The 72089-nt window shown below is 34.1% G+C and overlaps 1 protein-coding gene across 1 annotated transcript; it reads left to right on the top strand.

Moving 5' to 3' along the window:
* Positions 1 to 31656: 31656 nt before the first annotated feature.
* LOC128201457 (uncharacterized) lies at positions 31657 to 32998 on the top strand. Its single transcript, XM_052898489.1, has one exon. The coding sequence runs from the start codon at positions 31657 to 31659 to the stop codon at positions 32383 to 32385; it is 729 nt and encodes a 242-aa protein (XP_052754449.1). The 3' UTR covers positions 32386 to 32998.
* The last annotated feature ends 39091 nt before the right edge of the window (positions 32999 to 72089 follow it).

Raw genomic sequence — 72089 nt, forward strand, 5'->3', positions numbered from 1 at the left:
GCCTATAGACATGAGCAGTACCATGGACATAACAGATTATACTGTTTCGCCCATGACACCCCTCATGCGTTGCCATTCCTTAGGACTCAGGTATTCCTCACGCTGTATAAGTTACTATAGTTTTTATTTATTCTACCGGAATTCTTTGATTTTTCGTGATCAAAAGTATCTAAAATGTTAACCGGGGATGTAAGGTAACTACCACGCAAAATTTGAAAAAATCTGGATGTGTTCTGTTTCACTTTTAACATTCCCCTGGCTTGGTTTTTAGCGTTTTTCTTTTTATATGTACAGATGATCGACCTGTACAGTTTCATTACCTATATATATTGTATATATTTGCCAATTCTGGACTGGAATTGAATTTTGAGTGTATTTGTAGTAAACTGTACACGTACGATTCCTTAATCTAAATTCAAATATTTTCAATGTTTTTGTAATGTTTACGAAACATTTACTTTTTGTTTTATTGTTTCGAAATAATCTGAGTTTTTCGCGGTCTATTTTCATTACTGCCTATTCCAGTAGAAGACAGGCGTGATAATGTAACTAAAGAACATTCCAAACACACATACCCAAATACCAATAATTCGTTACGCACTTTGTTCACAATTCTTGTGTGTCACTATACAAATTCCATTTCGTAACTGAATGGTCGACACTCATCCATTGTAGACAGATTATCATAAACGTTTGCATATGCATGCATATTACAAGTCGAGTTCAGCTTGCACCTTGTCAAATGGGCAGATAATTGCTTGTGTATGACGTTGCTGGTACTTGTATTGCTGTTGTCTGGTACGTAGATATCGGGTGTGTTCGTATAGGGTTGAACATAATTTTACTAATTTAATAAAATATATTTTTTTTTTATACAACTTAGAATGGCAAACAAGCTGACGGCCCACCTGATGGAAAGTGGTAACCGTCGCCTATAGACATGAGCAGTACCATGGAGATAACAGAGTATATAGAACCCTTTCGCCCATGATACCCCCCATGCGTTGCCATTCCTGAGGACTCAGGTGTTATTCCTCTGTACCCAGTAAATTCACGCCATATCCCACCCTTCAAACCGAAACACAGCCATACAAACACAACTGCTTCACGGTTGAAACACGAATGGGACAGAGGTACCCAAGCAATCGACTTTTGTACAAAATCTGCCTCTGATATATAATAATGACGATGTCCGTATATAGGATTAAGAGAAATTGATGTGATGGGTATTAAGAGGAGCAAGTTTTGTCTGTCTGTCTGTATGTTGGTTTCGGCATTAATGCAAAAATGACCGCACTAAATTGAATATGGTGATATATAAAATCCATCCAAAGATTGCCTCTACGAGATCGCTTTTAGCGATAGGGCTGCTCATTGTATTCACACCGTGATCATTTCTTGTAATTGTTTGTATCTATAATAAGCTTGCTATTGTAATCTTTTGGAGGAAATAATAAAGAGTATCTATCTATCTATGTAAAAAAATAGTGATATATAAAGAAATATATGGATGACAATTATAATCACTTGCATAGTTAGTCAAAAGCACTTGTCAACTATTTCTGTCCCGTTGAAGACAACAATCGACATGTCTATCATTTTCCGAGCATATTTGAATGTAATATCATTTATTTTATAGCAATTTTACAAGAAAAGCTGCTCTGCGTGTAACAGATATTTGTAATATGATAAGCTACTGTATCAATATATCATTAGATTGGTCATATAACATCATAGACTATATTATTTAATAAATAAAATGAATATTTACACATTAAAAGATACAGAAATTATATGACAAAATAAATATAGAAATTATAAAGGAATCGCCCATAACTATCACGAAAAATTATATGAAAAACTTGACCCGCTTTTCTCGAAGCATTTGTATGGAGACACTCTATCTATATAATATAAGGTCTAATCTATTATAAAAAGAAGTATATTAAAATTGAATCAAAAAGCGAAATAAAAAAAATAAAATTAAATATAATTGAACAGTGACAACCCTACACAAGTACAAATAGGTTATGTTGATCGTAACGCCGCAGTCAGTTAAAAGTCACGTAGGTCTCGCCTGTGACCGACGCACATACAAATGTGTGAAACAAAAACACTCTCCCCCCTCCCACGTATTCGGTGACTGTGAAAAATATTCTTTTGACGTGCCTCCTCAATGGGCGGGGATCTTGCGTGAACTGAAATTGAAAAGCGAGTATCTATTTTCATACTTGCCGGCGTGAGTTTATTTGAAACAAAGTTATTTGCGTCATGTAAACAAATGAGACATAATGATTTCTTTTTTGTATAGAGAACACTTAGTGCGACTGGAGAACAATGAAACAGTGTGCTACTTGAAACTGTTTATATTTGAAATAATAGAAAAAGGTGTCAAAAATATTTTAAAACAAATATGAAAAAGAATAATATAACAATATAACAATATAAATATAAATAAATCATCATGTTCCTACCCTTATCCCAATCATTTGGGGTCGGCATAATATGGTTTTATCCATATTACAAAAAGATTTGGTTTTTAGTTTTACGACCGGCCACCTGCCTGACGTCAACCCTCTTTGGGAATATAAATATATAAAATAATTTAAGATCGTGATTCATAAATAAAATGGACGCAATCGTAGCAAAATTGAATATTCTTATTTAAAATATTCGGTTATTTTGATTTGAAACCTGAACTACTGAACTGGTTTTGATAAAAAAATTCTAGGACTAATCTGGAAGTATATCCTTTCAGATAGAAAAAGATTTTTCGATTCGATCCAGGCGATTTCGAAAAATCGAGGAACATACATAAGAAAAATAAAGATCGAGAGACAGACGAATTAAGAGCCTTCTCCTTTTTTTGAAGTCGGTTAAAAAGGCCTGCAGGCCGAACTGCCAGCAATACTTAGAATTTAAAGGGAAAATATGTTGGTATAATTTAAATTTTTGACTTCAGAAGCGGCTAAATCCTTTTCGATATTAGAACTGTGAAAGTGTTTATTACCTCTTGGTATTTTAACGGCTTGATCAATTACTATGAAACTTGTTATTCAGTTTAGGGCAGATTGTATATGGATTGGGGATGGAGAATGACAGAGATAGCGAAGTTCAGTAATAATCCACTATAAAAATAATATATTATTATTATATTGTCACGACCGAAGTCTACTTCTCAAACAATTACAAAAAAGGATGGGATTCTCAATTCGGTTGCATTTTTTTATTATTTAAATGTTTCTATAGAAATCGATTTGCAATATTTATATCTGAAAAAAAAAATACTTTTAAATGCAGCAAGTATCCTAGGCACCCTACCAGCTGGCAGTGATCTCAAAGAAATTTTTTATCTTTAAATATATATATATATATATATATATATATATATATATATATATATATATATATATATATATATATATATATATGTATATCAATAATTAGTAGTACCGCATTCGAGTATTCTGACACTTCCCTATGGTTGACTGGGAGAGAATGCTTTTAGCATTAAGTCCGCCATGTACACATATTTGTACTAAAGAATAAATAAATAAATAAATATATATTTTTTATTTTTTAGTTACTTATCTCTAATTATATATCTAGATTAACTATCTCTTCTGTTTAGATATTTATAGTTTATGGTTATTATGCAATTAGTTCATCAGTAATAGTTATAATTTTTATTTCTTGTTATATTTGTCAATAAAAACTTTCAGACACTTTTAGATTAGTCACATGGGAATTTAATGAAAATCGGTTCAATAGTTTAGTTAAATTTAAATAATTTTTGCTATGATCGAAGTCGGTTTTTTCAAAACTATTTGTTTCAGTGTACAATTTTTTATAATTATTTAAAAATTATAAAGATTAATAATTTATTATTTTGTCTAGTCATTCTAAATGTAATACAGACGTTGCACTACCTAGACATAGTGCAGCAGTGTTCGCTATGTTGAAACTACTATAAACTACTATAAAATGTAGTGAGAGCGGGCAACACTTTGGCAACACATTTAGCCATTAACTGCGAAACTAACGATGAAAATTTTCAGTTCACAATCTACTATGCTGATATATGAAACGATAGATAAATTGAAAGCACCGCATAGCTGTTTATCAAGCCATGTTTGAAATTGGTCGCGGGAGATTTAGATATTTCGGTGTGATGGCATTTGGCATTTTAAAAGGCCGGCAGCACACCTGCAATGCCGCTGGTGTTGTGAGTGATGATGGGCGGCGGTAGTCACTTAGCATCAGGTGAGCCGCATGCTCGTTTGCCCCCTGTTTTTAAAAAAAAATTTTTGAGTCATAATGTATTTTGATTGTAGTTTTGAAATGTATCTAGTCTTAATATATAAAAATCCTGTGTTAAGCTAAAATGAAAGCTTTCAATCGATTTTAGTGAAATTCTTTTTTTAATGTTTGTTAACTTAGAACTTCTTTATTTATAAACTGATTTAGATAGATAGATACTATTTATTGTTTTTGCTATAAGATTACAATAGTAAACTTATTATAAATACAAACAATAACAAGAAAATATTACACTACCAAAACAATGGGCGGCCTTATCGCTAAGAGCGATCTCTTCCAGGCAACCTTTGGATGGAGAAGATTAATTAGATTACATTTAGTTTTTTTATCTGAATGTACATTTTTTTTTATAACACAGGAGGCAAACGAGAAGCTCACTTGATGGTAAGTGACTACCGCCACCCATGATCACCCGCAACACCAGAAGCATTGCAGCTATGCTGCCGGCTTTTTAAAAAGGAATATGCTTTTTCCTTGAAGATTACGATGTCGTATCGGTTCGGAAATACTGCTGCTGAAAGTAAATTCCGAAGCGTTATTTTGCGTGGAAGGAAATGCCTTGAAAAATGCACGGTCGAGGACCGTCACTCATCTAAATGGATATACTTTCAGATTGGTCTCACACAAATCTTATTAAAAAGATTATTTCAGTAGTTTAGTTTCAAAATTAAAATAATTGATTTTGTCATGACTTATGTTTTTTTTTATACAACTTAGAATGGCAAACAAGCTGACGGCCCACCTGATGGAAAGTGGTAACTGTCGCCTATAGATATGAGCAGTACCAGGGACATAACAGAGTATTACTGTCTCACCCATGATCCCCCCCATGCGTTGCCATTCCTGAGGACTCAGGTGGTATTCCTCCGTACCCAGTAAATTCACGCCATATCCTACTCTTCAAACCGAAATACAGCCATGCAAACACAACTGCTTTACGGTTGAAACACGAATGGGACAGAGGTACCCAAGCAATCGACTTTTGTGTAGATCAAAATCTACTTGCCGATCTATCTTATTGGTAACACAAAGAATTTTTATTATGCCAATATACATAAATTATTATTATTGGTTTAATTTTATTTACATTTACAGATATCGTGCTATGTAAAAATCTCTCGAAAGCTACTAGCAACAATTCACAGGCGGTTTTGGCATGACTCTCTATGTGATACTGAATTTTCACGAACATGTTTACAGAGCCGGCTCCCTGGGAATCTTGACATTCTCATTAGTATGAACATTCATATAATATCTCGTCTTACATTATATAGATTGAGCATCGAATCTCAAAAACGGGTCAACTTTTTGTCAGCTAATTGTCAAATTAGCTGACTCGTTTTTTTATCTGTGTTCTATATACTTACCCATAATATGTATCTTGATGTATTATTTAATAAATAAAATTAGTGTTTACTCATTAAAAAAATTAAAAATTAAATTTAAAAAAATAAAGAAGTTAAGGAAACACTCTTAACTACTTATCATGCGAAATTATATGAAAAAGGTGATCCGCTTTTCTCGAAGCATTTGAATGGAGACTATCTATGTATATACTAGATCTAAGTATCTCGTATTATTAATCCTGACTAGCTATGTCGTAAAAGGCGACTAAGGAAACATAATGGTCGAGGGATGTACAGCAACGTTCTTCTTAAAACATCACCAAAGCCTAACTGCGGTTGCCAATACGCCTGCCAAGCGAGGCAATTACTGGCAAAACCCTTCTTATGGAGGAGGCCTATGTTCAGCAGTGGATAGTTAACGGCTGACGTGAGGGAGAAAGAGACTGTTAGTAATGCGGGCTACAAATCCCATTGCTAGCAATAAACCCTATCAGGTCGACCTCCCCGTGGTCCCTCCTGGAAACGATTCTGCTGAACTCCAGGTGTATTCATCAAGATGGACTAATTGGTCTGCTTTCTCGTTCTCACCTATCAACCCTCACTGGAACCCCGCCAACGTTACCAATAGCGCTGATATGGTATTGTAAATAAACAAACTTAAAATTTTTACTCTTTGTAATATAAAATCTAAGCGTAGTTGCGAGTAAAAGCTAGTCATAAGTAGAACAAATAAGAAAGTTTGTAAATACGCTTAACGGCTCAACGGATTTAGACAAAATTAGCTAGCTCTACCTACAGAGATGGCCCGCAATGATGTCCTGGATTAACACATAAGACACGTTTTATCCCAGATTTAAAGTCCCACTGTATAACTTTGGTCTTGTCCCATAATGAAAATACATAGTCTATTACTGTTGGCCAAGTGGTTTGGTATATGATTTTATATCGAATTTGTGAGTACCTTTTTATGTAATTTAGAATGGCAAACAAGTTGACGCCCTATTTAATGGAAAGTAGTAACCGTCGCCTATAGACATGAACAGTACCACGGACTTAACAGAGTCTACTGTGTCCTATGACTTCTTCTCTTCTCTTTTTGTTCTCTTGTATTAATGTATTGTGCCTCGTTTATATAGTTGATTAAAAGGTGAGTATATGTGTCGATATCTTCATCATCATCATCATCACATCAGTTGTTACTCTCCACTGCTGAACATAGGCCTCTCCCATAGACTGTCTTAAAGAACGGGGTTGTTCTTTGTAATAGTTTACCATTGGGAGGACTTTGCTAATAGTTGCCATGCTTGGCAGGCAGGTTGACAGCTGCAGTTAGGCTTTGGTGATGTTTTAAGAGGGATACCACTGCCTGTCCCTCAACCATTAGGTTCCCTTAGTCGTCTCTTACAACACCCACGGGAATGAAAGGCGATCGATATCTTAAGATATTTCTAAATATATGAATGAATCCTTATTAATAATATAAAGGTAAAAGTGAGTTTATTTGTTTTTTTTTTTAATAGATGACAATGGAATAGTAACCTCGCTTGTGCTATCGATATATGCTAGCGAAGTATCAATGAGAAATTATAGGTGAGGATGAAAGCAGGTCAATTAGCCTATCGTGATAAATTTCACAAGAATTAACTGCAATGGGGAAACCACCGAAGAAACTGCGTGGAGATCGATCTGATGACTAATAATCCCTTTCCTACCATTATTTGTTTGTTACCTTTTAGTGCCCTAAAGGCTTTACCAATCGCTACGAAATTTGGAATTTTTTGAGTGTATAGACTGGAGTAGGAAATAGGCTACATTTTATCGTGATCAGTGAATGTATTCCAGTTATTTTGGTAAAGAAAAAATAAAGAAACTTTGTACAAAAGTCGTCTGCGACGGCTGTACGGATTTGAATGAAGTTTGGTATTCAGGTAGGTTTTTTATGCAACTTAGAAAAGCAAATAAGCTGATGGCCTACCTGATGGAAAGTGGTAACTGGCACTTATACATATAAGCAGTACCATGGACATAACAGAGCATACTATTTCACCAATGATATCCCCATGCGATGCCATTCCTGAGGACTAAGGTGTTATGCTTCTATACCCTGTAAATTTACTGCCATTACTCACTCTTCAAACCGAAACATAGTAAATGCAAACAACAGCTTCACGGTAGAAACACAAATGAGACAGAGGTACCCAAGCAAACGTCTTTTGTACAAAGTCCCCTTCTGGTTATATTCTATTATAATTTAACACATAGGACCCTTTATATACTGATACAGGTGGTCATAACCGCGGGAAGCCGCTGGTCCAAAATATATTTTGCATTGTCAGAATTTAAAGATCAATTGCTTTTACAACTTCCGATCAGGGGCTCGGGCGTCGTAAAAATAAATAGCATTACTTATTTATGTAATAAAATTTTATCTTCCCACTCGTTTCTTGTTTTTCTTTTCTCTCTCATTGTATATTATGACACTAAAATGTTTAAGTTTCTTTGTTATTTCAGCTCGTTCTTATATAAAACTGGAGTTAAATATTTTTTATTTATATAATAGGCTTCCAATTAAATTATAGACTCAACACTGATGAATAACAAGGTTTCTATTACTGATTTACTATGACGTACGTACGTAGAAAACAAACTAAGTAGAGCTTATCATCTTATCACATCAGACTTTAACTATCCAGTGCAGTATAAGCCTCCCCCTTGGTGGGGTTTTGCCAGTAGTTGCCATGATTGGTAGGCGGGTTGGCAACAGCAGTTTGGCTTTAGAGTTGTTTTAAGCAGCAGTATCGAGCAGAGTTTATGCTAACGATAATCTTTGTTATGCAATTTGGACTGGCACTCGATTTGACAATTTAATTGATATCGCACGATACAGTTGCTCTGAAATCCATGGTATTTCCCATATGTTACCATTCCTCAGTATGTTGTTGTTATACCAGCCATTAACTTTATACAACTTAGAATGGCAAACAAGCTGACGGCCCACCTGATGGAAGGTGGTAACTGTCGCCTATAGACATGAGCAGTACCATGGACATAACAGAGTATACAGTTTCGCCCATGATACTCCCCATGCGTTGTCATTCCTGAGGACTCAGGTGTTATTCCTCCGTAACCAGTAAATTCACGCCACTGTCCACTGCTGAACATAGCTTTCCCCATGGCAGTTTTGCCAGTATTTGCCACGCTTAGCAACAGCAGTTTGGTTTTTGATAATATTTTAAGAGGGAAGCTGCTGCCCTCGCCCTCTCCTAGTCATCTATGTCCAGCAGTGGACAGATAATGGCTAAAATGACGATGATGATGAGCCAGTGATGTGAACTTCTGCAAGAAGGACTTCCTCAAATTAAAATATCTTCTAATACATTAAAATCGTCACAATAAATACGTCTAAAATCTCTTAACACCACGAGTGTTCCAGTCGGACTACAAGGCAATTTTCCTCAAACAAATGATTAATACTTTTGACAAGTGTTTCAGGTCAAAATGTCGTGTTTCACCATCATTTATCATTACACTATGATTCATTACTCTGAGAGATTATTCTCTCTTCATAATGTACTAATTTCGCGTCTTTAGCTTGAGTGAGGACATTACGGTCTTATATCCTAAATGCAGTGTCCAAATTGCTTTTGAATAATGATCTCCGTCTTTTCTATTATGAACGAGGTACTTATTGATTAAAGTTATTGAGAAATGAATTGTTTTGTGAAGTAGATACATTTATTTATTTATTTATTTATTCATTAGTACAAATATGTGTATATGGCGGACTTAATGCTAAAAGCATTCTCTCCCCGTCACCCATAGGGAAGTGTCAGAAGTAATTATTGATATACATACATACTAAAATTACATATATATATATAAACGAATAAACATATATGAATAACAAATATACTTACACATGTACTATATTATACATATATGAGTAGGTTATTCAAAAAGGGCGTATTAAGGTTTCTTAAGGCTTGTTAACGCGTGTGACATTTCTTGTGCCTGTAGGCGTGCATAGGCTACCAGGCTGGTGGAAAGCAGGCCAGTTGGATTGTTGGTGATTAATTCAATAAGAATTAACTATGATGGTTTCAAGAATTAACCATGGGGAACCGCGTGGAGGTCGACCTAATAAGGTATATTAATACAATGCAACGGCGTCGTTAGATCACATTAATTCTTTTCTCCTCTCTGAAATAAAAATGTGTGAATTTTTTTTTATAACATAGGGGAAAACGGATTTTAATTCAGTTAATCCTTCCTTCCCCGTGTGTGTCGTAAAAGTCGACGAAGGGACGGCGAGGGACGGGCAGCAGCGTTCCTCTTAAAACAACTCCAAAGCTTAACTGCGGTTGCCAATCCGCTTGCCAAATGTGGCAACTACTAGCAAAAGCCGCCAAGGGGGAAACTTATGTTCAGCAGTGGACGGTTAAGAGCTGACATGATGATGATGATGATGAATAAAGAATTACTTACAAATAATAATAAATTGTTAAGTCCCAATAGTGTATTCCAAATATGGATGATGTAGCGGAAAGTATTCTGAAATATATTATAATAATATATTATTCCTTTTCCGCCTTTGAATATTGCGGCAATACTCTAAATGAAGTTGCATGAAGATAGCGGCCGACTGCGGCCACAGCGCTTTGGCAGCGTGGCTAACTTCGTGGTGACATCTCATGCGCTTATCACGTACGCACCGTACTTACTCATTGAAAAATCTCATTTGTATATTTTGGTTTATATCATCTCATATTAAATAATAGTGTTTGTACCTGTAAACATCGTGAATAAATTAATCTTCCATTACGAAACATCATCCATTCCAAGAACATCGCATTTACTCATTTTTCTACCGCAACCTACCCTCAGTGAATATAATGGAGGAGGGGAAAGGGATTGTTAGCAATGGATTTTGACAGCCTAATTGCTAGCAATATGCTCTATAAGGTCGGCCTCCGCGTGGTTCCCCCTGGAAACCATTGTGAATAATTCTTGTTGATTTCGTCATGATGTGCTAACTGACCTGCTTCATCCTCACCTATCATCCTTCACTGGTGCCCCGCCGGTGTTTACCGATAACTAGGTGGGTTTACCATTCCATTATCACCCATTAAAAAAACCCTCAGTGAATATAAGCTTGTGCCTTGGATAAATACAGTGAGGGCCCTGGAGTCATCAAAGGGCCCTACACCACAGATGATGTTTTTTTAATATTTCATATTTATAGACGACAGCTACCACTTTCCATCAGGAGCAGTTTATTTGCCATTTCAATTTCCATAAAAAGAAAAAAAAATGATCAAAAGCTAATTTGATAAGAAAACACTCTTTGTACACGTCAAGAAATTAAATTCCCATTTTTAATTTAGTTTTTCCAGGAATAAATAAACTTGGTAAAGAGGAGAACAGGTATTTTATTAGATTAAACGTGACTTATCTCTATTTTAATATATAAAAATGCCATGTCGTTTTGTCCGTCTGTTGTACGCTGTTCTTGAAAATTGCCGATTTTAAGGAAGTTTTGTAAATTTAATTATATATATATATATATATATATATATATATATATATATATATATATAAAGTAAGGCGGTAGAGGTATAAATAAATTTACTGAATGGCAAGTACATAATAAAAAATTTGTAACGACCTTTATGATGTCTGTACATAAGAGATTGTATCTATATTTAGTTACTAAATAAAAATAACCATGTGGTCCGCGCATAGAATAGGTCACACTCTTCTTTTTTGTGGGTGTCGTAAAAGCCGACTAAAGAGGGCGAAAGATGGGCAGCAGCGTCTCTGTTAAAACATCTCTAAAGTCTGACTGCAGTTGCCAATCTGCCTGGCAAGCTTGGCAAATACTGGCAAACCCCCCAAGGGGGAGGCTTATATTCAGCAGTGGACGGTTAAAGACTGGTATGATGATGGTGATGAAATAAAAATATAGTTCTTAAAAATATATTTTTTTTATTTATCAAACTATATGTTATGCTTTATATACAAGCCCTAAAGATATTCTCCCTCAGGGTTCTTAAGGTTGACTGGAAGAAATCCCTTCAAGGGATGATTCCAGCTGTATATATTTCCATTAAACCTGATGTTTGACATTAAATGGCGGACTTAATGCTAAAAGCATTCTCTCCCAGTCACCCATAGGGAAGTGTCAGAAGTAATTATTGATATACATACATACTAAAATTACATATATATATATAAACGAATAAACATATATGAATAACAAATATACTTACACATGTACTATATTATACACATATGAGTAGGTTATTCAAAAAGGGCGTATTAAGGTTTCTTAAGGCTTGGTAACGCGCGTGACATTTCTGGTGCCTGTAGGCGTGCATAGGCTACCAGGCTGGTGGAAAGCAGGCCAGTTGGATTGTTGGTGATTAATTCAATAAGAATTAACTATGATGGTTTCAAGAATTAACCATGGGGAACCGCGTGGAGGTCGACCTAATAAGGTATATTAATACAATGCAACGGCGTCGTTAGATCACATTAATTCTTTTCTCCTCTGTGAAATAGAAATGTGTGAATTTTTTTTATAACATAGGGGCAAACGGAAGAATAGATAAAGATATTCTCCCTCAGGGTTCTTAAGGTTGACTGGAAGAAATCCCTTCAAGGGATGATTCCAGCTGTATATATTTCCATTAAACCTGATGTTTGACATTAAAAGTGAATGTTAAATAGAATTTAAATAAATAAATAGGAGGCATTTAAGAAATATATATATATATATATATATATATATATATATATATATATATATATATATATATATATATATATATATATATATATATATATATAAGGAGACTTAATAAGGACAATAGAAGACAAACATAAATTTTTAAGAAATTTTTGTATTTTTCCTGTTTGTTACGACATCACCCAAAGCTTATAGCATTAAACGGCGATTTTCACAGTCGCCTTCCTCAAGAATTTAAAATTGCATTTTCAGGAGCAATAATTATATTAATAAACAATTTTATACACATACATGTGAAGAATAGTTTTTTTTTATATATATAAAATACAAATAGAAAATAATATCTATATTTTACTGGATTTCATACTTCCAACATTATATATATATATATATATATATAAGAAAGTGTTGAAGCGAAATTGGAAAGATAGAATTATTTATAATCTTTATAATCATGTAAGAAGTCACAGGAAAGTGTCAGTCTTAGTATAATTAGATAACTCGGTAGAGTGCTAGTATTCGAACTTGACTTTGGTCTCTCCTTTAGTGCTAGGGCAATGCGGTCAAATACTTTAATCGATCACAAAATAATAAAATAACAATGAAACGTGAGAAATTTACGAATAATCGAGTGTAAATATATTTTTTTACAATTTTGCCAGCCATATGTTATTAGGGTTCAGTAACAAAAATGAAATTTATTGCTATGAATGTGGTAAGTTGAAATAATGTTAAACATTTTTGGGTTGCCTTAACATTTGGCTGAATGTTCAAGCAACCAACGTTTGGCATGCAACATTTTTACACGTAATTAATACATTTATTAATTATAAATATATAATTAATTTATAATTTATTGATATATAAATAATAATTATAAAAAAGAAAAATAAAACAAAGTAAAAGGACCACAGTAACCGACATAGCCCGAAGTATAAGCAAGCTGAAGTGGCAATAGGCTGGTCACATAGCTAGAAGAACCAATAACCAATTACGAAGAAATGTTCTTGAGTGGCGACACCGTACAGGCAAACGCAGTGTAGGACGACACTCCACTAATTGGAGTGACGATCTCAAACGCATTGCAGGGAGTCAGTGGATGCAGTTGGGTCAAAACCGTTCTTTATGGAAGTCTATGGGGGATCTATGTCCAGCAGTGGACGGATAATGGTTGAAAAGATGATGATCACTAATTATAAGTCATATATTGTATAATTCGTATTAGAATTTTTCTTTTAATAAAAGGTTTATGTCATATGTACCTATTTGTACAAAACCCTTGGCGCGTGGATTCAACTCAGCACCTGACCGGCTTTTTTGTGTGGTTCATTGAGATATTTTCGCCAGTTATTCTGACGATATAGTCTGACGCGTGACGTTCAGTTCGCCACATAAAATATATTATTGGCATTTTAACACTATTACCCATAACTCTTCTAATGCAATAAACCTATAAATATTTACGTTACGATCGCAGTTAAGTGTAGTTGTTGCCCAAAGTTAGCGTCGTAGATCAAAAGTTTAGCTCAAACTAGAAACCGAACAATATCCTGTTTGGTAGTAAATAATTCATAGATCTGTTAATGAGAATTCGGGGACGAATTCCGTAAGCCAGGGACGATAGTGCGAATGGCCGGTTGAAATGATGATATGCGGGATTTGAGATTTAAATTATCTTCGATAGAATTTAATAAATACTAATCAATGTTTTATTTATTTAATTTTTATTGTACTGCTTAGAGTATAATATATACTCGTATGTCGCAGTCAAAAAAACTCTTAACCAGCCAAAAGTATTTGATCAATCATACTTTTGAATAAAATAATAGTTAAAAGTCGCAAATTTGCGGGGGGAAAGGGATTGTTAGTAATGGAGACTGAGAATCCCATTGCTAGCAGGTCGATCTCCTTGCGGTTCTCCCTGGAAACTATCATGGTTAATTCCTGATGAATTCATCATGATGGGCTAACTGATCTGTTTTCATTCTTACCTATCATCTTCCACTGGTGCCTCGTCGGTGTATGCCGATGGCGCGGGCGGGGTTACCATACCATTTTCACCCATCAAAAAAAAAAACCGCAAATTTGCAGTCAAAAGTACTAATAACCAATAAGTTTTTGTCAAAACCACTTTTGATCAACCTGTTTAGTCAAAAGTACTTTTGACTGGTTAAGAGTTTAGTAGTACTGGTGAAGAGTATATAATGCAACATAGAGACGGTTGTTGCTCATACATTTATGATTTGATTATTCATTTACATGCTTATATACATATATATACTTAACAGACAAGATATACACATATAATAATAATACAATAATAATATTGAAATAGAAATCTCTATTTCCTTTTTTAAGAACCCCATGCTGTAGTCTCTTGACAGGGAGCTCATTCCATAACTAATAATTTATTATTCATTAGGAATTAACCACGATGCTTTTAAGGGTAACGCGGGGAGGTCGATCTGATAATATTGTAGCAGTAGGATAATTAATCCCCATTACTGACAATCCCCTTCTCTGTCGGTATTGCACTATAGAGAATTATTATTATTAGGGTCGAGACGCATGTACTAATATGTATATAATAATATGGTGACCTCCGTGGTACAGTACGTGTAGTTTTTTTTTATGGGTAAAAATGGTATGGTAACCCCGCCTGCGCTAACGGGATACGCTGGCGGAGCACCAGTGAAGGGTGATAGATGAGAATGAAAACAGGTCAGTTAGCCCATCATGATGAATTCATCAGGAATTAACTATGATAGTTTCCAGGGAGAACCGCGAGGAGGTCGACCTGGTTGGGTATATTGCTAGCAATGGGATTCTCAGTCTCCATTACTAACAATCTCTTTCCCCCCGATGAAAGCAGGTTAGTTGGTCCATCGTGACGAATTCAAGAATTAACTACGATAGTTTTCAGAGGGGGCTATGTGGAAGTCGACCTGATATTGCTAGCAATGGCGATATTTGACCCTATCATTAATAATCCATTTCCCCCACATAAATAGGGTTGTTAATATTATGTCATTATACAAACTCCATCCAGTTACCAATATTTAAATTACGAACAAGTGTATTGCTGCTTGTCATAGAAATTTGAACCATATTTTTATTATGACTAGAGATTATATTTAGTTTGAATAAACTTGAATATAATTTTGCTCTGCATGTATTATATATTATAATTACTTGCCATCTATTGTGTTGGTAGGTATGCCCCATGAAATATTGTATGAGACATACGCGTGTCAATTATCATTGTCATAGACAAATGTGGGTAGCCATCAGTGTAACATGCACCGGCCTAAATTCAAATTAGCTATGATATTAACATTTTTAGTAGGTATTATTTAAAAATAAAGTAAAAATATACATGATTTTTAGCCAATTTCAAACTTTTACGTTGTTAACACATATGTAAATTGAATACATGATCGGGACTTAACGCGACGAAAAATGGTGTCATAATTCATATTCAATTAAGTCCCGCGTGAATGCCGACGTTTTGACGTAGTGTAGTACACGTCGAAACGTTGGCAATAAAAATATCAGGCATGTAGGTACTAATTACGTGCAATTTTCTTCGCATAAAGTTCGGATAGTACTTTTAGAATAGATAGTTTTTATTAAAAAGTATTATAAAACATTCAAGAGCGCTTTATTTTCTGTTCATTTTAATATACATAGTATTATAAAGATTGTTTATTTCTAGAATTGGTAAAGGAGTGGAATTATGTACTAAGTATGGAGACATTGTACTACAGATGGTTGTCAGGATTGACAACGCATGAGAAGTGTTACTTTGCATATTTTTTTAATGGGTAATAAAAAAATGGTAACCCCGCCTTTGCTATCGGTATACGGTGGTAATTTGACAATTAGCTGACAAAAAGTTTTTTTTTATACAACTTAGAATGGCAAACAAGCTGACGGCCCACCTGATGGAAAGTGGTAACCGTCGCCTATAGACATGAACAGTACTATGGACATGACAGAGTATACTGTTTCGCCCATGATACCCCCCATGCGTTGCCATTCCTAAGGACTCAGGTGTTATTCCTCTGTACCCAGTAAATTCACTCATTCAGTAGGTTGACCCGTTTTTGAGGCTCGATGCTTTATCTTTACAATTTAAGAGAACAACGCTGCACCAATCAAATGGTGGTATAATGACTGTACGATTTTTTAATATAATACCAAAAAAAAAATGAAACTTTTTTAATATAGAGGAGGTATATTTTTGTATCCTATAAATGTATGTAATCATGTCCATTGATAATTATTAAAAATAAACCACAATAACGCTAGTTATGAATTATTGTTTTGTTATTTCCTTTTATGACATTAATTTATTGGTAAAATTTTATTAGTTTCTGACAAATAAATTTCATTTCAAAATTATTTTGTTTAATTTCGGTACTGTTAGTATTTGTGTTCCATTTGAAAACTATTTATTTGTGAAATAAAAATGATGATTAATTTGCTAGATTCGTTTATTAGTTACGGCATGACAATGCAAAAAAAAGTCAATTTAAGATGGCGGCTACTCGACCAAAAACTAAGAACAAGGAATTACATAGAAGGAGTAATAAAATTGTCAATTCATAGCAGGTTAGTGTATAGAAAACGTTATACGCCCTTAACCCTACCAAATTCAGATACAACCTGCTTGCATACTTTCTACATAAACTGTGTCGAATATATAATCTAACTAGATTATATATTCGACATAAAATGTACATGTAAAATTTATTATTGTTAAGTATTTGACATATGAAACATTTTCTATACACTATATTTCTATACGCTTGCTATGAAATGAAAAAAATAGCAACTGATGGTGTATCTTTCGTGTTATTTTTACTAATTATATTTGCATAAGAAGAAAGAAGGCAACCACATGATTTACAGTTTTTATCATTCCTTCTACGTAATTCCTTGTTCTTAGACCAAAAACAATATAATTAATAAACTGACAACCAAAGCAATAATGCGTGAGTGGCTCGTAAACTGTCATGTGTCAATGATTTGAAGCATAGACAATGTGTGTGATTGCTAACATTGAAAATAAAATTGTAATGTAATTTATAAATGGAATGAAACAGGAATTCGATATTAAAATCATGAAAGAAATGCTATCAAGATGGTAACTTTTTTATCGTTCGGACAGTATTTAATAGGTTTTATGATGAATAATGCGCAGTCGAGGGACATTTGCAGATAGCAGACACAATTTGTCGTTACGTTTGTTTTTTCTTTTCAGCTTTTCAAATCTACTGACAGAAAATCCTCCACGAACATTTTAGTTAGGTCATAATAATACACAACACGATCAAGATACAGTCTTGGATCGTGGAAACCTCTTAGCAATAAATTTTTTTAATATTCTTTTTTTTTTTCATTAATATCCCATTCCATATTGTAATTTAATAATGAACACTAATAATTAATGAAATAATACGTGAAATGGCGCAAAATCGAAGAAGTTTTTAAAATAAAAAACGTGTTCCAAATTCAAAATAATTAAAATGTAGAAAAAAAAGAAAAGTTTTATGTAACAGTATATATGGCCAGCCTAGTATATATATGGTATATCTTCACTAGCTTTTAAGCGTTCTTCTCTGTTTATAGGTCCGATTTCAATGTGAGCAACATACGAAATTTGTCTCAAACTTTGGAATTCATAGCAGACTCACTATTAATGTTACTTTGACAGTTCTAACTTTCAAGGTAGATCGTAAACTTGATAGTCATCTCGAGTTGTATATATCAATAATAGATTTTATTCCACAAAACCAAAACACCAATTTCAATTATGGCAAAACTAGTTATTTTTTTTTAGTTAAACTACTAAATAGATTTTTATAAAATTTTTACGGAACCAATCTGAAAGTATATCCTTTCAGATAAAGAAGGAATTTTCCAAATTGCTTTATAAAGAACGGAGTTATGAGGTAAGTCATGGGGCTCTTCAAAAAGGGCGTATTAAGGTATCTTAAGGGTCGGCAACGCGCGCGTCCCTGGTGTAATAGTCATACCAGGCTATAGGCTATGGTAACCTCGTTTACGATCAGACCAGCCGTATGCTTGTTTGTCACAACAATAGTATAAAAAATAGACATAAACTTGAGTTGACGTTGAGTAAAAATACCTTTGTACCTTTAAATGTGATATTTTGTTGTATTCTACCGTTTGCAATTCTTAGTATTCTATCGATTCTAGAGAACGCTCTTAGCGATAAACCCATTGTTTTCTTAGTGTATTTTTTTTTTCTTGTAAGTGTTTGTATTTATAATAAGTTTACTATTGTAATCTTATGGAGGAAACAATAAAGAGTATCTATCTATCTATGTATTAGGTGGTCGTCAGCAAAAAATATTGTATGTTAAGATGCCCCTTTAATTTAAATTTAAGTACTCTTGTACTAAGAACATGTTAGTATCAACTAATACATATCCTGTGAGGGAAAAATGGTTGTTAGTAACGCAGTTTGACAGCCCCATTGCTAGCAATATACCTTATTAGGTCGACCTCCACGTGGTTCCCCCTGGAAACCATCGTGAACAATTCTTGTTGAATTCGTTACGATGGGCTAACTGACCTACTTCATCCTCACCTATCATTCTTCACTGGTGACCCGCCAGTGTATACCAATAGTGCGGGTGGGGTCACCATTCCATTAAAAAACACACATATCCTGATAACGGCTCGACGAATACGTGTACTGTACAATGGTACATAACTCGAATATACGCGTTTCATTCAAGCATAAAGAATTTCAATACGGGTTTTGTGAAATACCGTACATAACTGCCGTACATATATCTAATAATAAACTCAACTCCTTTATGTAAATAATGAGTTGGAACAATAAATTTGTTGACGATCTCGGAACGTCTTTTAACTCATATGACGAGAGCGCGCGGTTAGACAATTGCCAGAAAGTTCGCCAAGAAGTTGGGAGGACTTATTAAAATTTACGATTGTATTTGGTTTTTATTAGGATGAGAGAATCACTTGTCTTATTAATGTCTGATAACATAACATAATGAGCGATTATATATTCTTTATTGCACTGAAACATACAGTAACAACAATAAGTTAATAACAATGTTAGCAAAGGCGAACTTATCTCTAAAAGAGATTTCTTCCAATCAACCTAACGTAGTGCCATAGGAAGTAGTGAGTGGGCAGTAGTAGTGCTAAACAGAAACTAAAATAAATATTTACATAAATATTATATTTATGAAAAATGAATAATTATATATTGCTTATTTGTAATCAATTTTGAGTCAACATCATCATTACATATGTTTGTTTTTTGATTATATATATATATATATATATACGCGTATATTATAGTTATATATACTTACTTGAAATATATAATACACACAAATATATAATAAATACATACACGTGTCATAACTATCTCATACATTATTAAGGAGCAAATATATTCGACGTCGCTCATTTAAATTAGAGCATTATAAATTCTATATTTCCTGAGTAACCTTCAGTCATCTTTACACTACGATATTTACCCAAATGTCGTAGATTCAATAATGTTAAGTCATTCTAGATATACTCTCTGCAAATTAAGTGAGAATTCCTACCTAGACGTAGATCTAGTAAGTAGATCTTTGTGTGATAACAGAGTTTATTTTAAAATGTTATATTCACATGTGCTTTTAATGTACGCTGTTCGAATACCAGTGAGGGTAGTAGGTGAGGATGAAGCCAGGTCAGTTGGTTAATTATGACGTATTCATCAGTACATAATTTACATTGGACACTTTAAAAAGATTTAATATACAAAGGCGGACTTATCCTATGGGATAAGTCCGCCTCTATAGAGGGATCTCTTAAAGTCAACATTTGAGAAGCTGAAATAAATCTATAGAACGTTCGAAGGTAAAAACTATACAGTTCAAGATAAAACATAATGATACGTAGTTAAAATTAAACATATATTACAGTGATAAGTTTCGATTATATACTAAACCTACCGATATAAATAATAAAAATAACAATAATACACATACAATACATAAGTAAAAATAAGAAACATATATGTAAATATTTTTTTTTATACAACTTAGAATGGCAAACAAGCTAACGGCCCACCTGATGGAAAGTGGTAACCGTCGCCTATAGACATGAGCAGTACCGTGGACATAACAGAGTATACTGTTTCGCCCATGATACCCTCCATGCGTTACCATTCCTGAAGACTTAGGTGTTATTCCCCTGTACCCAGTAAATTCACGCCATATCCCGCCCTTCAAACCGAAACACAGCCATGCAAACACAACTGCTTCACGGTTGAAACACGAATGGGACTGCTTAATCGGTATATGTCGGTGGGGCTCCAGTGAAAAATGGTAAAAATGGCATGGTAACCCCGTCTGCGCTATCGGTATACACTGGCGGGGTACCAATGAAAGGTGATAGGTGAAAAGGATGAAAAGGCAGGTCAGTTAGCCCATCGTGACGAATTCAACGATAAATCAGTCACAATAGTTTACAGGGGGAACCGCGTGTAGGTCGACCTGATAGGGTATATTTTAATGAGGCGCACATAACAAATTATAACCATGTTAGGTTTATATATAGGTAATTATGGTTTTTATACTAGGTTACAATTCAAAAACATTATTGATAGCAATGGGGACTAACCTCCCCATTACTAACTATCCCTTCCCTCCAAGAGAATGGTGTAAGGTCACAATAGATTCCAGGGGAGAACGCCCGAAGCTCGGCCTAATGGGGTATATTACCAGCAACAAGGACAGTACCCATTACTAACATGCCTTTTCTCCCAGTCTGGTAGTACCATGCAGAGCCATAGACCACAGAGCGTGTGATGGTGGTAAAACTCGAAACAAAATTATACCAAGTCGCCTGGCGATCGTAGCTACAGTTAACTAGATCCTTCTCTTATAACAATCAATGCGTACCCTTGCCATAATTAAACATTATTGGATTGTAGTGAATTACCATAAGGTGGCAAGGGGAAATGCTATAACATATTCTATGTAGTTATAGCTCACTTATAAACAGTCGGAACACTTTCTGATAGTATATTCTCTATCCTGACAAGAATAGAACAGAATAGAATATAATTTTACTATTACTATTTGGGCGAGGGTTGTGCAACAGCGTCCCTCTTAAAACATCTCTAAAAGCCTAATTACGGTTGTCAACCCGCCTGTCAAGCGTGGCAACTACTGGCAAAACTCCTCTTATGGAGAAGGCTTACGTCCATATTTACTATTTATATGCTTTTGTACATTCACTTATAGTATAGATATTAAGTTATAAGAAAAATGTACACAGGTGGACTTATATTTTAAAGGAATTTCTTCCAGTCAACTTAGAGAACCAAAAAGGAGAAAGTATCTATTGTGTTTGTATATAAAGCATAACATATATTGTGTAAAAATATTACGATAAATAGATAGTAACAGAGTATGGGTAAATAAAATTATAAATTAGTACGTAGACACATAGATGCATATACTTTTTATTATTTCAGTCGGTAACTGTCCACTGCTGGACATAAGATTTCCCCATAAGGGAGTTTTGCTAGTAGTTGCCACGCTTGGCAGGCGGGTTGGCAATCGCAGTTAGGCTTTTAGATACGTGTTTAAGAAGGACGCATAGATAAATTCCATATATATATATATATATGGAATAGCTAACTGTCAACTGTATTGTAATTTTTTTTTGTTTGAGCTTTGAAGTCATGGACGGTCTGTGAATTATATGAATATTTTATTGTTAATAATTATTTTATTGCTATGTAAATACAGCAGTAAACATTGCAGTTACATTGCAGGTACAAACAGTTATACCCTGTCGGGAATACAACAATTTCCGAACAAGTAATTAGCAAATTATATTTAAAAACATTGTTACCAAGAACATTTTAAAATTTAATTTCGTTACAGGAATTAAAAGCGATTTCAAAACTTGGAAGAGCATAATACAGGTTCAATTTGGACTTGTTGAAGCAACCTATAAATAACTTCTGTATAGGTACCTAATACATGATTTAATGTTATCAAAGAGTTTCTAGAAAATCCTTTTAGGTATTTTACATATTATATGGGATTTGGAACGATAAATAAGGTGACAGCCCATCCAATTTATTGTTGGTTGCCTATAGACATGAACTATGGGAATCACAACACGAGTACATTGAGATACCTAGGTTATATATTACCATCAGTGAGGTGTAAGGTTATATATTTCCATACACAGGAATTCCACTGCCATATCCCACGTACGTAAAGTAATAAAAAGTATACGTAAAGGTAGGTATTTCCGTTCTTTGCCGTGTGGTTCTTTTCTCAAGGGTGTCTTAAGAGACGATTCTTCCAGCCAGCTCTATCCCAGGCCATATCCCTGACCTCCCTATACGACATGACACCTAGTGTTTCTTTTATCTATCCCATGTAGTTATTTCTCGGTCTTTCTCTTCCTCTTTTGCTCTTTATTTTTCCTTCTACTATGTTCTTAAAAAAATCGTCATGTCGTATAAGGTGGCCCAGCATTTTGCCTTTTCTATTCTCTATTATTTTAATTAACGTTCTTTTCTCGTTCACTCTTTTCAGGACTTCCTCATTCATTATTTTTCTGTCCAACTTATCCTTTCCATTCTCCTCCGTGTCCACATTTCGAATGCCTCAAGCATCTTTCTTTCCTTCTGCGTCATTGTTCATGTTTCACACCCATATAATGCTATGCTCCAAATATAAGCTTTTATAAATTTCTTAAGGATTATTTTGAATATTTTTTATGTAAATATATGTAAATAAATAGAGACGATTAAGAGAACTTAATAGACGGAGGAATGGGCAGCAGCGACTTTCTTAAAACAACACCGAAGCCTAACTGCGGTTGCCAACTCGCCTACCAAGCGTGGAAACTGTTGGCAAAATCCCCTTATGGGTTCATCCATAAGGCTTTTGGTCAGCAGTGGATAGTCAACAGCTAATGTGGTAGGGTGGGATCTCAAAATTTTCATAACCCAATACATTAGTTCAAGTACAGCTGCTGTAAGTATGATCACAACTGAAACAGAAATACTTCTGCGTACAATTTTGTATAAATTCTCTTTCTGGTAATATTTCTAAGATTCATTTTCTTACTGTTACGCTTAAACCTTAATCATAGAATAAATCGGTGGCTATAAATTTGCTACTAATTAATTAATAGACATGCCTTTCTAGACACACTTTAACTATTTAAAGATTAACTTAGAACTGTACTTCAAGATTATCGATGACAAATTCTTGAAGCTCCCACCTATCGGTTTAAACTATGACAAGTACAGAATACTTAGTATTTAGTAGGTAGTATGTTTGACTATGTTATGTTTTGAAGTTATAGTTCCAGTGATCTTATCCTTATAGTCTAGTGATGTAACCGAACCGTTAGTTCGGTAATTTTTGTATTTGAGTATTTTAGTATTCATTAAAAAATCGAGTTCTGATTCGTCATATGGTAAACAGGAGACAGGCGTGACAGATGTGTATGTAATGTATGTAGATGTGTGAGTAAAATGGAAATCGTCAGCATTTTTCAAGGTATTCTATTGGTGATAATGAACGCTCTCGATAAAGAAACATATAGTAATGGAAAATAATAATATTCGGATAGTGTTCAAAACACATAATTTGGTTTAAAAACTAAACCACTGAACTGATTTTAGTAAAATTTTTAAAGGTCACATGCCATTCAAAAGGTCAATTTTTTAGATAAAAAACGTACTTTCCAAAGTGATTTATAACTGACAGAGTTATGAGGAAACACATACAAAAAAAAAGAATACAACTGATTAAGAATCTTCTTTTTTTTAAGTCGATTGTCAAAGACAAAAAAAATTGAGCCTTTTATACACGGCGCATCCAGGTACAGGAAGAAAATAATTAAATCAAAATATTTTATCATGTTTGAATTTATGTTTTAATATTTTCTAAAACGTGAATAGATTCTTAATTTTAAGTACGGGTAACAACTTCCATTTTACTGTGTATGTTTCTAGTTAATTTTGAGATGCTATTTTTAAAAATTGGAGCTGTCGAACACACAAAGAACACGCTTTTTTTAGAATATCAAAGACGAATAGCGGCATGTTATAGCTTTGCTTTATAAGCCTTATAAAATAGAAAAAAAAAAATACGAATATCTTTTATAAAAATTAACTTTTGAAAATTCTTTAAACGTCGTATGCACTTGATGGAAAGTGGTAACCGGCGCCTATAGACATGAACAGTACCATGAACATAACAGAGTTAGAATTTCTGAAAATTTAAAGAGTTATGTCTCTGTACCTGGTAATTTCACTGTTATATCTCACCCTTTAAACCAGAGCACAGCCATGCAATCACAACTACTTCACTACAGAAACACGAATAGGACAGAGATGTATATTTACATTATTGCATGCATTACATCTCCACATGGAGTTAAAAAATTTTTTTCATAGTGTCTCCGATCAAACTGTTTATAATTCCTATTCAAAGGTTGTCTAAAAGAGATCGTTTTTAGCAACAATTGTTTGTATTTATAACAAGTTTATTATTGTAATCTTTTAGAGGGAACAATGAAGCGTATTAATCTATCTATCTACGGAAAGCAAACGACCTTTGTATTATGTTTCCTTCTGGTAAAATAATCTTTTTTTTGTGAAAAAGTACAAGTGTGTTCTAGTAATATTTATATATTATACGAGTATATACAAAGTGCCACAAAGTGCCACAAAGTGCCAACACTCATGACTGTTAACAAAAAATTATATTACTTTCCTACACTAGAATCATTAAAAAAATAACGGTATAAATAAGTCTATTTTAATAACGATAATTTGAATTTGTATTTAAACATTTAGATATAATAGCTGTTTGAAGCAAGGAGTATTCTCCTCTTAGTGATCTGGTTGGTTTTAAAGTAAAGGCACATAAATATACGACCCTGGACTCTCGAGCCACTGTAGACTGATACCAGAGGGAGACTTTGTACAAAAGTCGATTGCTTGGGTACCTCTGTCCCATTCGCGTTTCAACCGTGAAGCAGTTGTGTTTGCATGGCTGTGTTTCGGTTTGAAGGGTGGGATATGGCGTGAATTTACTGGGTACAGAGGAATAACACCTGAGTCCTCAGGAATGGCAACGCATGGGGGGTATCATGGGTGAAACAGTATACTTTGTTGTTGTGTTGTTATGTTCATGGTACTGCTCATGTCTATAGGCGACGGTTACCACTTTCCATAAGGTGGGCCGTCAGCTTGTTTGCCATTCTAAGCTGTATAAAAAAAAAAAAGATTTTGACCAGTGTTCTCTCCACAACTGGCAATGTCCTAAATTTTTTATCAACTTCCTTTACTCACTCCTAACATCCCATTTTTTTTCCTCTGTATTATAGGTGTTTTTTTTTTTTTTTATACAACTTAGAATGGCAAACAAGCTGGCGGTCCACCTGATGGAAAGTGGTAACCGTCGCCTATAGACATGAGCAGTACTATGAACATAACAGAGTATACTGTTTCGCCCATGATACACCCCATGCGTTGCCATTCCTGAGGACTCAGATGTTATTCCTCTGTACCCAGTAAATTCACGCCATATCCCACCCTTCAAACCGAAACACAGCCATGCAAACACAGCTGCTTTACGGTTGAAACACGAATGGGACAGAGGTACCCAAGCAATCGACTTTTGTACAAAGTCTCCCTCTGTACCAACAAATAAACCCTCAAGGAGGGTTGATATCAGGCAAGTGACTGGTCGTTAAACCAAATGACGAAACCTTTTGTAATATGAGTAAAAACATTACGTTGACCTCAGATAATTGGGATAAGGACAGCAAGATGGAGGATGGTAGCTATTTTTGTTTTTTTTTTTACGATTACATGTATTGGACATTCAGTATATATGACCTATAATTGTAAACCTACTGAACTAGGTGTTATCTTAGAATTATTTTGTTTAATTCCGCTACTATAAGTAAGACTATATGTATACTATATGTATGACTGCCAATATTCGAAGATTGAGGGAGATTTTGTACAAATGTCGTTTGCTTGGATATATCTGTCCCATTCGTGTTTCTACCTCGAAACAGTTGTTTGCATGGCTATGTTTCGGTTTGAAGGGAGAGATATGGCAGCGAAATTGCAGGGTATAACGACATAACATCTTAGTCTTGAGAAAAGCCAACGTATTATGGGTGATACAGTACACTCTGTTATGTCCATGGTACTGCTCATATCTATAGGCGACGGTTACCACTTTCCATCAGGTGGGTCGTCAGCTTGTTTGCCATTCTAAGTTGCGTAAAAAATACTATTACTACTAGAAGTTCTACAAACATACATATTAGTGATCAATCACCGACTACCGTTTTGTTTACGCACGTTTTGGCACACTTTTGGTGTTCCATCGCTAAACGAGGCATCTTCAGGTAAATTATTAGATCGCTGATCGGAATCTAGCGTTAACCGTTCGGCACCCAAACTGCAAAATTTAACAAAATAATTCTAATCAAATAACAAATCCTAATTACCACCTATTAGTGACCTATTGGGGAGAAAGGTATTGTTAGTAATGAGGTAGTAATTAGGTCTCTCAGGTCGAACTCCACGCGGTTCCCCCTGAAAACCATCACGGTTATTTCTTGTCGAATTCATCATGGTGGGCCAACTGACTTGCATTTATTCTCACCTATCATCTTCCACTGGTGCCTCGTCGGTGTATATAGATAGCGTGGGCGGGGTTAGCATTCCATTTTCACCCATTAAAAAAAAAACTAGTGACCTACTTCTGTTTCACACGTTCATAATATTACTATTGTATCCGTCTAAATAGCTTTCCAAAATTCACATAATTTGTATATTTTTTTTTAAACATTAAAATGATTTTAGAAATCTATTTGTTTATACAAATAGAATACCATGGCTGTCTTTTTATAGTTCTAATAAAAAAGAGAACAAAACAATCACACAATATTTATTATATTCCAGCATTTACGATAAAAGTCCTCAATTGAGTTGATTTCTACCGACGTCTTGAAAAAAAAAATCATCACAAAACAATATTATAATATACGTAAAAATCTGCCTCATGAATCACTTCACCTATTGATAAAAAGCGTATTAAAATCCGTTGCGTAGTTTAAAAGATCTTTTTTTTTTTTTTTTTTTTTTTTTTTTTTTTTTTTTTTTTTTTTTTTTTTTTACAACACAGGGGGCAAACGAGCATGCGGCTCACCTGATGGTAAGTGACTACCGCCGCCCATGATCACCCACAACACCTACGGCATTGCAGGTGTGCTGCCGGCCTTTTAAAAAGGAATATGCTCTTTTCTTGAAGGTTATGTTGTCGTATCGGTTCGGAAATACTGCTGCTGGAAGTTGATTCCAAAGAGTGGTTGTGCGTGGGAGAAAGTGCCTTGAAAAACGCACGGTGGAGGACCGCCACTTGTCCAGATGGTTGGGATGAAATTTTTTTTTGATCTTGGCGTACAGACGGTGAGAAGCAACTTTGTTTCATACTATTTAGAGACACATTAAACAAAATCATATGCAGTAAATGTTTTATCTATCCTATCTATCTATCCCATAAAATATTTGGTATGTAGAAAGAGACAGAGATAGGTACATTTTACGAGAATATAAATTAATAGAGGTGAGCAATTTAGTCAGCGGCTAATTTCAGCGCTTACCGAGTTTATTACCCATGAGTACACGTAAAGGGTAAACTATAGGCAAGTAAATTGTTCGAGCGAAGGTGTAGGTAGGTGCAGGCAGGCAGGAGATAGTAAGTGGGTGGTGTTTCTGGAATTAATGCGGACGGGGCGCCCCATTTTGCCGACGGGTACGGTTACCACTCGCCAGTCGAGGGTACGGCCACTAAGTCGACGAAGTACTTTGTTAAATTTTACTATCACTACATAGTATAAAACAAAGTCGCTGTCACTGTCTGTCCGTCCCTATGTATGCTTAAATCTTTAAAACTACGCAACGGATTTTGAAGCGGTTTTTTTTAATAGATAGAGTGATTCAAGAGGAAGGTTTATATTTATAATACATGCATAATATAGTAAAGACACACTGATAATTTTAGAGGTTTCTATCGTGATGTGATGTAATGTGCACCCGTGCGAAGCCGGGGCGGGTAGCTAGTATAATATATAATTTTACTATATTGAGAGAATGCTATATAGTATTAAATGCGCCTTTTGTACCAGACATTTTTTTTGTAACGTGGTCAATAAAGAATAACTAAATAAATACCGTTAACGTTACATAAAAGTGACTTTAACTGTAATAAAATTAATATTGACTTGTAAAAATAACAACTCGAATGGCTATAATTGAAATTTTGTTCCACAAAACAAAGTGACTTCAATTGTGACAAAACTAGTTTTTCGTTTTAAAAATTAAACGACTAAACCGATTTTGATAAAATGTCTTTGAGAGCAATCTGTAAGTATATCCTGTTAGACAAAATAAGAATTTTCCAAATCAATTTACAACAGACGAGGTAAGCTTTTATGAGGTAACAAATATTAAAAAAAAATATACAATTGAATTGAAAATCCCTTCTATTTGAAGTCGATTGAAAAGATTGTATCCCCCAAGACAAATTAAGTTCAATAAGACAAAATTCTATAAACATTTTATCAAAATCGGATGAGTACTTTATTATATTATAATGTTTATTTATAACACAGGGGACGAACGAGAATGTGGCTCACCTGATAGTAAGTAACTACTGCAGCCTATGAGCATAATTACTCCTCTCCATCCAAAGGTTGCCTGGAAGAAATCGCTTTTAGCGACAAGGTCACTCATTGTTTTCTCATTGTGATAATTTCTTGTAATTGTTTATATTTATAACAAGTTTACGGTTGTAATCTTTTGGAGGAAACAATAAAGAGTATCTATCTATCTATCTATAAATAATTTATTTTTCGCTAACTTTATAGCCCGATGAATGTAAGTTACCCGATATTTTGTTAAGATATTTCATAGATATTTTAACAGTAAGTGGAGCGAACGCTATTAATGCTTCAATCGAATAGATACCTTATATGTGTCTTAAAAAATATAAAATTGTATTATTATTAATTTTTAACCGACTTCAAAAACAAGGAGGTTCTTAATACGCTTGTATTTATCTTTGTTATCTTAATGCATTCAGTTCTAAATCGTATTGAATTTTTTTTTTAAAAAGATACTACTTACAGATTAGGTCTATAGAATTTTTATAAAAATCACTTTAGTAGCTTAGTTTTTAAATTAACATAACTAGTTTAGTCTCATTTGAGGTCGATTTTTTATGGGACACAATTTAATTGACTTTGAAAGTGTAGATTTTTTATATACCACTTAGAATGGCAAACAAGCTGACGGCCCACCTGATGGAAAGTGGTAACCGTTGCCTATGACATGACAATGCTTTTATAAATATTGCGAGCAAGGGTGGACTTATCTGTGACAGAGATCTCTTCCAGTCAACCCAATATATGTAAGTTTCCAAAGATATTTCGACGTTCGTTATTCAGTCACGAAAAAACGCTTGAGCAAATTTCAATAGAATTTGGTGTATACATGGATCATATCTTAATTTAATATATAACATACTTTATTTCGCAACTAATTGTATTAAAGTAATTATTTAAATAATTGATAAATAAGTAAGTATATAAATAAGTAAATAGATAAATAATTATAAAAATAAATAACATAAACATCCACTAAGGAAGATTTTTTAAAAATTCCTGTTTGCCCCTAAAACAGGAATTTTTAAAAAATCTTCTTTAGTGGATGTTTATGTTATTTATTTTTAATACCACGCGACTAAAATTGAAGAAAATAGGTAGTTATTATTATTATATTTTAATTAATATTTATTCTTATTTAAAAATTATTCGATTATTTGTTTGTAATCGATAAATGTCTGTGTGGTCTCAGCAGTAAGGTGTTGTAAAAGTCGATTAACAGAGGGCGATGGGCAGCAGCGTCCCTCTTAAAATATTTCTAGAGCCTAACTGCAGTTACCAATCCGCCTACCAAGTAAGGTAAGTACTAGCGAAATCCCCCAAGTGGGAGGCTTATGTGTAGGAGGAGGCTAGATGTGGGCAAACGTAGTATAGGACGATCAGACCAGACCAAAACTAACATCAGTTAATATTAAATAATATACTCAAACAAAAACCAAATATAAAAATCAAAATTAGAAAGCTTACCATATATATACATCGCTGTGCGTTGTATTCCAATAGTGACGCACTCCGGCTCCCAAATAACAGGATCTCAGCAGATTCTGGAAAAAAAAAGACCAGACCAGACCTGTAGGGTATCAGTGGATACCATGGACTTAGGATCTTTCCTTATGGCAGTCTATGGTGGAAGTCTATGCTTAACAGTGAACCGATAATGGCCGATATGATGATGATTAACGGATACATTTAAAAAAATACTTAACTGACTTTCAAAATTCTTTCACCTATAGCAACGAGTGATATAGGTTGTATATTTTCGAAAGTTCTATCTACCCGTGCGAAGCCGGGCTGAATTGCTAGTCATTTATAAAGGCAAAAGGATTCTAACCGATATTGCCACGTACAGTTTATGAGAGGTGTTATAAATAATATCGACGTTAATATTAAACTCTTTCCTCATACATTTTTCAGAGTGAAATTATTCATCCCTGAGCGAGCAATCGATTATGGAAAAATGATGGATTTATTCCCATATTACACTTGCAATTTTAAGAAAATATATATTATCACCTGTATTTACACTTTATATAATTGTAGCAATATTATAAACATATCACGTGGCTGTGCTTGCATTAAAATGTTTCATGGCATCTTGTTTAATTGGTGCAGTAATGAAGGAAGAGCAGAATGTGCAATCATGTTTTTTTTTTCCATAGATTGTCATAATGAGCAATTAAAGAAACATTATTTTATTGGTCATGAAATGGCAAACAAGCTTATGGCCTATTTGATGGAATACGGTAACTATATATATATATATTTTTTTTTTTTTTTCGGTCGGAGGTAGTTGTGCGAACATTGTTAAAAACTGCTCCAATTCGATTTTCGTTTTATAAATAGATAAAGTGGTAAAACAGTATATTTTAATGAAAATATATAAACTATAATCACTTCACTTCACTTGCCGGAATAAATTACACTTTTACCTCTACTACAACAACAAAAATGTCTGTGGAAAAGTTGAGCTTACAGGAGACTAGAGACGAATTTGTCAAAAGGATGCAGGACTTTGAAGGACGACTGCAGAAGGCAACTCTTACAAGCCCAGGAGTAGCGGATATTGCTTCAGAGTTTACCATTTTTAAACATATGACGCTGAAGAGTCTACAATCATTGCAACACCAAGTTGACCTGCTGGCAAAAGAAGTTGATTTACAGGAAATGCGTGGTCGAAGGAAAATATTGCTTCTTCATGGTGTCTCAGAGAGTGATCGGGAAGATGTTAACTCAGTGGTATGCAGTGTCCTTGTTGATCAATTGAAATTGGTGGAGTTTTCAACAGAACACATTAGCCGGTGTCACAGAATGGGACGCATAACAACCAATGAAAAGGCTCGTCCACTTTTGGTTAAGTTTCGAGATATCAACACTCGCGACATGATCTGGTCCAATAAAACAAAGCTGAAGGGCACAAATGTTTCCATTTCCGAGTTCTTGACAAAAACTCGGCACGATACATTTATGGCGGCCAGACAACGGTTTGGTGTCAGAAAATGTTGGACACGTGATGGGTTTGTTCACGTCCTTGGATCCGATGGGGTACGGCATCGTATTAGTAGCATGACTGAACTGGGTAGAATTGCAGTACCAGGATCCCAACAGCCAGCTCCAGTTGCGGCTAAGGTGGACGTCGGCGTCAGCAGAACGAAACGGGCTCAAACCAGCAAGAAATAAGTCTTGTTAGCTTTGAATATTATATTCTACGGTTTGGTGAGTGAGTTTGGTCTGTATTAACATTAATATCGTTTTACCCACTTTTATTTATATCAAATAATATCATTTTTAATATCATTTCATTCGCTTTTTCTATTTATAATTCAACTGTAATGCGACCTACTTATTAAATGTAAAATAGACGGTAGATTGATTGGTTAGTAGTAGAAGTTTAATTTATCCCACTCAGGGAAAGGCAAAGGTATTGAGCCATACAGCCTAATCTCCAGTAATGTAATTATTAATTAATTTATTAAAGCAAGTAATTATTCTAATTTACATAGATCAATGTCAATATGTTGGTTGACAGTTATCAGATAACATCTGAATATTGGCTACATATCAAAGTTGTATATAATCTATGTTTCTATATTTTAAAAAAGATATGAACTGTTACCATCCTTAATCTATGCTCATTACAGCTCCGGCACAGATAATACTAGTAATGAATGGATGTAAAGGGGAATACTCAGTACTCAGTACTATTTTTAATGTATACAATTTTTAACATGAATATTCTTATTATTATTATATTTTTTGTATTCAAGTTTATATTTAGATTTTCTTTTTATTGTACTTTTTTTGTATTCAAGTTTATATTTAGATTTTCTTTTTATTGTACTTTATGATTAAGTCAAACTTATTAATTTTCTGTGCCGGGATAGCTGTAGCTGTTTTCATTCATTTTCTATCTCCTTTTTCACTTACATTTACCCTAACCATTTACCATATTATTGTAACCTTTTAATATATCTTTACTACCTGTATGTATTGACAGGCTCACTCACCAAACCTGTGGACGAGTTATTAAGCGAAGTAGTATTATTTTTTTTAATTTCTTTCCTGATAACCGGCAGGTGGAGTATGCATGTATTCGTATTATTTTTAGTAATTTAAATTATATAATATATATTTATATATATTATTATTATTCTAATATATTATTATAACTAGTGTATTTAATTTTTTATATTATATTCTATTTTTTAAGATATTCATTTAGTATTTATTAGATTATTTATTTATTTTTCTCAAAGTATGCACAATTTATTTTGCAATAGTGACGAGGACATTGATAATGATGACTACTTCTCTGTTTCTACACATAATTCCTCTTGCAGCACTAACAACAGTTTCAATAGTTTGCCATGCCTATCGGATTCTTTGGCTGCACTGTTTTCAGATGTACCTAATAATCTCAACATAATTCACATTAATGCCCAAAGTATTCCAGCACACCATTCTGACTTGATTGTTTCTCTTAATCAACATAACATACACGCTATATTAGTTTCTGAATCTTGGTTAAAACCATGTCTCTCCTCTGCTTCCTACTCCCTCCCAGGCTTCCAACTTATACGAAATCATCGAACTGGCGGTGGCGGTGGCGGTGTAGCTATTTATCTCTGTTCTCATTTCACTTACTCTGTAGTTAGTATATCTGCACAGCCGCCCCCAAAGAATGCTGGTGAGCATCTTTTTATTGAAATCTCTCTCTCCCATTCAAAATTACTTCTCGGAGTCTACTACAGTCCTTCCATGCGCAATGACTATTTTTCATCTTTTGAAAAAACTCTCGAATCCCTCACTCCTTCCTACAATCACACAATCATAATGGGCGATTTTAATACTTGTCTCCTAAAAAAAAATTCACGTGCTTCCACTCTCGTATCTACTGTACGAGTAAAAGCTTGTAATTTAAATATACTCCCGCTATCTGCGACACATCATTTTCCCGACTCTACTCCTTCACTCCTCGACCTAATTATGATCTCATCCCTGCAAAATGTCGCGAGGCATGGTCAGTGCGCAGCGGACTGTTTTTCTTATCATGATCTGATTTATTTGTCTTACAAAATACGTTCCCCAAAAGCAAAATCTAAAACTGTTTTCCAGCGTAGTTTTGGCAGTATAAATGTGGAGAGACTACGTAGTGACGCAAAAACAATTGACTGGACACCTGTTAAAGACGCAATATCCGTAGACGAGCAGGTCGTACAGTTTAACAAATTGATTGTTCAACTGTACGATGTGCATGCTCCCATTAAGGCCATAAAAATTAAACACACTCCGGCTCCATGGATTAATAATGAAATTAGGATATTGATGCACAGAAGGGATGTAGCAAAGACTCGTTACAAGCATCGTCCCAGTGACGATAATAAGACCAAATATTTAAAACATCGAAATCGCTGCAATAGAGTGTGTAGGGATGCACAACGACGCTACATTCATGATTCTATTGCAGAACGAGATTCCGGCAAAGTCTGGAAGTTTCTTAGGACATTAGGAGTCGGTAATACCCAACCGAATAACATATATACTAACTTAGATGTTAATTCTCTCAACTTGCATTTTTCAACATCTCCTATAGTTGATGTTAATAATAAGACCAAAACATTATCAGATCTTTCCTTGCTTCCGACTCCTAATTATTCGCCGTTTGTTTTTAATCGACTTACAGAGTGTGACGTTAAGAGCAGCATTAATTCAATAACATCGAATGCAGTAGGTACCGATTGTATCAGTCGTAATATGATTATTCTAATTCTCGATGAGATATTGTCTGTAATTTGTTTAATCCTGAACCGCTCTATTGAAACTTGTGTTTTTCCAAAGTGTTGGAAAGAAGCACAAATTATCCCCATTCCAAAAAAAAACAATCCTATCTCTTTCTCTGACTTGCGACCTATCTCAATCCTACCATTCCTCTCTAAAGTGCTTGAACGCCTTATTCATACTCAACTGACAAAATTCCTTACCCAAAACAACCTATTGAATCCTTTTCAGTCTGGCTACCGACCCGGTCATAGCACAGTAACAGCACTAGTTAAGATCACTGATGATATTCGATCGGGAATGGAACACGGCCAACTGACCATCCTAACACTCCTAGATTTTAGTAATGCATTCAATACCGTCGACTTTGACATCTTACTAGAACTGTTACACTCTCTTAACGTATCTCCGCCTGTAGTTGAGTGGTTTCGTGATTACTTGTGTGGACGTCGGCAGCGAGTTCGAATTAACGATGTGTCTTCATCTTGGTGCGATACGTTTGCTGGCGTTCCGCAAGGTGGCGTCTTGTCTCCTCTCCTTTTTTCAGTTCTTATAAATACTATATCAAACCAACTAACTTCTCTCTACCATCTATATGCAGACGATTTACAAATGTATACTCAGGCTCCTTTAGACGACTTGAACGATGCTATTGCATTAACTAACCAAGATCTCAAACATATAAGTAAATGGAGTAAAGCTTTTGGCCTTAAAGTAAATCCTTCCAAATCTCAGGTAGTACTGGTAGGTAGTCCTAAGCTAATCCAAAAGGTAGATTATTCAACGCTTATACCTATAACTTTTGGTGATGTGGTTATCCCCTTCAGTGTATCGGTAAAGGATCTAGGTGTAATTATTGATAGTTCTCTTACATGGCGGCCACAAATAGAATTTGTCAGCAGAAAAGTTTTCGGATCAGTATGCTCACTTCGTAGACTACGTAATTTCCTTCCTACTGCTACCAAAATTACGCTATCCCAATCTCTTTTACTTCCAATTCTTGATTATGCCGATACTTGTTATCTGGATCTTACGGAGGACCAGCTTAACAAACTTGAGCGCCTTCAAAATGTTTGTATCAGGTTTATTTTCGGTCTTAGAAAATATGATCATATTTCCCAGTTTCGCGCTAAGCTCAAGTGGCTTCCTATTCGTTATCGCCGGAATACTCACATTCTTTCACTGCTCCACAATGTCCTTTTCAACTCTTCTTCCCCTCACTATCCGAAGGAGCGGTTTGAATTCCTGCATACCGTCAATTCTTTTAATCTTAGGTCTTCTGAGGGCCTCCAGCTGAAGACTCCGGTACATTTCTCAAACTTTTATGACAAATCGTTTACGGTGCAAGCTGTACGGCTTTGGAATGCTCTACCAGTTTCCATACGAAGTATAAAATGTCTGGTTACTTTTAAAACAAAAGTTAAGGACTTTTATTTAAGCAAGTTGTCATCTCCTTAATATGTTTATATGTCTGCTTAGCATACTTATTTCTTGCATATTTTTCGTGAACGTTTATATGCATGTATGTATATGTGTGTATGTATGTGTATGTGTATATGTATGTATATGTGTGTGTATGTATATGTATGTGTATATGTATATATATGTATATATAATAATAAGTAAGGATAATTTTTATATTATTATATGTATTACATCTCCCATATCTAGAACTAACAAATTTTTTTATCATGCCTCCTACCAAATTGTTTATAATTACTCCTCTCCATCCAAAGGTTGCCTGGAAGAGATCGCTCTTAGCGATAAGGTCGCCCATTGTTTTCTCATTGTGATTATTTCTTGTGATTGTTTGTATTTATAATAAGTTTACTGTTGTAATCTTTTGGAGGAAACAATAAAGAGTATCTATCTATCTATCTATATATTTCAGAGGTATGCTAATGATACCGTTCATGCATGCGTTACTACTTCTGAGAATTAAGATGTTATATATACAGGCCGAGTAGTCCCAGCATAGAATAGGCCACTCCTTCTTTTCTCGTGGGTGTCGTAAGAGACGACTAAGGAAACTTAATGGTGGAGGGATAAGCAGCAGTATCTTAAAACGTACAGTTTTAAAACCCTAATTGTGGTTGCCAACCCACCTGCCAAGTGTGTTTCGGTTTGAAAGGTGAGATATGGCGTGAGTTACAGAGGAATAACACCTGAGTCCTCAGGAATGGCAACGCATGGGGGGTATCATGGGTGAAACAGTATACTCTGTTATGTCCATGGTCCTGCTCATGTCTATAGGCGACGGTTACCACTTTCCATCAGGTGGGCCGTCAGCTTGTCTGCTTGTCTAAGTTGTATAAAAAAAATCCTCAATTATCATCACTCACTGGTGCCCTACTAGTGAGTGATGATATACTATACCGATAGCGGGGTTATCATTTCCTTATGACCCATTAAAAAAGGAGTATATGTATTACAAGTATACTAACTTATAAAGAAGTATTTTAAATTCTACTAAACGTCAAAAAACTTCCATGTTTTCAAACAAGCAAACAAATGATTTACTTTCAAAATACAGTAGGTAAGTACTGACCGTTCCAATGCGGTAAACATTGTTCCTAGTCCAGACTTAATTAATTTGGTTTAGTTTCGACTATTCAAAGTAAATTTCAACAATCACTGAATCGGTGCCATTAGTGGTTTGTAAACAAAAAGGTTGGTACTTAGTAGTTTTCGTAGAAGGTATTGCGTTATATTATTCTTAGTCTATGGTAGTTTATAAAACTACCATAGACTAAGATAGATGTTTATACTAACTAAGATAGATAGATAGATTTACTAGATGTTTCTCGTGACTTCGTTCCCGTGATAAGGATATTGATGGATCGGAATGGAAAAAAGTATTTTTTTTTCATTTAAAATTTTGTCAATAATCTGCCATATTTATTGACTAGCTTTGTGCCCGCTACTTCGTACGCTCGGATCTTAGAAATTGGAAAATTAAATAGATCACTTTAGATGACGTATTAAGATAAAACATACACCAGTTTTTAAATTAGATCTTCAAGAACACAACTATGAAAACTGCATTTAATTTTGTGTAGTAGTTTTTGCACGACGGCGGAGTAAGTTGATAATTAAAAATAAGTAAATTATCCATCCCTGCTAGTTCGAAAAATCTATGCGAATCTTCGGGTAGGTTATTAACAACTACGCCAAGCATTTCTGAAAGGAAAACTTGCGTTGTTGTTCTCTGGTTTCTATGGTCTGATTCTAAGACAAAAGAGCGAACTCCAGACCTTGAAAATTGTCGTCTTGCTAAGACTAACTTCATATCATTAGAACTGTACGCTTGGCTAATAAAACTTAATTCTGTAGGCCCTTTCAAATAATTATTGTGCCGGATATTAAGTATAGTTCAGGGGGGAGGGGGGAAGATTGTTAGCAATGATGCAGCTTGCAAGTAATATACCCTGTCGAGTCGACCTCTCCGCGGTTTCCCTTGGAAACCGTTGTAGTAAATTAATACATTTTATTTGGAGGTTACATAATTTAATAAACCTGTGTTACAGATCACCAGGTCCTCACCCCACGGTGTTGGCACTATATTACAATTTGTTCTGGTTATGAATACAATAACAATATTAATACATATACACATACATACACACATACACACACATATATATATATATATATATATATATATATATATATATATATATATATATATAATTTTAATAATATTTTCATAGGTTGTAATTTAATACGTAACCTTCAGTAATTTTTCCGTGTCATCGTACGTCCGACTCAATAACTATTAAGTGCAGTTTTACAATTAAAGTACGAATATGAATATATGTTTAAAATACGGTTTATATTATTATAAAGATGGCTGCCGAGGAAACAGAAAAATCTTTGTGAAAGTATTGTTCTAACGCGATGTTTTTTGTATATAATGTCTTTACGTCTTTTTGAGGTATCAAAATCGGTGGGTAATATTTGATGTTGTTTTAAAGTTATGTACAAAACAAATAGTTTTCTAACTGAAAGAATTTCACAATCTCGGTACAATTCATTCTTGGTAAAATCACTATAATGGGCCAAATGAACTGATTTCGTCATTATCATCATTTCATTCTTCATTAGTGCCTTGTTATTTTTTTTTTATGTGTGATAATGGAATGGTAACCCCGCTTGCGCTATCGATATACGCTGGTGGAGTACCGGTGAGTGATGATAGAATAAAAAAGCTTGTCAGTTAGCTGATCGTGAAGAATTCTACTACAATTAATCCCGATAGTTTCCAGGGAGAACTGCGTGGAGGTCGACCTGATATTGCTAGTTATAGGGGAATCAGACTCCTATACTAACAATCCCTTTCCCCCCAGTGCCCTGTTATTATATACATATGTAATATTATGTTGGCAATCGAAATATCGCGTACCGATAGCAGAATAAGAGACAACGGCAGCCCTGTTCTCAGGTACCTAAGTTGGGCTCCGATGGTGGCGAGATGTTTGAACTACAGAAACGATGATACGTAGTGTTCCTTCTACGTATTTGTTACCATTCGTTTGTTTATAATAATTACGTCACGTGTGACTATTGGTCATAGTAGCTCTTTTGTTTTGGAACTTTGGGCGTTCCTTGATTGAACACTTGTGTTTATCGTAATTATTGTGAAATGAAAAATTATAATTGAGTTAAGGATTAAATCATCTAATTTATATTCTTTTTTAAATTTTTTTTTTAATGGTTATATAGGTATTATTTTCATATAATGTGTTATTCTGAAAAAATGTTTTATCAACTTCTGAGCGTTATTATTGACAATGTTGCTGTAGTTTTCAATAGTATTTGTTTGTTTAATTTTGTTTATATTTGTTTAATTTTGTTTAATTTACTATTGTCTAATTTTGTGTTTCGTTTACTTGTATCTTATTTTGTGCAAATTCTAGTGGCTACCAAATAACTATTTAAGTATATAATTATGTATTATTTTAGCTGTTTGTTTGCCTTAAATAAATAAATAAATTCAGTGTTTTAATCACGTAGAATTGTAATTTAGTTAATAAACTAATTTATTAAAGTCTCTGATATTATTAGGTATAAATGCTTAATAGTAATGCAAACCTACAGTACTATGTAACTAAACGTATAGTGGTAATAAAAGTGACTTGACATCAAAACATTTCGCTAAAACCGTAACTTTGTGGTTTATTGTTCGAAGTGAGTGTGTGAACAGTGAGCACTGAAATGCAAATGAAATTATGGCATCAGATATCGACATGTTGCTCGCTATAAACATGTTAGCGAAACGGGGATTGATTACCAACGGTTGTTTATCTCTGCACCCGGATGTGGCGGCGCGGCGGACCGTTCACATGGTATGTAGCTGTGTGCAATATTTACTAATATTATAAACGTAACAGTTTTTTTTTTGTTGGATGAAAATGGATTGGTAACTCTGCCTGCGCTAACGGGATACGCTGGCGGAGCACCAGTGAAGGGTGATAGATGAGAATGAAAACAGGCCAGTTAGCCCATCATGATGAATTCATCAGGAATTAATCATGATAGTTTCCAGGGGGAACCGCGTGGAGGTCGACCTGGTTAAGTATATTGCTAGCAATGGGATTTTTAGTCTCTATTACTAACAATCCCTTTCCTTTTATGTAACAGTTTGTAAAAATGTTTGGATATTTATTATTTACTAGTTATTTTGATTATAATTATTTTGTTTATTTCTGTTACTATTGTCATTATATTTAGCAAATTACAAGTGATATGGAATTCCGCAAGATAACACCTAGTTCAGTAAAATGTTTATTATTTAATCACGTTTAAATGGCTGTGGTGTGTTTAAATGGAGTGGACATAACACATATTATTCTTTATATACTTAGGTACACAGGCAAAGCCGCGGGAACGAGTTAGTAATAATATTATAAATATAAAAGATTTGACTTTTATTTGTAATAAACTAAAATACATGAACGATATTTTAAAAATTTTTGCAACTATATATATATATATATATATATATATATATATATATATATATATATATACATATATTCAAAGGCCGGTAATGCACAAGCAACACCCTCCTCTAAAATAAAATCCAGCTGTTCAATTACATCATTAGAAATCATCAAATATATCTTATAATTTGTCAATTTGAATCTATGACTTTAAATTTAAGTCAATTTCAAAAAGAAGGTTTCATTCTAAGATTCTAAGAAGTCAATTGCTGGCAAGAATTTTCTTTTAGATAAGTGATCGTGTCTTATCATTGATAGCGTCGTTTGTCTCGAAATGTCGGTCAAATGCTTTTGCCGCTTAAGAATATTTTACTCCATAAAAAGAGTTAATGCTTTATTTTTAATTGAATGACAATTAAATATAAAATTAATATAGCATAATATAAAAGTCGAAAGTATGTGAAAGAGTGGCAAACAAGTATGCGGCATATTTGATAGTATGTTATCGTCTCAGATTATTAAAATAATATTATCTTATAATATTGAATTTATTAATAATATTAGCATTAAATTTTGGATTTTCAGCGATTTTTAATAATATTTTTTTCTTTTCCAAATGTTTTTTTACTAATCCACTTTTTATTAACTTTTGTACTAATGCAATGGAGATATAATCTGTGAATATTATAAATGTGAAAGTTGGTAAAGGTGTTGGTTTTATCACGCTTTAATGGCTAGATAGATTTGAATGAAATTTGGTTTATAGATAGACCATATCCTAGATTAACATATTGGATAATTTGTATACTAAACCACGTGAGCAAAGCTGTAGGAAACAGGTAGTAATTAATAAAGTAATAAAAAAAATATTTCAGACAGCTACATAACATAACGCATCAGCAACATACAGAAATGGCGCAGTGCTAGCAAGTCGGGAGTTTCCAATCAAAGTTTATTGTGTTGAGCCGGCATCAATAGGCGGTCTCACCTTCAATACCTCTGATAACACCTTCGGCGCTTAGTGTTGATATAGTACATTTCATTAGTAGTTATTCAACTCCACAGAAATATTTTCATTTAAAAACATACACACACACACACACACACACACACACACACACACACACACACACACACACACACACACACGCACACGCATTTGCACACGCACGCACACTAAAAGAGTGGGCGCACGCGCATGCCCGCGTACTTGCTCACACACACACATTCACAGAGAGAGCATTTTTAAATAGTGTATGTGTATCACACATATACACTATTTAAAAATTCATACACTATTTAAAAAAAAAAGTTAATAGTTTTAAAAGTTATATTTCTTATAGAAAAGGTTGTAAAGATACCGATTAAATTTAAAAATGGAAATGCCAAACATATTCACATATTTTTATAATTTTATTGGGACACTGTTTGTTGAATACGTTGTTGTTATTCTGTGGCGTAGGTTTAAAAATAAGACTGTCTCACCTTGCAGACTTCACCTCGAAGATTTCGGCTTCACCTTTAGTGTGTGAAATTCGAATTGTATAATTTTGATAACTTTTAATTGATTACGTGTCATCTCATCATAGAGAGACCTCAATACAAAGGTTGTATAATTATGAAAGGCATAGTTGATTCAGTTTATAATTTTCATGTTTTCATTCGAGTATAGGTAATGTAATAATTATAATAATAAAAATTTATTAATTACTAGCTATTGCCCGCGGATTTGCATGCCTGATGTCGTGTTATTCCTTTAATTTGACGCCTTAAATTTATAATTAATCTACCCTAGTCTTATATACGCTCCGCTCTCATTTTCTTTCGCTGCATACACGACTGTTACCGAGACTGGCTATGACGCAACATTGTTGGACGGTTGTGTCGTATTCCCGCTGATATCCGCCCACGCTGGATGGAAACCGTCTTTCTTGACGGCGTGTGAGACGCCACTTCATCGTTGCTAATCGGCTTTCGTTTACGTATTATCTATCTACGCTGGATAGACCGTGATACACTGTTAATACAGTCCACATCCGCTGATCTCAAGACGGATACGACCTTTTGGGCGAGAAGAAGCGCTGCAGGGCCAGGTCGATTCGAAGGGTGGGATATCGCATTGAAATTACAGGGTACTGAGAAATAACACCTGAGTCCTCAGTAATGTTATGGAGGGTATCACGAGCGATACAGTACACTCTGTTATGTCCATGGTACTGTACATGTCTATAGGCGACGGTTACTACTTTCTATCAGGTGGGCTGAACATAAACCTTTCCCATTAAGCCAGTAGTTGCCACGCTTGGCAGGCGGATTGGCAACCGCAGTTAGGCTTTGGAGTTGTTTTAAGAGGGACCCTGCTGCCCGTCTCTCGGCCTCCTCTTATTCAACTCTTACGACATCCACAGGAAAGGAAGGGGTGGGTTATTCTATGCCCGGACCACACGGTAATGTAATGTACACGGGTAATGTATGATTCTTCCCAGAGGGAGACTGTACAAAAGTCGATTGCTTAGGTACCCCTGTCTAATTCGTGTTTCAACCGTGAAGCAGTTGTGTTTGCATGGCTGTGTTTCGGTTTGAAGGGTGGGATATGGCGTGAATTTATTGGGCACAGAGGAGTAACACCTGAGTCCTCAGGAATGGCAACGCATGGGGGGTATCGTGGGCGAAACAGTATACTCTGTTATGTCCATGGTACTGCTCATGTCTATAGGCGACGGTTACCACTTTCCATCAGGTGGGCCGTCAGCTCGTTTGCCATTCTAAGTTGTATAAAAAAAAATCCTGTGGCGTAAAACTAAATAACGCAGAGTAATAATGTCATTTGTTAAAAATAGATTAAAGTTCACCATTAGTAACCTCGGTTCGATGTATGTTAACAAAATTATTTCCAAAGACAAACACAAACTGTGGGGTTTGTTTGTCTACGAACATGGTGCTGTTCGATGTTCGGAAAACAATTTTGAACTGTGATTGTAAAACAGTAGTTGTAATTTATGATAATATAAATTATCCACACTAAATTTACTCGTATCTGCCTTGTGTAGGGTTCTTATTTTAAAATTTTAAAAAGATAAAAAAAGTAAAAAGTATAAAGCTTTTTTTGTGAAGCAGCTTTTTTTTATACAACTTAGAATGGCAAGCAAGCTGACGGCCCACCTGATGGAAAGTGGTAACCGTCGCCTATAGACATGAGCAGTACCATGGACATAACAGAGTATACTGTTTCGCCCATGATACCCCCCCATGCGTTGCCATTCCTGAGGACTCAGGTGTTATTCCTCTTTACCCTGTAAATTCACGCCATATCCTACCCTTCAAACCGAAACACAGCCATGCAAACACAACTGCTTTACGGTAGAAACACGAATGGGACAGAGGTACCCAAGCAATCGACTTTTGTACAAAGTCTTCCTCTGATGAATGCTATATTGGCATAGATGTATTTTCATTTGAAAGGTGAGATATGGCAGTGAATTTACAAGGTACGGAGTCATAGCACCATAGTCCGTGTATGATGTATCCTGTTCGCGTCGTACCATGGTCTCCACTAGATAACTAATGGTTTGAGACCCCTAAAATTTTTTTATTATTTTCACTGTCTTGGTATTTTTATATTTTTTTCATTTTTGTTATTTTCCCTTTTAACCCATTTTTTCATTTTATTGCATTGCATATAGTACATACATCATCATACTCATATCAGCCGTTAACTGTCCACTGCTGAACATATGTTTCTTTCTAGTTGCCAAGCGTGGCAACTACTAACAAACCCTCCTTAAGAGGTTGTGTTAGTAGTTACCATGCTTGGCAAGCGGGTTGGCAACCAAGCTTGGGTTAGGCTTTGGTGATGTTTTAAGAGGGGCACTGCTGCCCTTCCTTCAACCCTTAATTGCCTCTTACGACACCCATGGGAAAGGAAGGCGGTCCATTTTATGTCAGGATCACACAGAGTTTATACAATTCATAATATCTCCTACAAATACTGTTCAATAACTATATAAAAATTTAAATGTATTTCACACATCGCTTACTTTTCAACACTACACGAACGGGAGTCGAAAGTTTATTACGATCAACAAAGTTACCGATTCTAGCGCAGATAAAACTTGTTTACCGACGAGATATCCACAGAGGACATTATCCTAACAATGGAATACGCCACAGATATTATGTTCGGCAAGTTAATAAAAATAAATTGCTTGTAAACTTGAAATTGTTGGTGCGACGTGTTATTTGTTAAAAATAAAATCCGTTTGTCATATTTTTTTAATACAGCTTAGAATTGCTATTCTAAATTATTTTAAAACAAGTTAACGATTCACCTGATAGAAACTGGCCGGAAATCGGAGACCTATTTGTAATGAAGCAGAATAAAAAATATTATCATTAAACTATTGTATTTATTACAAGATTAAGTTACTATAGAGAATAATGAGAATAAACTATATATATATATATATATATATATATATATATATATATATATATATATATATATATATATATATATATATATATATATATATATATATATATATATATATATATATATATATATCTCAAAAAGGTCTAAGCACATACTGTATAACACATACTGTTTCAAATTATTAATCAATTATTATATCATTTCTTACCAAGTAGGTACTTATGTAAACTTTTTTGATTTTGACATACTGGCTGATTGTAAAAAAAAAATATTTGTTAAATATAAATGCGCATATTAACAATACAATTTAAACACGTTCGACATGTTTATATTATACAGCGTACAAAAATAAACTAATTTAGGTATATAGACAGTTTAAAGTTATATATACAAGACAATTTTAATAAAATTATGAATCCTTGTTAGTCTGGTAGGCTTGGCATAGACTTGGCCTCACCTTCTTTCCCTGTGGGTGTCGTAAGAGGCGACTAAGGGAATTCAATTGTTGAGGAATGGGTAACACTGTCCTTCTTAAAACATCACCAAAGATTAACTGCGATTGCCAACCCGTCTGCCAAGCGTGGCAACTACTGACAAAACTCTCCTTATGGGCAAGGCTTGTTCAGCAGTGGACAGTTAATAGCTGAAATGATGATGTATCATTGTAATAATTGTATTACAAAATACATTTTAAAAATTTATATCAGACAAAAAAAAATATCAGAAGTACATCTGCTCGTATTTTGTTTAGAACCTTCCAGGATATAGTATAATAAAAGTTAGTACAGTCTTGTATTCTAGAATGCTCTAAGAAATTCTATAAAAATATAAAATGTTACACAACAGCACGTATCTACTTTATAATAGGGAAGTGAGAAGTTTGAGGCAACATTTGCGAGCGTTAGGATTAAAATGTAGCTGTTAGAGGAACTTTTGAAAAGTAGCAAAGCATCAGTCTGCAGTCAAAGTGTTGCGTTATAGTTGAGATCTCTAAATTTAGGGTTGCCATTTTTATTATTTTTTCTTAAAAAAAAGAAATGACAAATAAACTGATGTCCAACTGTTAGATTTTTTTTTTATACAACTTAAAATGGCAAACAAGCTGACGGCCCATCTGATGGAAAGTGGTAACCGTCGCCTATAGACATGAGCAGTACCATGGACATAACAGAGTATACTGTTTCACCAATGATACCCCCATGCGTTGCCATTCCTGAGGACTCACATGTTATTCCTCTGTACCCAGTAAATTCACGCCATATCCCACCCTTCAAACTGAAACACAGCCATGCAAACACAACTGCTTCACGGTTGAAATACGAATGGGACAGAGGTACCCAAGCAATCGACTTTTGTATAAAGTCTCTCTCTGGTATAGGTAATTAAATCCCTTAGATAATTAAAAATTGTTTTCCACAAAAAAAAAAAAGACTTCAATTGTGACAAAACCATTTCATTTTTAAATTATATTACCAATTTGTAAGTATATCCTTTCAGATAAAATAATTTTCCAAATCGATCTATAACTGACGGAACTTTAAAGTAACAAACAAACAAAAAATACAAATGAATTAAGAACCTTCATTCAGAGGGAGACTTTGTACAAAAGTCGATTGCATGGGTACCTCTGTCCCATTCGTGTCTCAACCGTGAAGCAGTTGTGTTTGCATAGCTGTGTTTCGGTTTGAAGGGTGGGATATGGCGTAAATTTACAGGGTACAGAGGAATAACATCTGAGTCCTCAGGAATGGCAACGCAGGGGGTATCATGAGCGAAACAGTATACTCTGTTATGTCCATGGTACTGCTCATGTCTATAGGCGACGGTTACCACTTTCCATCAGGTGGGCCGTCAGCTTGTTTGCCATTCTAAGTTGCATAAAGAAAAAACCTCTTTCTTTTTGAAGTCAGCTAAAATGCTTATCATCGCTTTCTGGAATAGAACAAGAAAAAAAAAAATTACGCAACAAGAAAAAAAATATTCCCAAATATATATAAGAAAATTTTTGTTATAAAATACTTTCACTAGACCTATTATTCTAAAGCAATTCATATTAAGAGTCTTATCTCCTTATTTATAAAAATTCAAACCTTTTACAAACCTATTTTGACTAATAAAGGGTTTTTTCACTTTCATTCAAACTGAGAAATTTCATGAAACACATTCATTAAAGGTATGACGTTATCATGAATTTTTAAAAGTTTTGTAAAGTATATGTTACATTATAACTGTAAAATTAACCGGATTGACTTATGAGTATTTGTGATACTGCCGCTCATGATTAAGGGTCTCGGATGATCCCGAAACCAGTCGAGCATTCTTGACTAAAATACACGTAACTTAATCCAGTTAGTCTTAAAGTTTATAGTCTGTTTTCATAGGCTTTAAGGACAACGTAAACAAATGAATAATTGACTCGACCATAGGACAGTCAACTGGTGTCCAAAACAAAAATAGGTTAATTAATTTAATATTTTAATTTGTTACTAATTTAATTTAGAGAGTATGACTATGATAATTTCAATCGTTATCAGAACTTTATCATTTATTATATTATAATAGAAGGATTTTATATCATTGTTTTATACAACTTAGAATGTAGAATGTATGTAGAAACACGAATAGGACAGAGGTACCCAAGTAAACGACTTTTGTACAAAGTCTCCCTCTGGTAATCATCATATCAGCCGTTAACTGTCCACTGCTAAATATAGGTCTAGTTCTATTGGGGGCTTTGTCAGTAATTGCTACGTATGGAAGGCGGTTTGGCAACTGTAATTAGGCTTTGGTTGTTTTAGGAGGGACGCTGCACGCTGCCACACAACCCTCGATCTTTAAATTCCCTTAGTCATCTCTTACGACACCCACGGGAAAAGAAGGAGATAATATCAATGGAACTTGCTTATATTTTTATTAAGTTTAGCTAAAAAAGGTTATACTTATTTGTATAGCATAGAAAAAAAATATATTTTATTTCAGTACTTACTACTACTCTAAGAATATTGTAACTATTTTATTTATTATATTATTTGTATAATTGTGTTGTCGAGCCAACGCCTACTACAATATTAGTCAATAGGATTTAATCCTACAATATTTATCTTTTATTCAAGTAGATATATAATCCGCCATTCTTTATTTACGTTATTTTGATGGCTGTATAGTTACCTATTGGTCAATCTAGTATACAAAATGTATATTGGTTATTCACTGTGTCTCCAGGAAGGTCGTAGGTTGTATATTCTAAATTCATAGATTCAGAACAGTGCTTGCTACGTTAAAATATTTTAGCTGCCCGCTAACGACATGATTTATAACTGTTTTGGGTTAACTGGAAGAGATCTCTTTTAGAGACAAGTCCATTCTTGTACACAATATTTATAAATGCATTAACAATGTAATTTACAAGTGCAATAAGGAATATATGATATATAGATATATACCTTTTAGATATAAATGGCTTTAATAAACCAAAAATAAAAAAAATAAATAAAAAAAATGTCTAAATAGTTTTACTTAGGGATTAATCTATTTAAATAAAAATCTATTGCCGAATGTATGTAAGCGCATCGCTTTAGAGTAACTGCATTTATTTGGCTGAATCTTTTTTGTTGTGTTTTTAATTGTCAGAAAGAGGTTTGTACGAAAATTAAATATTTGAGAAATTGTACGGAACGTGAAACAATTGGGTTAAAAAAAACTCTACGTAAAAAAAGTGAGTGAGTGAGTACGACAAAGGTCAGTAATTGTAAAGAGATACAGTCTCTTTTTCTTTGTTATCTTTTTTATTACGAGTATTTGAATAGGTAGCTAGTATATTACAAATATATTTGTTTATATGAATCGAATAAGAACTGGTATGTAACATGTATGCATCAGAAGTAAAATTAAATTATCTTTTTTTTATTAAATAACCTTCAAGTTTGTATTTTCCTTTGTATGCTACTGGACCTGGACTGGCAGGAATTTTTTTAAAATACTTTTTAGTAATATCATAATTAAAAAATGGAATACCCACTAATAATAAACTGGATTAAAAATAAATTATTAAGCCAAAATATCAACCCTACACAAATCAATTTCATAAGGTCTTTTGTGTCATAATATTATAATAACTTTCAAATTGTTATTTTAGGGTTAGCAGAAGTTATAAATAAATTTATCTTATTGATAAGTCTATCTAAACTCATTAATATTGATCCAGAATGGATGCTTCAATATTATTTCATTAATCAAAAACAAAAGTATTTATTATTTGAATTGTTTGTGTAAAGTTTACATGCGTAGATTTTAAGCCGTGCCAATATATTTATTAATGGCTTGAACAATATTGAATTTCGAATGCACGGTTTGAAAAAAATATATTTCTTGGTATAATTTGCGTTTGATATATTCTAAAAAAAAAAAATTAAATTCTAATTTCAAACAAGCTACTTTTTTTATTGCATGTTCACATTTGAGTATCTAATACTTTATCTGCAGTTTGGGTGGCGAACGGTTTACACTAGGCTTCTAGTAGCAATCTATTAATGTGCCTGAAGAGACCTCGTTTGAAGCTGAAATACGTCTCAAAACGTGCGTGGACGAAATGGCAGTTAGAAATTGGTGGATAATGTGGAGGGTTCTAGAACTTCTGGTTAAAATATTAATTCAATCTTCAAGTAGTGGAATTAAAGAAAATAAGTATAATCAAATAATCATTAATACTGAGTACCCAATGATTGTAGACCTTAGTGTCCTAAATTCGATTCCTGATCGATTAAAATATAAATGAACGATTAGATGTTTTATAGTTGACCTTACAATGAAGGTAATTTTTAATTTAGAGTGTACAGTCGTGGTTTAAATATAAAAAAAAAAAAACTTCAGAAAGAAAAATATCAGTTTCAATCAATTTAAAAAAAATGTAAGATCAATACGAAAATAAATATTAGTAATTAAAAAAATAATTAGTCAATCGATTCACAATTTATTAGGGAATCGGCAATATAATGACATGTGTATGAATGTAGACAAAAAATTAAATGAAATGAGTGTCGCCAGCAACAAAATATATTTTTAAAAATATATATTTATTTTCAACTAGTAGTGCCAGCTGGTGTCGTAGTATAGAATTATCATTGTGATAGTGTCCGTACTCTAAATTAGTCGGTTGCTCTGTGTACATACTTTAGTATCATCATTCCAAATTTAAACTGACCACAGTTGTACATAAGCCTCCACCTTGGGGGATTTTGCCAGTAGTTGCCACGATTGGCAGGCTGGTTAGCAACCGCAGTTAAGCTTTTAGTGATGTTTTAAGAGGGATACTGCTCCCCATCCCTCATCATTCATCATCACCAATTTTATACAATCAGTTTTTTACTCTACAAATACAGTCCACGCTATCAACAATGAGATGCTTCTCTTCGAAAGTTTCTTAGAAACTACTACCGCAAATTCATATTTACGATGACAACTCCATATTTAGAAATCATGTTTCAGTATCTCTATATAAATACAGCCAGGAAAAAGCCTATTCCTCGAAACCCTCATAAAAGCTTTATTAATTAGGAAAAGATGAAATCGTCTCGGATAAAGCCTGTTGTCCATTGTTATAATATACTAATATTAGCTTTATTCGTGACTTTATTTGTAACATAGTTGTAGTATAATGTATTCTAATTCAGTCGCGGAACATTGCCCTGTTTATGGGATCCATAAAAAAACTATTTTGTTATACAATTCGTTATTAAAAACAATAAAAAAATGTTTCAACAGTGTTACATAGATGTGATGTGATAATAATTACAGCGAAATAAAAATTGTAAGCATTTTTTGAAGGAAGTGTTCTACTAGCAAAACTGAATTTGAGTCGAGAAATGATATACAATTTTGAGTATGCAATACTAATATGGCGCGTTTAGCTGTTGAATCGTTATTTAAGAATTTTAGTTTTAGATAATTCAATATGTAAACTAAAAAATATGTTTTTTTTATACCACAGAGGTGGCAAACAAGCACACGGCCCACCTGATGGTAAGTGGTTACCGTAGCCTATGAACACCTGCAATACCAGAGGTATTACGCGTGCATTGCCGACCCTGAAGAAACCTTTTTACATACGTATTACTATATATATTCTTAGTTTTAAATCAGTTATAATAAATTAAAATCAGTTTTGAAATACACATTTTATGCCTTTTTATACGACACTTATACTTCGACTAGTAATTCAATTTTGAGATTTTAAGTATCCATTTTGAACCCTATAACAAGGATAATAAAAATATTTTTTCATTCCATTCCATTCTAATAATGTGAAATATGTATGGATCAATGATATGTAAAACAATTTCTAATCTGAAATTGATAGCATTAGTTGTTAATGAGTTGTTGAGATATAACACTGTGATAGATGGATGGACAGACAAAGCTACTACCCTTAGATTATACAGATAGAGTGCCTCCATAGAAAAGCATCGAGAAAAGCGGTTTTTTTTTTTATACAATTTTGCGTGATAAATAGTTATGAGTGATTCCTTTATAACTTCTATATTTATTTTATCTTGCAATTTCTGCATCTTTTTAATGCGTAAATACTCATTTTATTTATTAAATAATACGTCAAGATACATTTTATGCGTAAGTATATAGAAAACTGATAAAATAGAGCCAGCTAATTTGACAAATAGCGGACAAAAAATTGATCCATTTTTGAAGCTCGATGCTCTATCTATATAAGCTACTGCCATAAGGGATCATTTGTACCTTTTGGTATGGAACTCTAAAAACTGAAAATAAAACCGTGCATTAATAGCATCGCAGTGGATAACAATCATTGTAACGCGTGTACAATCACGTTCTGGTAAGTAAATCAAGATAGACAACTGGCGGCAATTCTGGCCGGAATAATTAAAACGGCCAAAAATCCCACCCAAGCTCATTGTAACCTAATTTTAATGTGTCACCAGGGGACAGTGAAGGTCGTGTCATAATTATGATCTTTCGTGCCAGTGGGTGTCATAGTATGGGGATATTTTATGCAGGATTTATATTGTGAAATAAGTGGCATGATACTAGTACCATGATAATTATTTCACGCTCTAGTTTTACGACATCATAACAGTTTCGTGCAATGTTTGATTTTTACATAAAATTATTGTTATGTATGTTATTTATAAATTTAGATTATATAGATAGAGTATTTAGTGTCAAAAACGTGTCAATATTATGTATAAATTGACATTTAACAATTTTTTTTTAAATTAAAACATAATCCACCATTTCTTTAGTGTTGCAAGTAATTGGATTAACAATTTCTCAGATCAGGTCGATTTTTTAATTTGAATTGGGAATTATTTCTCCCTATATATTGTAAATATACATAGGTACGTATTACTTTTAAATTAATACGCACTTATTAATTAAAATGGCGGCCATTGTCAATGATTTAAAAACGAAAACATATTTTATATCTATACTCAGATATAAATCAAAGCAATCACTAAATATGAGCATTGTTACGAAATCATTATGCACTGTTTATCTTGTTTTTTGAATATATTAGTGGGTATTTTGTATTGATTTTAATTTTCAATTTTATTAATTAATATAATTTCTCCCATATACTGAATAATAAATATACATTATGGTAACCCTATTCACGAACACTTGGATAAAAAAGTTGACCTGTTTTTAGCGAAGCATTTGTATGGAGACACTCTATCTATATAATTTAAGATTGTAACCTAATTTTAATCTGTCAACTGGGTACAATAAAGGTCGTGTCATGATTATGAAGTTCTGTAAAATTGGCTGTTATAATGTGGAAATGTTTTAAATCAGATTTTTTTTTATTGGTAGAAAATGGAATAGTAAGCTTGCCTACGCTAACGGGATATGCTGGCGGGGCACCAGTGATGAGGTCTATCATGATGAATTCATCAGGAATTAATCATGATAGTTTCCAGGGGGAACCGCGAGGAGGGCGACCTGGTTGGGTATATTGTTAGCAATGGGATTCTCAATCTCCATTACTAACAATCCCTTTCCCCCCTAAACCAGATTTATACCGTAAAATTAGTGGTATGACACTAGTTTTATGATAGCAATGTCATTAATTTTAGTCACTTTTTTTTCTAACACCTGAAAAAAAAAGTGTATAAAATTTTATAGTCCCTTTTTTTTTCATTTACACGCTAATTGATTATTAAATAGAAGTATAGTCATGTTCCTAATGATGTTATGAACCTGAAAATATAATTAACACTTATTTGCATGATTCGAAACAGAGGGAGACTTTGTACAAAAGTCGATTGCTTGGGCACCTCTGTCCCATTCGTGTTTCAACCGTGAAGCAGTTGTGTTTGCATGGCTGTGTTTCGGTTTGAAGGGTGGGCGTGATATGGCGTGAATTTACTGGGTACAGAGGAATAACACCTGAGTCCTCAGGAATGGCAACGCATGGGGGTATCATGGACGAAACAGTATACTCTGTTATGTCCATGGTACTGCTCATGTCTATAGGCGACGGTTACCACTTTCCATCAGATGGGCCGTCAGCTTCTTTGCCATTCTAAGTTGTATAAAAAAAAACACAGTCTAAAAAGTCCCACCCGACCTCATTGTAACCTAATTTTGATGTGTCAACAGAGGACAACGAAGGCCGTGTCATAATTATGATTTTCCGTGGGAGTGGGTGTCGCAGCGTGGAAATGTTTTAAGCCGGATTTATATCAGTGAAACCAGTTGCATGATACTAGTTTTATACCATCTATTATATTTATATTGAGTGAATGAAAGAGTATACTTTTATTTACATTACACAATGAAGTGTGACAATGTCATAATTATTTATTAAAAAAAAAATTGCAGTAATTATTCAAAATAAGTGATTATTTTCAAATAATAACTGATTATTGAAAATAGGTTAATATTTTCAAATAAATGAAATAGGTTATTATTTTAAAACAAGAGAAATTATCGATAATAGATTGATATTTTCAAATAAGTGAATATTACTGAAAATAGGTTAATATTTTCAAATAAATTAAAATACTGAAAATAAGCGAATATTTTCAAATAAGTGAAAGTAACGAAAATAAGTGAATATTTTTAATAATTTTTGCTCGGTTATTAAAAAGTGCTCTGATAGAATAACTTTTACAATATCCACACGGCATACAGTAATAAAACGAATAAAATTAAATTTATGTACATATAAATATATTTTATTAATACATATATTAAGGTTGCCTGGAAGAGATCGCTATTTAGCGGTAAAAAAAAAATCATAGAATAGAGAACCTCCTTTCTGAAGTCGCCTGAAAGTTGTTTTGTCGTTATTCAATTTTTAATTCAGGAAATTTTTTGGCCTAACGTTTTCCTTAACATTTATCAGTTGCCCGTATCGCTAAAGATTCCAATTGCATCCTATGTATATATTTTTTAATGGATGATCATGGAATGGTAGCGCCATCTATGGCAACGATATACACTAGCGAGGAACCAGTGAGCGATGAAAGGTGAGATGAAAAGGCAGGTCAGTTAGCCCATTGTAATGAATACGCTTGGAATTCAGCACAATGGTTTCCAGGGAGGACCACGTGTAGGTCGACCTGATAGTGTATATTGCTTGCAATGAGACTATTAATCCGTATTACTAATAATTCCATCCCTCCTCATCCTGTATATAATATACAGGTGATATAAATTTAATTGTTTGTTTATCATAGATGAACTTTATAAGATTGTGTTTGTATGTATGTATAACTCCTTTTTAAAGGCCGGCAGAACATCTGCAATGCCGCTGACGTTGTGGGTGATCATGGGCGGCGGTAGTCACTTACCATCAGGTGAGCCGCATGCTCGTTTGCCCCCTGTTGCCCCAAAATTTAATTTTAATGTATACAAATAAATAAATAACTTACAGTCGACTTAAAACCAGGTACATTCACCAGGTTCATTTGTGATTTACAATACGTGATATACGTGGAACTCATTAATTTAATATATTTGATACTTCATAGAGTGATGCTTATGATGGCAGATCGGATTGAATTTTAAACAAAGGTATAACTGAGTTCAATTTTGCTCTTTATTTTTTTTTAACAATGTAGATTTTTTTTTTATCTATAAATCAGAGTATGAGTTATTTAAAAAAAATTATTAAGTTTTTTTTTTAATGTACAACTTAGAACGGCAAACAAGTTGACAGTACATGAATAGTATCCTGAATATAACATAGTATACTGCGTTACCCATGATACCCTTCATGTTTTACCATTCCTGGAGACTAAGATGTTTTACCTCTGTATCCTGTAATTTCAGTGCCATATCCCACCCTTCAAATCGAAACACAGCTATCAAGGTTTTTTTAATGGGTGATAATGGAATGGTAACCCCACCTGCGTTATCGGTATACATTGGCGGGGCACCAATGAAGGATAATAGGTGAGGATGAAGCAGGTCATTTAGCCCATCGTGACGAATTCAACAGGAATTGTTTACGATGGTTTCCAGAGGGAACCACGTGGAAGTCGACCTAATTGGGCATATTGCTAGCAATGGGGCTGTCACACTATTGCAATCCCTTTCCCCCACTGCATCAAGGTTACGACGTAATAAGTTGCACAAAAAAAGTATAACTATCTCGATGGAATTTGACAATGTTCGTGTATTTATTCGCGACAGGTTGTTATTTTTTTTTTTATAATTTTACTTGCACACTAGGTTTACTCCGTTCGTGTCTCGCCACATTTGTATTATAATGACCGCCTCTGTGATTTGTGATTATGTTTTGTTGGACTGTGACACGCGAGTTTCGGTTTTAATACTTTTAAGCGTAGGTTTAATTTTTCAAACAGAAAACATTTATTGTCAGTAAATACAAAATCACAATAGAAAATAATGAAAATACCTATGTAGTTTACACTTCTTATATACCTATGTATATAAGAAGTGTAAATTAACAGACAAAAGGAACTGGCTCAGTCGATGCTGTGAGTGTCCCAGCGCAATGTGAACAGCTGCACAGCGCTGGTTTTCAGCCAGTCCCTTGGATTTTAAATGAATAAAATTTTACCTTAATCACCTATTTTTTTTATGTAAATTTTTTCTTTTTTTACAAACTTTTTCTTGTCAATTGCAAATACGAGTAAAATAATTAAGATTGCGTACAACAAACAAACATTACACTTCAGTTGTAGCAAAATAAATTAAATTTTTAAATAAAAAGTTATTTTTATTTAAAAATTGAAGTACTAAATTGATTTTGATAAAATGTCTATAAAATTAATCTGTAAGTATATCCTTTTAGATAAAAATGGAATTTTCCAAATCGATTTACAAATGATGGAGTTATGAGGTAACAGATTTCTTTTTGAAGTCGGTAAAAAAAAAGAATTAGTCGAATAAATGCAACCGTTCCGAAATAATGCATTTTTAATGGGTGATAATGGTATGGTAACCCCGCTTGTGCTATCGGTATATACTGACGGGGCGCCAGTGATAGATGACTGATGAGGATGAAAGCAGGTCAGTTAGACTATCCTGACGAATTCAACTAGAATTAGTCACGATGGTTTCCAGGGAGAATCACGTGGAGGTCGACCTGACAGGGTATATTGCTAAGGACCCCATTACTAAGTTGGGGGGAAGGGAGTAATGGAGTTTGACAGCCCCATTGCTAGCAATATGCCCTATCAGGTCAACTTCCACGTGGTTCCCCCTGGAAACCATCGTGAACAATTCTCGTTGAATTCGTCACGATGGGCTAACTGACCTGTTTCATTCTCGTCTATCATCCTTCACTGGTGCCCTATCAGCGTATACCGATAGTGCGGGTGGGGTTACTATTTCATTATCACCTTAAAAAAATACCCCATTACTAGGGGGGAAAGGGATTGTTAGTAATGGAGACTGAGAATCAGGTCAACCTCCTCGCGGTTCTCCCTGGAAACTATCATGGTTAATTCCTGATGAATTCACCATGATGGGCTGACTGGCATGTTTTCATTCTCATCTATCACCCTTCACTGGTGCCAGCGTATCCCGTTAGCGCAGGCGGGGTTACCACACCATTTTCACCCATCAAAAAAAAAGACCTCATTACTAACAATCCCTTTCCCCCGAAATAATGCATTTATATACATTCGGTAATTGATTTATATAGATGACTATAAAATGTGTCCTTGGAGGACTTCCATCATCATATTTGAGACTGGTTTAAGATTAATTGCATTCTGATATATTTTTAATAAAGGGATTAAATGGTATAAGCTTTGGAAAGGTTTGGAGCAAAATTGTTATAATCCGGTAGGTAGAGAGAATATGAATATAATAGGAAAAAATGAAGGTATATAATATGAAAACAATGTAATTATTATTTTTTATATTCAGAGAGGGTTAATTGTGCCGCTCCTCACGCAGAGTAATTACCAGACACGCGATAACCAGGCGCGGTGTGATAGCTAACAAACATTCCTTCATTTTTGATCCGAATTAAGGACACTTTTTTTCGAACTTAGATTTAATAGTTCATTTAAACAGTGTTCTATTTAAATGTTCTATTATTATTATTTCTGTGTATTACTCTTATTTGGTCTGCTAGTCTTTGCTGTGTAATGTGATTCAGTTCTGGGTAAATTTCTACAAATTTTTGATATAATAATGGCCTGCATCCAGTTAGATTACTTCCTAAATTAGTGACTATATAATAGCAATGGAGCAATTGCTGGTTTACTTCATTTGTCCATTTCATCCGTTGTCTATTTCAGCCTCCTTGAGTGGTTGAAGGCATCATGTCCTCCAAAACACTTTAATATTATAATTATATAGCCTATTACTATTATATAGTAGCCGGTAGCTGCCATGCTTGGCAGGCTGGTTGGCAACCACAGTTAAGCTTTTAGAGATGTTTTAAGAGGGACGCTGCTGTCCGTCCCTCGCGCTCCCTTAGTTACCTCATACAACACCTACGAGAAAGAAAGGGGTGGTCTATTCTGGGGCATACACGGCGATCAATACATTATTGGGCCTTAACACGACACAATTGCAGGTAAATATGTAGTCTTGTCGTGACAATGACGTGATGCAATCGACGTTGAAACGTCGGAAATAAAAATTAGATATGTGCCCGTAGGTATATCTGTAATCGCGTTGCCTTAAAGCCTGATAGTGTATTTAAAATATGTATCAAAATTTAAAATAAATGATATACAATTAATTATATTTTGCGTCGACAAAAGAACTAGTTCAAGCGTGAACATACTGATGTACGATTAGATATTTCTTAGATATATTAGACAGATTGTATAACTTTTGAACGTGGAACTAGTATATATAAATTATTAGTAAATTTTACATCTCAACAAAGAAAAATCATAGCTTCAATTGGTTGGAAAACTGAAGCCGGGTTTTAAATGTGTTTACTCCAAAAAGAATCGTGAATGATTTTCACAGTTTTTTTTTACAAAAATAAAACTTAGATTTGGTGATAAAATCGCTTAATTTGACTATAAAAATTCAGTTGACTTGGGAGCCTTTGGAAATATAATACGTATTGCCAAAGAAATATTTTCAAGTCGTTAATTAAGAAGAAGAATCTAAATTATACCATACCATTATTTAAGAAGATAGTTGAAGAATAGAGAGAAATCTCGTAATAATACCACTTGCTAACCTTTTATGTGCCCTTCTCGAATCTAATGTTACAATATTTGGCACGCTGTTTTAGTGCTAAAACATTTTAAGATTTTTAAAACGACAATGCCAAAACAATTTCGGTTCTGCGGGTTTATTTGAAAGCAAAACAAGGCAATTGGATAGCGTTGGCATTGCTTCCTGATTGTTATCTGGAATATTCTAGTCTAGTTCCAGAATAAATAGGCTAGTATGTTTGAGAACAACAATAGTAAATAGCTCATTTTATATTTATATTATTCTATTATATATTATACATTTCGTGGTTTTGCTATTTTATATTTCACTAGATGCATCTTGCGGCTATACCACGTTGCTAACTAACGCATTGCCAGAATTAACACCCTATCAGGTAGACCTCCACGTGGTTCCCTCTGGAAGCCATTGTGGTTAATTCTAGTGAAATTCGTCACGATAAGTTAACTGACCTGCTTTCATCGTCACCTATCATCCCTCACTGGTGCTTTACTAGCATATACCGATAGCGCAAGCGGGGTTACCATTCCATTATTATCCATTAAAAAAAACGATATACGCTGGTAAGGCATTAGTGAAAGATGATAGGTGTGAGAATGAAAAGGCAGGTCAATTAGCCCACCGTGATGAGTACACCTGGAATTCAGCACGATGGTTTCCAGGGGGACCACGGGGAGGTTGACCTGATAGGGTATATTGCTAGCAATGAAACTGGTGGTCCGCCTTACTAACAAAGTCTATATTAAGTTAGATTTTTTTTTGATGCGTGAAAATGGAATGGTACCTAACCCCGCCTGCGCTAACGGGATACGCGGGCGGAGCACCAATGAAGGGTGATAGATGAGAATGAAAACAGGCCAGTCAGCCCATCATGATGAATTCGTCAGAAATTAACCATGATTGTTTCCAGGGGGAACCGCGAGGAGGCCGGCCTGGTTGGGTATATTACTAGCAATGGGATTCTTAGTCTCCATTACTAACAATCCCTTTCCCCCCTATTAAGTTAGATTAGGTTATTCTATTCGTGTACCAAATTTCATTTAAATCCGTTCAGTAGTTTTTGCTTGAAAGAGTAACAAACATTCATTCATTCAAACATCGTAACAAACTTTCGCATTTATTATATTAATAGGATTTTCATCACACAACATATATTTTATATTATTTCACAGATTTATTATATACTAGCTGTTGCCCGCCACTTCGTCCGCGTTTCCGTCGTTTTTCGTAAAATAAGTAGCCTATTTCCTTCTTCACGGTTCAGTGGTTTAGATGTAACAGACACATTTCCAGGTGGGCCGTCAGCTTGTTTGCCATACTAAGTTGTATAAAAAAACAATAGTTTTTAGAATTTTTGTCTGTTTAGTTGTTTGTATCTGTTTGTGCGCGCTGATCTCAGAAACGGCGTAACTGATTAAAATACAGTTATCACTAATGCGTTGCGGTTTACTTCTCTTAACATTTAGTGTTTGTTTTATTTCAATCGGTTTACAAATTAAAAAGTTATATCAATATAAAGAATCACATATAAAATTTTATAAATAACCGATCAGTTGAATCGGTTGAAACTTTATAAAGGTAGATTTTATATTATATTTCAACTCATAGGATATTTTATATACCTACGTATTCATGCAGGCAACGCCGCGGGAAACAGCTAGTTTACTATAACAATTGAACGCCAAGGAAAATTCAAGTAAAATATAACGGCATAAAGTAGAGATCAAAATATAGACATAAAGGTACAAAAGGCCTTATCGCTAAGGCAATTTCTTACATACAACCTTCGGTTTATGGAGAACCGATAGAAGTAGGCACGTAATAGGCATATTCTAATAAAATATTTCTAAAGGAATGAGTGAGAGCTGGTATCAAGCGGTCGGTGCCAAAGTAAGCGGCTATTTTTCAATATAAAGCACCAAGTCCTTAATTATGAAAATTACCTATCCAACCTCCGTCTCCTTTAATACTGTGGAAACATCTTTCACGGCTGCTAGTCAAACATCCCTCCGTTGGAATTATATTCGCTATAAAGTTCTATTCACACAGATCAGGTTCTTTTTTATGTAACGTAGAATGGCAACCGTGATATGATGATGACGCATGATACCCTTCATGCGTGAGTTTTTTTGAAGACTCAGATGTTATGCCTCTGTAGTCTGTAATTTCACTGACATATTTAATCGAATTCATCATGGCATCCCACTTGAGGAGATAAGTGGATAATACTAAAGTTCTAATACTGGTTTTTCTTTTCACTGAACACACCAGGACGATAGTCTCTTGTAAGAGTTTGGAAGCGCTTTTTTAACTCCGTCATGGGGACTTGCTTACCTTGAAGAAGACGAGTAAGACGACATCTATCGGCTTAAATTCCGGGGTGTTTTGCCTTGTCCCCGAGCACCAAAGTCAGAGGTTCGCTTTCGTAGTAGCTTAGTGGCCTTGGCACTGCGCTGTGTGAATAGAACATTATTGTTTTTCCCAATAAGAATATTCAAAACGTCCCCTTAAAATAAAGTAGGTATTAAGACATTATCGATGTTACCGGAATTTATTTTATAGAAAATTGAAACTCCCTATAACCTTGTTACGACATGATTTATTAAAGAAAGTCCAATGGGATCGGGAGACACCGATATTATTCATGAACTGCAAAATTTCATACATTACAATTATTGTGCGAACACTAGAAACGGGTCATGGCAGTGTTATTGAGGCGAAATTGAATCTCGCTGGAATTGGATTTTTATTTCGACGTATATTTGATAGTGAGCTTTTCCCTTTTTTTTATATAATTTACACTTTCCGATTACATATTATTAGCTTTATTTAGCAACTTCAGGATCTAAATACAATATGTATTAAAACAATCAAGTTTTTGGTTTACATTCGTGTTTCAACCGTAAAGCACTTGTGTTTGCATGGCTGTGTTTCGGTTTGAAGGGTGGTATATGGCGTGAATTTACAGGGTACAGAGGAATAACACCTGAGTCCTCAGGAATGGCAACGCATGGGGGGTATCATAGGCGAAACAGTATACTCTGTTATGTCCATGGTACTGCTCATGTCTATAGGCGACGGTTACCACTTTCCATCAGGTGGGCGGTCAGCTTGTTTGCTATTCTAAGTTGTATAAAAAAAAAATATTAAAACAACCAAAATCTTGTTGACAATAAATTAAAACAATTAGTGTCTAAGATACAGACTAGGCCTAGTTTAGACACTATTGTACTGGGCATAATGTTACAAATAAAGTTTTCTATTCTATTCGCCATGTCGCTAGCGAGTTCGTCAGTTGGAATGAGATATCGAACGTTGCATTCTATGTCATGAATTTGTTAGCGGTGACGATTCCGTCGATAGATTCATTTGCTACTTGTCTATATAGCCTGATTGGCTTTCCTGTTTATCTGTTATTCCTTACTGGTACCTGTTTTTTTTTCCAATATTATTTGGTTCGCCACTGATACCTGTTAGGATATATTTCGCAAATGAGTCTCCAGGCAGAAACAATGTTATTCACACCTATGGAATGGTAGTCACACCTAATAGAAGACAGAGGGGAGAAGGGGTTGTTAGTAATGGAGACTAAGAATCCCATTGCTAGCAATATACACAACCAGGTCGACCTCCTCGCGGTTCCCCCTGGAAACTATCATGGTTAATTCCTTATGAATTCATCATGATGGACTAACTGGCCTGTTTTCATTCTCATCTATCACCCTGCACTGGTGCTCCGCCTGCGTATCCCGTTTATGCAGGCGGGGTTACCATACCATATTCAACCATCAAAGAAAATATAGAAGACAGACGTGACAGATATGTATGTATGTATGTATGAATGACTCCGCGGGCATAGCTTGTATTATAAACTAATATTGTGTTGAGTAATTTTTAATTAGAAACAAGCTAATCTCGTCTAAGTCTAATATTAAAATAGATTTTCCACGGTTGTAAATTAAATAATGTACCAACTTTATATTTTGTACATTTAAAATTAATCATGGTTGAGAATTCATGAGTCTCAGCACGAATATTGAAACCACTTACAAAAGAAGCTTCTCGATTCGTCTGATTATTATGTAAAGGACGAACGAAAGGTAACTTGTTTATACCACAAGTAATGACCTTCGTGGCTAAGTGGTAAGTATGTCGAATTGAGTTTTTTTTTTATACAACTCAAAATGGCAAGCAAGCTGACGGCTCGCCTGATGGAAATTGGTAACCGTCGCCTATAGACATGAGCAGTACCATGGACATAACCGAGTATACTGTTTCGCCCATGATACCTCCATGCGTTGCCATTTCTGAGAACTCAATCCAACCCAAGCAAACGACTTTTGTACAAAGTCTACCTCTGGTAGCAATCCCTCTTAAAATATCACCACAGATTAACTGCGGTTGCCAACCCGCTTGCCAAGCGTGGCAACTACTAACCAAACTCCCACTTATATTAGCCGCCTATGTTCCACAGCGTACAATTAACGGCTAATACAGTATGTTATTTAACAGTCTGGTTCTCAAGCTAGGCTGTATTATGCGATACTAGACAACCGATGTCTTTGGGCCTATTAGCCCTTTAACAACAGCCCTGAATAAATTTTGCGTTTGCAAAAATAGCTCAACTACGAATTACTTTTTTTTTTTGGAAATTCCTTCTCATTTCGTGCTGCGTAACTGTGGAACAGGATATCTTATATACTCTGTTATGTGCATGGTACTGCTCATGTCAATAGGCGACAGTTACCACTTTCCATCAGGTGGGTCGTCAGCTTGTTTGCCATTCTAAGTTGTATAAAAAAAGAAGTAAAACCTAAAAGACACTGCGTTCAAAATTAAAATATTTGCGATCTAATACGTTTGCAATATGCAAGTAGCTTAGCGTTCCTCGTCGTATTTCGTCACAATGTAATCGCTGAGTTTTTTTTTTATGAAGTGTACTTGTCCGTATTGAATATCAAATCAGAAGGCTCATAATAAAATACCGAATAGTAATTTTGTTTCGCGAACACTTGCGGCAAGTCTAAAAATAAATTCTATTTTCAAATTGCTTCTAAATTAAATGAAATCCGTCTCAATTTACCGGTGTATTTACTTCGTATTTGTAAAAATAAATATTTTTTATAAAATTTGTGCAAAAATATGGGAAATTTTATACAAAAGTCGTCTGCATTGTTATTTATATTTTAAAAAAATTCTGCCATTAATAAGTTGTGTTTGTATTGCTGTGTTTCGGTTTGAAGGGTAGGATCTTCATCCACTGCTGATTGTAGGTCTCCCCCATAAAGGGGGATTTGCCAGTAGTTGCCAGGTTTGGCAGGCAGATTGGCAACCGCAGTTAGAGTTTGGCGATGTTTTAAGAAGGATGCTGCTGCTCATCTCTAGACCACTGAGTTCCCTTAGTTGCCTCTTACGACACCCACAAGAAAGAAAGGGGAAGGGTAGGATATTACAGTGAAGTTACAGGGTACGGAGACATAACACCACAGTCTTCTACTCCTACTTCTCTATCATTTTCTATGATTATAAATGACGGTTACCATCGTTAGCTTATTTGCTTTGTTTTGTTATTCTAAGTTTAATAAAATAATAACTTATTAATACAATAATTGGGAAAATTTGTCACTATGGCAGGACTGATGAATGTTTGATAAATACTCTTTCACTCAAAAACTACTAAATGAATTTGGACGAAATGTAGTGTACCTATTGGTAAGCTATATCCTAATTTAGTACATAGGATACATTATGTACGGATACACGTGGGCGGAGACGCAGGACATATCTAGTAAACACTATTTTGTGTTGTATGATGTAACAGACGACCTGTCCAATTTTATATAAATTGATTTATGATCGTTCTGTGAATTTGTGAAAGCTATTGGAAATATGTAAACAAAGGAAAAATGTATGGAACAACACAAAAGTATTTTATTGGGATCAACTAATAAAATCTCTTTGAAGCACTTTGTACATATTGTATGAGCATATGCGACTTTCTCTTGGCAGTTGACTATCATGATGTAATTCTACTTATATTTAAAAAAAAAATACAAAGAACATAACTATTTATTTTGATTTTAAAACTAAACTGTTGAACCTTTATTGATGAAATCTCTATGAAATGAGTCTGATAATAAAGGCTTCCAAATGAAGAAAGTATTTTTCAAATCGGTTCATAAATGATGGAGTTATGAGGTAATAAATGAGAAAAAGATTTAAATCGAACTGATTACCTCTTCTTTTTTTTAAAGACTGACAAGAATTAAGCAGATATGTCGTTATCCTTGTCATAAATTTTTTTTTTTTAAATTTCTTGTCAAATTTTTCAACTTTATTTTAATCAGATTATTAAAAAAAAATATCTCAAATTGGTCTAATCCCGCTCAAGTGATGCGCATACTAATGAACGTTATTTAATTTTTATTAAAAAAAAAATATTTTTCATTTTATTTTTTTATAAGACTTTATTATTATTTGCTACTTGTAGAAACCTATTAGTGGCTTATTTTGTTATTTTAAACTGTATTTATTTGCTGTAGTGTAGCCCTGGTTTTTCTATGAATAAATATATAATAAATAAAAATAAATTAGGAAAGGGACATAATATTTGGAATTAGAAATATATATATGTTTATATAAACTAATTAGCCGTGTGGCCCCGGCATAGAATAAGCCATTTCCTTTCCCTTAGATGTCGTAAGAGGCGACTAAGGTCTTACTTAATGGTCGAGGGATGGACAGCAGTGGACAGTTGATGGTCGATATAATTATTATAATGTTGAAATATAAATATCGTGGAAATGCTTTGAACAGTGAAATAGTTTAGGTATTTGTTGAAACAATTTGTGAAAGAATAAGTATTTTTCAATAATATTAATATAGGTTTAAAATTCTATCAAGTGTTTATTATAATTACGACTATATTAAAATGAAACAAAAAAAAATATTTTTTTTAGATTTTCAAAATTTACCCTATTGGCGGAAAGCTGCCCACTATGAGTTCATTCACCGGCCTTTATGCATATAAAATGAAACTACATTCCGAACCGAGGGACCGTCACTGGCAGGAGTGTATTTACTAAATGTCAAACAATTTAAATTGTATATTTCAAATATTCCATTTATATTAATATATACATATATATATATATATATATATATATATATATATATATATATATATATATATATATATATATATATATATATATATATATATATATTCCTGCCAGTGTCGGTCCCTTATATATATAAACAAGATGACGGCCCACCTGATGGAAAGTGTTAACCGTCGCCTATAGACATGAGCAGTATCATGGACATTACAGAGTATATTATCCCATCCATGATATCCTTCATACGTGCACTGCACAGTCTTGAGGACTAAGATTTAATGCCTCTGTACTCTGTCCCTAATTTCACTATCATATCACACCCAATACACACAGATACACACAGAATGGGACACAGATACCCAGATACAGCAAACAACTGTTGTACAAAATCTACCTCTGGTAAACATATTATAAAATAGTAAGGTAATATAGTAATGTCGTAAGGTGACTTATAAAAGGTGCCTATTTATTCGATCCATATTTAAATCCCTATAGAGGAAATAGTTTGGGATAACCTTCCGAGCACATCTGCTTCAGACTCGAGTCACGCACGTGACTTACAAGTAAAATAGTCATTGAGACAGATGTAAAGATGTGTCTTCCTGAATGACATCAGGGAGAGATCTGTTTGTGTACTTTTGGATGTGAAACGAGTTTCATAGGCCGAGGTGTTCTTGTAATTTTAGACAATTTCTAGAGGATCAGTATTTTTGGCAGTTATTGAATTGAATTCAATATTTTTTTGCAGTTTCATGTTCTAACAATATAGAGATATCAATCATTAGGTACAGTATCAATATGAAGCCTGTAAGGGCACAGCGTTCATATAAATAAATGTATGTTATATATAATCCACTATATTAATTAAAATGTAATTCATTTATAATTAAAATGAGATATTTTAGGGTCTTTTTTATTATTAGGAAAATACAAAACTAACAAGATAATAGTGAAAAATTATATTATCAATTTATACATATAAATAATAAGTATTTTTGTTTAAATTCGATCTACTGACTATCTTGTAATTCTAGAACTACCAGTCGGATTTGAATTTTTTTTTGTATTTCTTGAACAAGCTTATAGGTTAAAGTCAATAATACTGTGATTGATTATAACATAATATATAATAATTTCTTTCTTTTATAGCTATGTTATATCGACAAATATTATGTTGAAAATGAGTTTAGTTATAAATATATTTTTATTATTCAAGTAAACTTAATTATAAGCATTTTTGAATAGTAATTTTTATGAACCTACCGCCCAGAACGAGGAATTGCGTTTACAAGTAGAGTTCACTTCGACACATGCAGTTTCTAGGTCCATAATGAATAGCATTGGGTTCATCTTCTCAGCCATTATCCGTCCACTGCCGATCTGGCCCTCCTATAGAATGCCATAAAGAACGCTCCTAAGTCACCTTCATTTACTAACTCCTGCAATGTTTTTAAGGTTGAGGTTCACTCACCATACAATTAGTATGGAAAAAATGGGAATAAAACTCTATCGATTAAAAAAAAGAATTATGGAAATAGATCCAATGTTGGCCATGTAATTATTTAGCATAATTATATTCCCATTTACAACCATTTACAATCTGTTATAAATTAAAATTTCATCCCAACCATCTGGACGAGTGGCGATCCTCCATTGCATTTTTCTAGGCACTTTCTTCCACGCACAACCACTCTTTGGAATCAACAGCAGCGGTATTTCCGAACCGATACGACATCATTACCTTCAAGAAAAGCGCATATTCCTTTTTAAAAGGTCGGCAGCACACCTGCCATGCCGTTGGTGTTGTGGGTGATCATGGGTGGCGGTAGTGCTGTAAAAAAAAAACTTCGGGCGGAAAAGGTTAGTAATCGGAAAAGGTTAGTAGCCATTCCTAGCAATATGTCTTATCAGGTGGAAAATTCTGGTGAAAAATAAAAAAAATATATACTATGAATGAACGAACATCCCTTCAAAGAATGATACTATGTACGATTTTAATATTACAAACAAAAAAATAAAAGAAACCGTCTATAAAACTAAATGTAAAAAATGTGATACAAATTCGCTACCGAAACTAGTAGAAGACAGGAAATATATATCAGTTCCATATGGATTTGGAATAAATTCCAAATTTAAGGGGATAAATCGTATCTCACACTCGAAGTTCAACAAAGGGTATCTCATTACGGGGATAGTGTCGCGCCAGTAGCGAGGAACTATGCTTGTAAGGTTAGATTCGAATTATTTTCGCTAGAACGAGTGATGTGTCAAATAATGGAATCAAGAACTGTAGCGTGGGTGGAGGGCGGCTATATTGACCTTGTTATTGTGTAGTAGTTCTGTAAATGAACACAGTTATATAAGAGTTTGTCTATTAGAAGTATTATTGAGAGATATTGGTGCGTAAGCATATCGTCATAGTCGTAGAATACTGATGGATCTGACAAAGATTACATATAAAGATTCGTCAGTATTTTACGACTATGACGATTTGTCTAAATCAAACAAACAAACGAACGGACGAACGAGCGAGCGAGCAAATACACTTGTTGAATAATCGATTAGAGACATCGAAAATTATTAAAATGTGTTTTCTTTTTTTTAATTGACAGATAATTACGTCGTCTTCACACTTTGTTACGGACGTTCTAAAATAAGCGTAAATTCTCAGGGTAAGTTTATTATGCTGTCATTCAAAATTTTTATTTATGTTACAAAAATGTATGTAAAAATACGAAGTAAATTATAAAATTAAGTGCAAAATTATTATGGTAAATTTATATACAATTTAATGTAGAATTTAGGATCATCATCATCTCAGACATTATCCATTTATTGCTGAACATAAGCCTCTCCTAAAGACTGCCATAAAAAACGGTCCTGAGCCACCTGCATCCATTGACTCCCTACAATGCATTTGAGGTCATCATTTCATCTAGTGGGGGATCGTCCTACTGCGTTTGCCTGTAACGTGTCGCCGCTCAAGAACATTTCTTCTCCATCGATTGTCGGTTTTTCGAACTATGCCAGCCCAGCCCATTGACATTTTAGCTTGCTTATACTTCGGGCTATGTCGGTGTTTTTGGTGTTGGCGGATTCTGATTCTGCCACGCAAAGTAACTTCGAGCATAGCCCTCTTCGTATTAATATTATAATTTAATATATATTTATTAATTAATATATTATTATTTAAGGGTAATTTGAAGCTTTTGCGTACGTATGACTATGTTTCGGTTTCACATGTCGTCACTGGCAACACGCACTTGTTAAAGACTTTCATTTTCATATTTTTTTTTATACAACTTAGAATGGCAAACAAGCTGACGGCCCACCTGATGGAAAGTGGTAACCGTCGCCTATAGACATGAGTAGTACCATGGACATAACAGAGTATACTGTTTCGCCCATGATACCCCCCATGCGTTACCATTTCTGAGGACTCATGTGTTATTCCTCTGTACTTCTATTCTTCATATTTAGAATCAAATTTAGAAAGAATTTAGGATATGTACTGATTTTTTTTTATTAAATAATGATTCACTGGATGCTCCATTAAACATACATAAGTACCATGTGTTTTGTGCTCATACAAATTAGTACACTCATACATTTAATTGAGGCCCTATTTGTTTAGCACGAGTCCCGGTAAGTATGTCTTGAAGTTGGAGGAACCCTCATTTTATTTAATATTCACTAATATAGCTACTTCAAGATGGCGTCGTGAGATGTGCCTAAATTAACACAATTATGAAGGAAAAAGTCGTTATTTAAATAAGATATTACAATTTCGTGTTATATTACGTAAGCGAGTTTGCGTATTGTTGAGTTCGTAACGAATACATTTTCAGTGCGCCAAAGTCTTTTTTACTTGTTCGTTATTTAGATGTGGGATTATTAATATTTATATTATTCAGTTAATATTGTATTTATTAGATTTTTTTTTGTATAACACAGGGACAAATGAGCATGCTGCTCACCTGGTGGTAAGTGACTACCACCGCCCATGATCACTTGCAACACCAGAGGTATTGTGTTGCTGGGCTTTTAAAAAGAAATATGCTCTTTTCTTGAAAGTTTTTGGTGGATGATAATGGAATGGTAACTCCGCCTTTGCTATCAGTATACACTGGCGGGGCACCAGTGAGGGATGATTGATGAGTATGAAAAGGCAGGTCAGTTACCCCATCTATTAAGACAATTTTTTTTACATTTATTTTTTGTTTTATGGGCTAACATCATGATGAAACTAATGATTTCATTAATGATTAACCAATCCAATAAATAGGTACATTTCGCCTTTTATACATATGGTACTTTAAACAATCTTAATGTATAGAAGTTAATTAAAAATGACTTTAAATAAGATATATAGTAATATTAATTAAATAATAATAGATTTTTAAATAACATAAACTTTTTTATTTACTTATTTTATGCTGTACTAGCTTTTTTACCGTTATTTCGTTCGTGTGAATTCTAAAAGTTAGAAAATCAACGAAATAAGTCAGTTGCACTTTTAGGAATAGGATAGTGAAAAATGCATCCAGTTTTGTACAGTAACTTTTGCGTGATATCGGAACAAATATATAGATAGACAAACGGACAGACGAAATTTCTGAAAATGATTATTTTGGTATCTATCGGTCTTATTAAGACCCTTCTAATGAATTTCTGGTAAATATCTTTAATGTTCCAATATCGTTTCCTTACAATTTTATTATAATGGATTATTAGTGACCGTGTGGTCCCGGCATAGAATAGGCCACCCCTTCCTTTTCCATCAGTATCGTTAGAGCCGACTAAGGGAGGGCGAAGTATGAGCAGTAATGCCACTATTAAAACATCTCTAAACTGCGGTTGTCAATCCGCCTGCAAAGCGTGGCAACTACTGGCAAAACTCCAAGAGGAGGCTTATGTTCAGCAGTGGACAGTGAAAGGCTGATATGATGATGATGACGATTTAATAATATGACATATCCACATTGTTTGCACAATATACTAACTATAAAATTGTGAATTTACTGGGTACAGAGGAATAACACCTGAGTCCTCAGGAATGGCAACGCATGGGGGGTATCATGGGCGAAACAGTATACTCTGTTATGCCCATGGTAGTGCTCATGTCCATAGGCGACGGTTACCACTTTCCATCAGGTGGGCCGTCAGCTTGTTTGCCATTCTAAGTTGTATAAAAAAAAAGATTGATTATTTTTAACATCATCTAATGGGTATGCTATTGAAAAGTCTTTCATTCGAATAAATGAAAATATTTCCATAGTCAGTCTACCGTTAATGAACATTGAAAACCTTTCTCAAAGGATTCAATTATACGTAATCTATCAAGGTTAACCACAGTGGGATGTGGTGTATAATTTGAGTAATACATATACACATGTAGCAGTGGTAATAGACACAATTCCATTTATATATTACTAAGAAGCGATAGTATCAGGTGTACATTTGAAGACCTATTCAGGCATTTAAATGATTATTACTTATTTCACTAGATAATTAATGATAATATTTAATTTACTAATATAATGTATAATAAATTCCCGAAAGCATTTAAGGAAATATACAGTTTAAATGTATTTAAGAAAAAAAGCAAAAGAATATTTGACAGCCAAATGTTAATATACGTTGCATGACTATTACAATGATAAATATTAGACATGCAATTTAATTATTTTTATTGTCATTTTTTACATTTTATTATTATTATTGACATTATTTTTATTGTTAAAAGTTATTATTACTATAATTTTATATTGTACATGCCGATATGGTAGAATATGGAATAATGGACATGTAATTATTTTTTTCAACTAATGTATGTACATATTCGTGCAATAAATGATTTGATTTGATTTGATTTGATTTAATGTAATTTATGATAGCGTTCCATCACTGTGTGCTTCTGTAAAAGGTCGACAACACACTTGCAATTTCTCAAAT

This window comes from Galleria mellonella, unplaced genomic scaffold (assembly GCF_026898425.1).
Source record: "Galleria mellonella isolate WM207_F2 unplaced genomic scaffold, CSIRO_AGI_GalMel_v1 utg44, whole genome shotgun sequence".
Lineage (NCBI taxonomy): Eukaryota > Metazoa > Arthropoda > Insecta > Lepidoptera > Pyralidae > Galleria > Galleria mellonella.

Bases quoted from the DNA above. Each gene is read 5' to 3' on its own strand.
- LOC128201457 (XM_052898489.1), top strand. From the start codon at position 31,657: ATGTCTGTGGAAAAGTTGAGCTTACAGGAGACTAGAGACGAATTTGTC.